This window comes from Lytechinus pictus, chromosome 14, assembly GCF_037042905.1.
Source record: "Lytechinus pictus isolate F3 Inbred chromosome 14, Lp3.0, whole genome shotgun sequence".
Taxonomy (NCBI): Eukaryota; Metazoa; Echinodermata; class Echinoidea; order Temnopleuroida; family Toxopneustidae; genus Lytechinus; species Lytechinus pictus.
The window spans coordinates 22897688-22969776 of NC_087258.1; the positions used below are offsets into that span (position 1 = coordinate 22897688).

At 35.1% G+C, this 72089-nt stretch overlaps 3 protein-coding genes across 10 annotated transcripts in view; 1 reads left to right on the forward strand and 2 right to left on the reverse strand.

The window, feature by feature from the left end:
* Window positions 1-5479: 5479 nt before the first annotated feature.
* Window positions 5480-33621, reverse strand: LOC129284016 (uncharacterized). 8 transcript variants are annotated; one of them, XM_064109052.1, is made up of 9 exons: window positions 33485-33608; window positions 30361-30414; window positions 28390-28443; window positions 26722-26756; window positions 22087-22197; window positions 21452-21556; window positions 16885-16969; window positions 12442-12504; window positions 10634-10892 (listed from the first exon to the last, which is right to left on the reverse strand). In XM_064109052.1, exons 5-9 carry the CDS (start codon window positions 22172-22174, stop codon window positions 10724-10726), a joined length of 510 nt encoding a protein of 169 aa, XP_063965122.1. In that variant the 5' UTR covers window positions 22175-22197; window positions 26722-26756; window positions 28390-28443; window positions 30361-30414; window positions 33485-33608; the 3' UTR covers window positions 10634-10723. The 8 variants fall into 8 exon arrangements, 5 of the variants coding, with proteins under 5 accessions (XP_063965125.1, XP_063965122.1, XP_063965126.1 ...); XR_010295621.1 differs by lacking the exons at window positions 16885-16969; window positions 21452-21556; window positions 26722-26756 and adding exons at window positions 5480-7899; window positions 8422-8509 and having other exon boundaries at window positions 8817-10892; XM_064109055.1 differs by lacking the exon at window positions 26722-26756 and having other exon boundaries at window positions 9422-10892.
* Window positions 33622-52180: 18559 nt separating this feature from the next.
* On the forward strand, window positions 52181-54388 carry LOC129276107 (fibrinogen C domain-containing protein 1-like). The gene is made up of 3 exons (XM_064109161.1): window positions 52181-52395; window positions 52960-53221; window positions 54120-54388. The coding sequence occupies exons 1-3, from the start codon at window positions 52249-52251 to the stop codon at window positions 54386-54388; spliced, it is 678 nt and encodes a 225-aa protein (XP_063965231.1). The 5' UTR covers window positions 52181-52248.
* Window positions 54389-57034: 2646 nt separating this feature from the next.
* LOC129276457 (small ribosomal subunit protein mS22-like) overlaps window positions 57035-72089 on the reverse strand; it is a 16092-nt gene continuing 1037 nt past the window's right edge. The window contains exons 2-8 of the mRNA XM_064109507.1: window positions 70818-70951; window positions 70289-70453; window positions 69389-69532; window positions 67787-67870; window positions 65801-65946; window positions 59772-59880; window positions 57035-58647 (exon numbers count right to left, since the gene is read on the reverse strand). Coding sequence (XP_063965577.1) covers window positions 58543-58647; window positions 59772-59880; window positions 65801-65946; window positions 67787-67870; window positions 69389-69532; window positions 70289-70453; window positions 70818-70951 — 887 coding nt within the window. The 3' untranslated portion in view covers window positions 57035-58542. The remainder of the gene's footprint in view (window positions 58648-59771; window positions 59881-65800; window positions 65947-67786; window positions 67871-69388; window positions 69533-70288; window positions 70454-70817; window positions 70952-72089) is intronic.

Below are 72089 nucleotides of genomic sequence, written 5' to 3' on the forward strand. Positions count from 1 at the left end.
GGTGGCGATGATGATGATGATGATAATGGTGATGATGATAATGATGATGATGATGACGACGATGATGATGGTAATGATGATGACGATGATGATGAGGGTGATGATGATGATTACGATGATGATGATGGTGATGATGATGATGATGACGATGATGATGGTAATGATGACGATGATGATAATGGTGATGATGATGATGACGATGATGATGATGGTGATGATGATGGTGATACTGGTCATGATGGTGATGCTGATGGTGATGATGGTGGCGGCGGTAATGATTATAATCATGGGGAATAATGAAAATACATAATTCGAAACATTAATTTTTTCACCCCAATGGAGACAGTCATGCTCAACAGAAACAAATGAGTGAACAGATATAGCGCCCTCATGTGCTACATGTTATAAAACATTGATGGGCTTTTATGCTGCAGTCAAATTTCCCCCAAGGGCGGCCGTACGGTGAGCTGAAAACAGCCGTTTTATTCATTAGGTGGTCTGTCTATGACAGATCACCTCTTATGTTTGTCCGAATTTTCTTTCTTTCTTTATTAGGTGGTCTGTCTATGACAGATCACCTCTTATGTTTGTCCGAATTTTCTTTCTTTATTATTTTTATTTCTTATTTTTATTTCCTCCATTTCTTGTGGACAGCAAATCTCAGAAAGTTCATATTCAATAATCATCAAAATATCACCACATATCAACATCATTAAGACCTCAATTCTGCAAGAATCTTAATGTCATGACGTCATCATGACGTCATCTAGACGCCATTTTGTAAAATCACATTATCAATCATATCTCCATTATCAATTATCAAAAATAAATCAAATTCACATGACATAAACTTCAGATCAAGGGTCATCAGGTCATGTCATCAAAGGTCACCTGAAGGTCACGACGCGCGCGTACGCGCGCGTCAAAATTTTAAAATGCTCAAAATCACTTTTTGACCAAAACAGAGTACGTTTTAGGTCATTTTAAGCATTTCAAAAAATTGCGCGCGCAAACGTATGCGCGCGCGTTTCCGCGCGTAACACCTCAATGCAACTCAGAAACACCGTTTTTTTTTATTTCATTGCATTGATCATATAATTTTGAGCAATTTGATACCTTGATCAACCTTCTACGACCATTAATAAGGAAATTAACACCCGTTAAAGTTTGCAGCACGTGTGCGCGCGAGCTCTCACTATAGGCCATATATGGGCAAAAACATGCCTATAGAAAATCCGCTGTAGCTCTTCAGAACGCATGGGGACCCCCAATTTTTTTTTCATATTTTGATAGAGTATGAACTAGAGATATAATTTCATGTCTCATTTGACCCTCAAGTATATTATGACGTCATCAAAATGGCGTCGGAATTCAAAAAATCCATTTTGCGTATTATGACGTCATTATAATTATGCAAATCTTGCTCTAACTCCGTGAATATTGGTCAATTTTCACCCAATTTTTGATATGTTGTAGCTTAGTTCTTACTCTTTCTGAGTTATTGCCTTTATTTTTCATTTTGATAGACAAATCATCCTCAAAAATTGCAAATAATAATGGCATGTCATTTTTACTCATTTTGCGTGTAATCTCTATGGGACATGACTTTTTCTCAAAACTAGATTCTACATTCTTCTATTTCGTAAGCCATATCTCCAATTTTTGTTGCTAGTTATCCCTGAGCTTTTAGTATGTTGTAGCTGAGATTCTAAGCTTTCGGTTGCGTTCCCTTCATTTTCCGATCAGATGTCGGGATCATGCCCGTAATTCACTTGCAAGATTGGATTTGAGATTCTGGTGTTTTGCTTACGTGTTTAGTCTATGGGAAATATTCTAGCTCAATCGGTTAGGCGTCAGACTTACTTCTCATTCCATCATGCAGGCAGGGGTTCGAGTCCGACTCCTGCAACTTTTTTTTTCTTTGTTATTCTTTTTTTCACCTTATTTCTTATGTCCATTGGAATGTATATAGGTACACATATTGCAATAAATAACCATTTTAAAGGTCATTTTCCATGTTTTTCATATAATTTCTCAGTATCAAGCCTTTTTTACGTATCTAATGCCTATACCACCATCTTTCTTGATTATGTTCATTTCCTATGTTCATTTTAATCACATGGATTATGATAGTGATCCTGATGATGCTGTTGATGACCATGCTGATAATAATGATGTTATGTATGATCATAATGATGATCGTTATGTTGCTTATCTCTGGTAATATCAAATGGTCATGAGCATATTAATGATCATGATCATCATAATAAACATATTACAGAGAGAGAGAGAGAGAGAGACAGAGAGACAGAGAGACAGAAAGAGAGACAGACAGACAGAGAGAGAGAGAGAGGTTAAAAGAGGAAAGATTTTTCTTTCTCTGTTTCTCTTTGTTTTTAACATTACCATCATCACCATCATTACCAATTTTATCATGGTCACAAGCTGCGTTGTATTTATCATTAATCTTAGTTTATTCTGATCTGTCACTATCAATTTTTCCCGAAAATTATCATCGCCGTATCATTTTATGATATTTTTGCCATCATCAAAGGTTTGGGGCAAAAGCCTCCTACCAACCACCAATGAAGTCCGTTGAAAAAGAGAGAAAAGAAAAAAATAAAAGAGGAAAATAGAAATGATAGATCATGGTCGACTTTCCTCTTTCAGCATATCTTCTGTATTTTTATCATCATCACAATCCCTTTTTTCATTATTGCCATGATTATCAACATATTCATCATCATAATTGTCTTTAATATGGTTCTCATTTTCCAAGTATGTTTATCAAGGTAGCACAAATATCTCAACATTCCAGCTTATCATTATGTGTGTGCGTGTGTAATTAAGTTTATACAGACGTGTATCAATCAGATATGATTATTTACGCCCGAGACCGACCTTTAACGTCAACGTCCGATAGACGTGACTAGGGCCCGAACCTCGAACATCTGCAGCAATTTATAACTTCCTCAATGTAGCTTAGATTACAGGCGCACGTCACAACGCCCATGCAATTAACTTCTGATATAAGTGGTGATGACGTCTCAAGATGGCGGTATACCACTAATCACAATGGAATTGTTCGTTGCTTTTTAAAGAAAAATTCATACTTTATGTTGTTCCATCAGTTGTAAAACAACAGTAGATTTTTTTTGGAAAAGAAAGGAAAAAAAGGGGGAAAGGGGAACAGAGGATCAGGTACATGGTCTAAAATAATTGTCATCGCTGTCATTATCATGATCATCATTATAAGTGATTAAAGGCAAGGGAGCACCGCCTTTACACTTTAGTGATAAAAAAAGAAAGTACTCCTCCGCCCCCCCCCCCCAATAAAAGCGGGGAAAAAGGAAACGTAAAAGAGGTGCGTTAAAGGACAAGTACTTCATTTTTCCCATTTTTGACATCATTTTGTCCCTCATTGTATTAAGTCTCGACCTTCCCCACTTTTTTTTTTTTTAAATTATCCTTGGATTTTTTCCATATTTTTTCTATTATTCAAATGATTTGCCATGATAACAATAAAATTGTTCGGATGATAATAAACAACTTTATTCAAAGTGACCCAGGACAGACTTTAATTACATTATTTACGGGTGCTAATGTCCTCCAGGTGGTCTCTTCTCTGACAAAGGTACTGATTCACAGTCAACAAATTAAAGGGTCTGAAGCATTCATGGGCAGGGATTTGCGTGGTAGACAATGAGACTGACAGGCAATGGTTCATAAACCTTTCTCTTTCAAATAAGTGCACGAGTGGTGAGGAGTCACTCAATTCTTGGAAGTCTTTTGTTTAGAGTGATGATAAACTTGACATCAAAGACTAAATTGGGGAGGGAGCTTTACATAGCTTTGACACATGTTCAATTATTTAAATTTCAAGAGTGCTTATTTAGTTCTCATGATCAAAGTTGTCAATAAAATAAAATTTCTAAATTATCATTATCATCATCATAATCATTATCATCATCATAATCATTATCATCATCATCACTATCACCATCATCATCATCATCATCACCATCATTATCATTATCATCACCATTATCTTCTTAATTATCAATTCAAACATCAACTGAATTTTATTAGTTCATTTAATACTTCACTATTATAATCATGATTATCATTATCACAGATTATTTCCATTTCCTATGCACTTTTTTTTAGCAAAAGGATCATGATAATGATCATGATCATCATCACTATCACCATCATCATCATCATCAACATTATCATTATCATCACCATTATCATCTTAATTATTATCAATTCAAACATCAACCAAATTTTATTACTTCATTTAATACTTCACTATTATAATCATGATTATCATTATCACAGATTATTTCCATTTCCTATGCTCTTTTCTTTTAGGAAAAGGATAATGATAATGATCATGATAATGCTGTTGATGACCATGATGATAATGATGATATTCATGATCATTATTGTTATATTGCTCATCTCTGGTACATATTTAATGGTCACGAACATATTGATGATCATGATGATGATGACATCAATTATGATGACGTTTTTAATGACTATTCATGTATGCTTAAAAAAAAAAAGAAGATAAAAAAGAAAAAGAAAAGAAAGAAAACCAATACGAGAGAGACAGAGAGAGAGAGGTTAAAAAAAGAGGAAAGATTTTCTTTCTCTCTTTCTCATCGTTTTTTAACATTACCATCATCACCATCATTCTCTATTTTATCATGGTCACAAGCTGCATTGATCTTAGTTTATTCCGATTTGTTGATTACTTTCATTCGTAACATAATCACTATCAATTTCTTCTCGAAAATTTTCATCGCCGTATCATTTTATGATATATTTGCCATTATCAAATGTTTGGGGCAAAAACCTCCTACCAACCACCAATGAAGTCCGTTGAAAAAGAGAGAAAAGAAACAAATAAAAGAGGAAAATAGAAATGATAGATCATGGTTGACTTTCCTGTTTCAGCATATCTAATGTATTGTTATCATCATCACAATCCCTTTTTTTTTCATTATTGCCATGATTATCAACATATTCATCATCATATTGTCTTTAATCAAATAAAATTTCTAAATTGTTTTTCCTGTTTGTAGACAAGTGTTTTGATGATATTAAACATTATTATTCATTACAATACCCAGCATTTATCACCAAGGGCTGGTATCCTCCAGCTGCTCCGTTCACTAACAATTTCAGGGATAAACATGGTCAGCACATTACTCACAGGGGCTATAGCATTTACAGACACCAGACTTGTAAATTATGATCATCAACATCGCCATTATCATTACCACTACCATAATCATCATTCACCATTAAACCACCATGACCTTCTTTGCTATTATTACCTAATCTCTTTCACTGTTTTTTTTTTTTTTTCAGGCTTATGGTGTGGTTATTACTTTAAGTACAATGATAAGAGGAAATAATTTCAAAATTTAAGGAAAAATTGAATTTACTGCATCACACTAAAAGAAAATACTCTTTAGTATTTTTATTTTCTATCTTTATTTGTACAATCAAAAGCCATAAAAGATAATGACAGATTTCTGAACATAAAAAAGAAAATATAAATACAATAACAATGATCAACAAATAATTCATAATAATCAAATTAAAAGGTTCACAGCATTTTAACTGTTACCCAAAGCCCTGAAGGCTTGGGCTTACATTGTTATTCCAATATCATAGGGATCCTAAATACATACACAGACTACATACATAAAGTTTCATTCATATAATGTATTATTGCAAAATACTGCATCTAAACAGAAAAGTGATGCTTAGTTTAACAATTCACTGGGAAGAGGGGGGGGGGGGCCTGGTGGAGTAGACCATTTTTGTTGTTTGATATTTTTTGCAAAAAGTCCATTAAGCGAAAAGCAAAAATTCATTACAGATGCATACACAATCAAAGTTACAAGATGATCTACAAAATTGTAAAAGTAAAAATGAGTATTTTTATCTATTTTTTTTTAATTTTGTGAACTTGACCTCTGACCTCATGACCTTTAAACTGATGAGATCTTCTTCACCGCCATTCCATACAGGATTCAAGTTTCAAGTGAATCCATGAAACTGTTTTTGAGTTGTAGCAAGAACAGAGTATTTATTATGTACTTGCTTGAACTTTCTGACCTTGACCTTGATCTGTTAACCCTAAATAATGAGATCATGTACCAACAGAATATGAATATTAATTTTTTTCTAACGATACATACATGCATACGCATGTGTGAAATCATTTTGAGCACCTAATGCATATATGGTCCAAGTTGAAGTTGATCTGTGAAATGGTTTTTGAGTTACTGCGAGAACAAAAATGGAATGAACAGACAGATGAACGGATGGACGAACAGACGGATAATCCAAAACATAATGCCACCGGCAACCACTTTTGATGAGCAGAGGAATAAAAATTCTTTAGCTTGCTTTAGACAATGTCAGTTACTGATGTATAAAGAGAAACTAAAATAATAACTTTCCTTTATGAATAGTGGGATGTTTTACCATTCACGCAGGTCAATTGGTAATGAAGATCTCTTTAAATATAACTGGCTTAATTTTTTGTGGTGTTAAATCAACTGTGAAAACTGACAATGTTGAGAACTCATCAACACAGTGGTTCAACACAATTTACATACAAGCTTTGCACATTGTTCCATATCAAATTCATATATGTGGTTCTCAAGTTATGCAATATTATGTAAATGACTGTCAGGCTTTAAAATGCTGTAATGATCAAAACAAATCAAATAAACTTTTCTCCCAAAATTCATAAATGTGTCATTATTTCTACTTTTACTCAGTCAAAACAATCTATGTTTTTTGGTGATTAAAATGATGTTGCCACAATTCTCATTGAAAACTAGATAAATCTCGACTGTGCACGGTCAAAATGTATGCCTCCGCCACTGCCCGACCAGAAAAATATTTCTTACTTTCTATTTCCATGAACAAAAAAACACTATAGACCTTCAATCTTCACACTTTGAAATCTAGTCAGGTAACTGTTTCTCCAAAAGGCAGACATATGAACTGAAATCTAAAATGGATGCAAATTTTCTTTTTTACATTCAATCACCATTTCACAAAAGAATCACAACAGCAAAACTGAATTTCCAATTATCTGAATACATTGGTAATCACGAAACACTCAAGTGCAGTGACAAATAAAACAGTAGTAAATGGATAATATAAAACAATACAAAAATGTAACATAAGTAACCAATTTAAGACACTTTCCTTAAAGGAGTAGTCCACCCCCAACAAAAATTGATTTGAACCAAAAGAGGACAATCTAGGAAACATTATGTCACACACTTAATACAAATTGCATGGAAAATAAGAAAGTAATGTAATTTTAAAATATTGGTTATCTTATACAAAACAGTTATAACCAAATCGTGGTCATGTCCAAATCAATGAGTTGATGATGTCACATACTCACTACTTCTTTTGCATTTTATTACATAAATCATACCAAATTTCATGTTTTTGAAAATATGATAACACAGATACACTTAATTTCTTCACAACAGGTTTTATCAATGGTTTATGAAGAATGTGAGAATAGAATCAAACTTGGTTTGTTTCCTAAGGAGGAAAAAAATGAAATATTTCATATTTTATTTAATAAAAATACAAAAGAAATAGTGACTTGATGTCATCACTTTCTAAATTGCATACAAAGCATGATGTGTATATAACTGTTTTGCTGAATACAGAAAAACTTTGAACTGACATAATGTAGTATTCTGGATTTTTGGGGGAAGTTGTCAGGACACTCCAGAACACAAGACACGATACGACGAGAGTTGTAGGTTGTGAGCGGAATTTAATTTCCCACTTGAGCACAACAGTTGTTCAGTATATAACAAATTGGAAAAGAAAAAACCTCTGCAAGCAGAAAAGAGAGAAACAATAAAGAACATGAGTATAATGTTCAAAATATCATTACAGCATGAATAAAGCATTTACATGTCAAGACAGAATATAAACTCTTAATATTACGAATACACCTGTCGATCACTGAGCAGGCCACTACAATGTGTGTTTTTTTTTTTTTTTAAATGATTTGCAATCATATAAGTAGATATTAGTCTGCGCTCGATAATATGCGAAAAGTAATAATATTTATAACAAGTTATTAATACAACTATCGATAATTAAATAGTCACAATTATCATAGATATTATATGTTTCTAAGCTTAAATCGACCTCTTTTGCAATAGTTTCTTTCATTGTAAAATATATGAATTCACAATTTATATAGCAAACTTTGGAAACATTCTTCCAAATATATCAATCTTTTATATATGTCAACAAATTCAAACTTTCGTAATCGATCACAAAACACCGTTAATTTTGGTAAAAAATGCTGCACGTATCAATCTTTTAAGTACGGCCATCTTGACTCACCCGACTAGGGCAGATACAGGTTAAAAACCATACCAAGGACCAAAACAATCACTTTCTAGGGTCAGATTCCGGTACCCAACACTGCAATCTAAAATAAATAATAACATACATTTGCATGAGTAACTATTCAACTATATCATAATACCTTTTAGGTTCCTATACATCTTACAGGGAAATTACAATCGATTAACTGTAAATGTTCTTAACATCATATTGACAAAAAATTAGAATTATTAATTCAAACACCGTGATCTAATGAAAAAGTTATCATTTAAGCCTTCAATGCTCGAAGGAAAAAAATCAAATTCACCAATCATTCTTATCCTAATATTATAAGATATCACTTCGAACAACACAGTCATTAAATTACAAGGAAAATTCATAACTTTTCGTACCTTCGTAGAAAACCCAGAAATCATCACAATCCAGCTAGTTTCATCAACAATGAACATTCGAACTCCTAAATAAATAAACGATACACCAATCCTTAATATATATGATTGTATAATATCAATTGATCACGTATCATTTTAAAATCTAAAATATATAACTGAACTGGCGAAAATATTAATCGATTAAAGTTAAATCGATAATTAATCGAAACCATCAGTACGAAATGATTTGACATTGCCTGACCTTGAGGCTACCATTTACCAAATCTCCCGGTTTACGAATTATTCACATTTATAAATTCTACTCATCGTCTATTTAAATACACCAGGTAAATAATTTATCGAGCGTTAAAGAAATACAACTACATAAATATAGTCCTCCAATTCGGCAATTCCAAGACAAAAAGGAAAGAGTGATACCATCTTGAATCGAGGTACCCGATACATATATACACACATTCATTGTTACGTAACATGCCACGTAGTAGGTATCCTTGACCTAACAGAAAAATTACGATTCAATGCTCTAATTTTAGTTCATGATTTAGAGATAATATATTCCAAAAGATATCCTTCTCTTATAAAATAGCACATATCAATCAACATACCTCGACAGGATTGAGATCTAAATTATCTGGATCCTACAGGACTCTCTGACTGATTGCTCTCCTCACTGAGTAGCTTGACCAATGACCTCAAAACAATCGATCTCTACTGACCAAGCGGGTTTTCTTCCCGCGTAACATAATCACTTTCACAAGATCCTTCCTCTTTACTAAGTTATAACACCATTCCGTAATACAATTTCATAAAAAAGGAAGTATACTTTATCCCAAGCAATTTACATAATTATATATAATTTTCATTTCTAATAACAGTCCATATTCAATATAATAACTTTACAAAAATGGAACTATTTGTTCTGAGATGTACATTTCAATGTTGTGATAAGACAAACACTTTACACCCTCTTCGTCCAACTCTTGTAAGTAAATCTTAAAGGAAAAATCCGACCTCTTTTCAAATACTATAATAACATTCAATTTTGATGAAATTTTCAGCATAAAGCATGTTCGTTTGATTTTTCCCTTTTCGTCCAAATCCATTTGTTCTTGGGGTGGACATGGCTTTTATAAGTCTTGAATCATTGATTTACTTTTGATTTCTTTTTGTATTGCACATCTCAGTTGGGGTTTACATATGAAGCAGATTGTGAACTATAATTTAAAAAAACTGTTGAAAATCAAAATAAACAAAAATTCTGCAATGATAAGAAAGCTGAAATTGTTCAGATGATAATAAACAAATTTATAGAAAGTGACCCATCACAGAGTCCAGTTACATTTTAGACGAGCCAATGTCCTCTAAGTGGTCTTTTCTTTGACAATTTCAAGGACCTGTAGCATTTGTGGGCAGGCGATTTGTCTGGTAGCCAATGAGACTGACAGATTATGGTTGATAAACGTTTTTCTTTGAAATAAGTGCGCAAGTAGTGAGGAGTTAGTCAATCCTTGTCTTGAAGGTGTGTTCTTCATTAAAGTCTTTTGTTTAGAGTAATGATAAACTGGACGACAAATGATTAACTGGACGACAAACACTAAATATGGGTGAGAGGGGATTACATATCTGTGACACATTTTCAATTATCTAAATTTCATAAGTTATCATCATCAAATCTTGTCAATAAAACAAATTTCTAAATTGTTTTTCCTGTTTGTAGACAAGTGTTTTGATGATATTAAAGATTATTATTCACCACAATACCCAGCATTTATCACCAAGGGCTGGGATCCTCCAGCTGCTCCGTTCACTAACAATTTCAGGGATAAACCTGGTCAGCACATTACTCACAGGAGCATTTACAGACACCAGGCTTGTATGGCACCGATTGGGATTGGATATAAATTTCATCAATACAAACCAATGGAGTGAAACTGCATAAATGAATGGCTTTGTACACTATGCACACTCCTACATGGTCCCAAATCTTTAGATGAAAAGCGGTCTAATAACCGCAAGTCAGGCAGTAATCCCCAAGAGGAGTTATCACATTGTTGGTGTTTGGGTTCTTGTTGGTACCTGTACTTAATAGTAACATTGAGAGAACAACATTATTACACAGTGTATTACAGAAACTGCAAATGGTATGTAAAGAAAATTAAGAACTATTACACAATACACTTATATATCTTTGTCCCATAACCCCCTCCCCCTTGGACTACCTTTTTTCTGAGTCGATGTATACCATGTAGTCATTATAAATTACAAGATTTTTGTATTCATTGAAAATAAAAGCACATTCTTAGTAGAAAGTTTTCATTTCTTTCACTTCCAAACTAGATTCAAATTCTGTTTCATTTCTTTTTGATAATTGCTGTTGCAATAATAAACTGATGCTTCTTATGACACCATGTATTGTAAAATAAAATATCTTTGCAGTAGTAATTGCATTTTGAAACCAGACGAATCTTTGACTGCGCACGGTCGAAATGTACGCCTCCGCCACTGCCAGACGAGAAATATATATCCTAGTTTCTCTTTCCATAAAGTATAAAATAGTAGGCCTTTGATGTTGCGACTGCAGAATCTAGTCAGATAACATATAAACTTCACTGAATCCTGTGACCTTGAGACCAAAAATCTGAACAGATCACTGTCACTTGTATATGCACACATGAAAGAAGTTGGAAGTTGATCCTTCAAAGGGTTTAAAAGTTATCATTAGAACAATCTATTTCTTATGCATTTTATTGAATTTTATGACCTTCACCTTTGACCTTGAGACCCAAAATCTACTCAGATCATTGTCAGCTGTATATGCACACATGAGCCAGTTTTGAAGTTGATCTGTTAAAGGGTTTTGGAGTTATCATGAGATCGGTCTATTTTTGATGTATTTTATTGAATTTTATGACCTTGACCTTTGACCTTGACATTCAAAAAATTTAATCAGCTCATCGTCTATTGTATATGTACACATGAGCCAAGTTTAAAGTTGATCTGTCAAAAGGTTTTAGAGTTATTACAAGAATAGTCTATTTTTTATGTATTTTATTGAATTTTATGACCTTGACCGTTGACCTTGAGACCCCAAAACTTATCAGCTCATTGTCACTTGTATATGCACACATGAGCCAAGTTTGAAATTGATCTGTCAAAGGGTTTTTGATTTTTTGTGAGAAAGGTCTATTTCTTATGTATTTTATTGAATTCTATGACCTTTGACCTTTGACCTTTGGACCCAAAAACTACTCAGCTCATCGTCACCCAAATAGGTGTCCTCGAGCCGAGTATGAAGTTGATTAGTTGACTGGTTTTTAAGTTATCGCGAGAACGAAAGTGGGACGGACGGACGGACAACCCGAAAACATAATGTCTCTGGCAGCACCTTTGGTGGGTGGAGGCATTGTCATAATGTCCTTTACATGAAATGTAATGTTTTGAACTTGATTTAAATATACTTGGTTGAATATCCTTTTTTTTTAATTAATGTATTCATAAATGCAGAGCTCTTTTGAAAATTGCCTTTATTCATAATCTATGCAGACTTTCATTTATCAAAATATGTTAAATTTTTCATTTTGCAATCATAACTATTTGATCAATACAAAATTAAATCTACACTTACCCTTTATTCTTTCCTTCTTGCTTTTCTAAGATATCAGATAAACATTCTCCTCCCTTTTGACATCTGTATCGTACGATAAATAACAGTCAAGATATTTTAATACATTAACAAACTGCATTCACAATCATATTACACTCAATATGATTTTTTTTTACATGCCTCAAAATTAATGCTTCTTGATTTAGGATGTTACTATAATGTATCTTAAGTAAACACTTCCAAAATTCAATAGAAAACGGGTACATGAGTATTTTTATTTCATTTCACGTCAACTAAAATATTACTTGAATTGCTTCATGATAACTATAATACACAGGAATGACTTCAGCTTCTAATGAGTCTAATCCCTTACTGTAAACATGATCTATTAATGTTCCACTCTCTGTTGTAGGATTCATAACATGCTGTTTGTAACCATTCATAGACATTAACTGATGTATCTTTGATGATCCTTTCATCAAATTTTCATTAAAATCACCTGTTATAATACATCTTGTGCATCTTTTATTCAGTTCATTTATCAAATCAGTCAAATTTTGACAAAAATGATTAATATCATAAGAAGGAGGTCGATATACGACTGAAACAACAAGAGAAGGAGATCTACTAATAAGAACTGCAATAAACTCCAAATTATCCACATTTATGTTTAATCTGCTCGTGTCAATTTTCTTCACATACATTCCAACGCCGCCGTGTGCTAGGTCTTTAAATTTGCCTGAATTTCCAGATTCATTGTATGAAAGACTACGTGGCTGATGGTAGAATTTATGTCCATCCATAAAAATATTTAAAATGTTGTCATCATTAATCCATGTCTCAGTCAAACAAATTATGTTTGCATTCATAAATTGTTGTTGGGAACGAAGATCTAAAAAATGTTGTCTTAATCCTTGTATATTGTGCAAAATTAAAGTGAACTTATCACTATCACTCTTTTCAGCTTCCAAATTTTCAATAAATGGTTTCATGTTATCCAATCTTTCTTTGATTTCAGGATTACAATGTATGCTTTTAGATTCAAAATTTTCTATAGTAAGGCCAGATAATGAAGAAACACGACTAAGCCCAACATATGCTTGACCAGACTCAAATGTCCTTTTCAATGATACCACAGCTTTGTCTAAGGTCAAACCTTGTACTTTATGTATTGTACATGCATAAGCAAGTTTCAATGGAAACTGTCTCCTTGAATACTTCTTACCCAGAAATTCGTTACATTTTTCAATGGAATGTATACCAACATTTTCCTTGTCAAATTTTACTCTGATGCAAACATATTTAGAATTTGTTTGGTCCATAATTATTTCACAAACATTTCCAAAGCATCCATTTGTAAGGCCTTTGCTAACATCAATGTTCTTGACCAACATGACTCTTGCATCGATGGCAATCCATAAATAACTGGGTAATTGGCTTCTACAACGTGTGACAGGTTTTTCGCGAACTGTACTTCCCTTCTTCGAGTCTCTTTCTGTGTCTTCGGCTTTCAAGCATATCACATTGGAACATTTCTTATGCAACAATTTCCTGTTCCATTCATCTACTTCCTTATTACATGAATAAATATGAAGAGCGTCTTCATTTTCTTCACCAGTTTCACAGGATTTTAGCACTGCCAGGTCTTCATCAGAAAGAATATCATCTCGTTTTTTTACTCTTAATCTGTTCAGTAAAAGAGCAAATTTTGCATCGTCTTTTTGTCTCATAATTTCTTGAAGTTCTACTTTTTTAAAATTGTCATTCCATAACACTCCTTCAAGTGTATCTTTATATAAAGGGCTTCCAAAGACAGGAGGTAATTGATACATATCTCCAACAGCAATAACGGAAACACCAGCAAAAGCAGTCTGATCTCGTGATTGTTTTATTTGCCGTAGACGACTGTGGACATAAAACATCAATTTTTGATTTACCATGGACACTTCATCAATGATTAGAATTTGCAACTGAATTAGCTTGTTGCGAAGAATGCTTATTTTTTCTTCACTTAATGGCTGGTAAGGCATCTGTGCATTAGGTGGAATAGACAAAATACTGTGAATAGTATGACCATCTATATTATAAGCTGCTACTCCAGTGGGAGCCATTTTCAACACTGAGACATCATCAGGATTATGCATCATTCTGGCTAATATACGTGTTGATTCATAGTATATGCATTTGACTAAATGGCTTTTTCCAGTGCCAGCTCCACCTGTGATAAATACATGAAAGGGTTCAACTTGTTTTCCATTTATTTTATCGAGACACCACTGCCGTATCTTATAAAACACAATTTTCTGCTTCTCATTCATTGACCTAATGATACAATGCCTATCTTCTTTTGAAATTTTATGAGTCCTAATTTCCACTGCAAAGTTTTCTTTATTTTTGGATTCTTTAAGATCAGGCATAGCAAGTTCTTCATCCTGGTCTTCGGCATCAACATACACGTTTGGATGTTCAAGTCTCTGTACTTCACTTTCAGGACATAATAGGCCCCATGCATCTTCTGGTACACCAAAACGATCTAAATGCTCTTGTGCCAGTTCGATAGAATCTGCATTGATTTCAAATTTTTTCATGTTATTACTGATAACTGAGCTAACCCTTTGCAAGTCATTTCCAGATAATTTTACACAACCTGTCTCATAGAACTCTTCATAACTTTTGAACCCAGGAGGCTTCAACTGCTCATCGATATAATGTGGCAAAAAAAGTTGCAATATACTCATGAAATACGTTTCAGGTGATCTGGTGGACGAGAATCGTGGATATCTTACGACTGCATCTTTGGAACGAGTTCGTCTTTGAATGTATCCCAAATTATTTCTGAGTTTAAAGATGTTTTTGTGCACTTTGCTTTTCATATAGCAAGCGGTCAATATCCTATATTGAGAACAAAAAGTTGCAAGACACATCTTTTTGAACATTGCATCTTTAGGTCGAGCTTTGTATCTCTCAATTTTGCTAGGAAACCAAATATTTTCTTCATCATCATCACAATCAGGTCTGTTTCTTATGACATTTAACGGTAAACTCATTCTTATGGGATCAGGACCAACAGATATAAATTCAACTTTCCTAGAACATTCTTTCAGTCTTAGACTGCAAACACGGAATACACTTTCTTGAGCCGATACTTCGCGGTTGTGCATGTACACTTGCCCGACTGATTTCATACTTTCTTTAGCATCTTTATTTCCATCTTTCATCTCAGAAACTGTTTGCTCTAAAAGCATTCCTATTTCTCTTTCTGCCTTTGACATGTAGGACACAATGTAAATAACACAGGCATAGGCATTTGTCACATATTGTAAGTCCATGTTAGCATTCCAACACCTCAATAAGTTAGGGTTATACTGATTTATCCATACATCGCCAGGCTTTCTTCTGATTACCACACTTTCCTGTGATGCAATCTCGTGATGTGCCTCTTGAAACTGGCTTTGTGTAATTTCAAGTTTATCAAAAAGTTCTTTAGTACTATTATATTCAGTTCCATCCGACAAGGCATTTTTAACAGAATTCAACAGTTCTTTTGCATTTTCTGTAGCCTTTTTCTCAGCATCTTCATTATTTTCACCCTTTTTCTTTTTGTTTGTTTTTCTATCATCTTCTCCATTTTCACCCTTTTTCTTTTTGTTTGTTTTTCTATCTTTAACTTTAATGATAAACGTCTCTTCTGAAGGTGGTCTCGGGAAATTAAATCTACAAGTCGTTCCTTTTTTTCTGCACGATTTAGAATGCGTTTTACTGTGTTGCTGTACAGAACGAACAATTTCATGCAATTCTGGATCGTCTTCCTTATCAGGCGTCACACAAGAAATATACTTATCTATAAATTGTACAACATCTTCATCTTTGTCTTTTCCTAATTGTGGGGCGTCAACCCAGAACAAAATATGGCAATGTGGACTTCCTCTTTGTTGAAACTCATATCTGTATGCAAAGTCTTGGATGTTCCCAATAGGAGCAGATGGTGATAAAATGACTTTATGAAGAAAAGTATGAAATCTTTTCTCAAACATCCTTGCTAATGTTACTGGATTTGAGTTCATCAGCTTGCATTTTTGTGCCCAATCTAAGGTACTTGACTTTCTGCTATCTCCTTGCTGTTTTAGTAATGTGTTCATAATCTCTGGCCATCTCATATCAGCACAAGAAAATGAAGCAAACCAGGTTGGTTTTCCAAGCTGTCGAACCATTGCTAGAATATCTTTTTGTGTTTTCTGCCAGTAAGGAGGTGTCCCTCGAATCTGCTTAAGAAATTTATATCCTTTGTCTGATTTTAAAACATTTTTAATTTTTTCAGGACATCTCAAATCTGAGGCAGTAATTGGTGAGGAATCATCTTTTTTGTTGCAACTTTGTCTCAATGCAATAGACACTTGTGACAAAACTTGTTGAATTTCATAGATATACTGAGCATAAAAAATAAAATCTGTATTTTGAGCAAACCTGTTGTCAACATGCATCAATCGGTTCAGCAGATAACGTCCTAATGTTATCCTCTCTTCCCTTCTATCATGGTACGTCGGCTGACCTTTGGGAAACAATATAGGAAAACATCTAGCTTCATTAGTTTCATCTTGCAGAACGGATACAGGATTTTTTCCTTCACAAGGGGCACAGCATATTATTTCATCAAAATATTGATCAAGAATTTCCTGTCCAATATCAACTGGTTGAAGACATGAATCTAGATGCAAACCATGGAAACGGTCTTCCTCGTCAGTGATGTCTTTTTTTTCATCATTGATGTCATTTTTGTTTGATTTTGTATTTGGCACGTTGGCACTCTGTCTGAAGTTTTCATCATTTTTCTTGTCCTTAGACAAAATACTGTCAATATCTTCATTCCATTTTTTCCAATAATTTTTCCAATAATTTCTTAATTGAGTCTGAGCACTCATTTCGCTTTCCTGTTCTTCTTCAGTTTCATCATCATTTTCATTTCGTTCCATTGAATTTTTCCATCCCTCATTCACAGTGATATTTGAATAATATTTGTTATTTAGTTTTAGATAATGCAAAGCACAAAGCAGTTTTTCTTTATTTACAAATTTATACTCGTAATGACCTTTGTAAGACAATTTTCTTTTCAGTTTAACACGAATCAATTGATCTTCTGATTGTGCTCTTGGTAAAATATCTGCAGTTTCATAAGAATTTGAAGGGACACACACGACTGGACCATGAACTCCGTTTTGACCACCTTTAGGCAATGCCATCAATTTCATGAAGGGAATATTTAGTGCTATTAAATGCTGTTCCAATGTGTTTAAGTTCGCAAGTTCTTTTGGAATTTCATGTAATTGCAAGTTATTTAGGTTTGCTTCTGCAGGTACTCTGTCAGATTTCAACTTTCTATGGCAAGTAAAGCATATCCATAAAGATGATCTAGCTGAGGTTTTTACTGGACAATCTCCTCTACATTCTGAATTACAAACATGCAAATACTTTGTACTAATACAGATCTGAAACTTATAATCATCAATTACACATTTCTTGACTTGATTTTCAAAAAGAAGTTTAAAGCATACAGCACATACATATTCTGGACCATGAGATACAATTTCTCTAAATTCTTTGATTACATTGTTAAATTTACACAATTTTTCCTTTTTAGCAATAGTTCTTTTAGTATTTCGTTTTATTACACTTTCTCTAAACTTTTTGATTTTTCTATATTTCTCTTTTGACATTGCCAATTTCCTTTGTCTATATTGTCTATTTTTATATCTCCTTAAAGACATGAATTTCATGGTATTCCTTTTATTTTGTCTGAACTGCGCATCTTTTGCATACTTTTCTTTAAGCATGTGTCTCATGATATTCTTTTGTTTTTGTTTGTAGATTTCCTCATTCTGGTATCTATTTCTAATGATATTCTTTTGTTTTTGTTTGTAGATTTCCTCATTCTGGTATCTATTTCTAATGATATTCTTTTGTTTTTGTTTGTAGATTTCCTCATTCTGGTATCTATTTCTCATGATATTCTTTTGTTTATATCTGAACTTCAAATCTTTTGCATACTTTTCTTTAATCATGTGTCTCATGGTATTTTTCTTTTTCTGCTTGTAATTTTCTTCATTCTGATATCTGGTTTTCATAGTCTCTTTCACTTTTTGTTGGAAGTCTTTATCTGTCATATATCTTGTTTTATTTGCATTAAGTCGACGTGTTTTATATTTCAAATTAGATTGATACAGATTTTTCATGGTAGCACATTGTTTTACCTTAAAATCAGAATCAGATGTGTATTTGTAGTTTCCTTTGACCTTGTTAATTTTTTCCATTCTCCAGATAATATCTTCATGATATCTTGATTTTTTGCTCTCTTTTTTTCCTTTCTTAGGTGTATTTGCATCTTTGACACAAGCCTCTACTTTGTTTTCATATACCCTACCACGAATTTTTCTCATAAACTCCTTTTTGTATTTCATTCTTTGTGTACAACTTCTTTTACGTCTTTTCTGCATTTTCGTACTGCTTCTATCACTTTTCATGTCAGTAATATTTCTTTCATTGATATTTTCCGTTCTCTTAGAATTTCCATCTTTAAGGACAGAACTGTCTCTGTTTATGTCCTGCGATCTAAATTTCTTTGTTACTTGGCAAACATCTATGTTAGCTTCTATTTCTTGCTCCAAAGTATCCAGTTTTCGTTTTCTTGTCAGATTACAACTTCCATTTTTTTCTAAATTCTGTGGCTCATTGGCACACCGATTAAAATCATTAGCATCAGTACTTTCCATACTAATGTCTTTGTCTGCAGGGGAGCTTTTCATAGTCCATGTTGTCGATTCTGAAGCTTCTTTTATCATATTGCTTTCATCACAAAAGATTATGTTATCCACTTCATCAACTGGACTTAATAACTCGTCTTCAACAATTAATTTGTCAGAAAAAACACTTTGTTCTATTGTTCCAACATTATCACAGATATCATTCTCTACGTGTATTGCATTGTCACTCGGTAATGGATCTTGGGGCAATGAAATGCCAGGTAACTGAAAGCGACCATTCAATGTCTCATTCTTGCCGGAAATTGTTCTTGCAATAACACCTGTGATTTCATATTGCGTATATTCAGAGCAACCCAAAGTCCTTGCCAACCTCATACAATGCTTGTGAACACCTTGCCAGCTTGGACTTTCTAGTACTACACTAAAGCCATCCTCTATGAGTAAGCCTCTTGAGTTTCTTGAATGAGAATCAAATACAAAAAAAGATTCAAATGCAGATATGACAACAAAAGTGTTCCCAGAAAATGTTACAAAGCTAGCATTGACATCACTGCATAACTCTTGCTCTAGTGCTTGTTTCAGTGGCAATGAAATTGAGTCCACCAAAGTTGATTCATCTCCTTCTAGCAAACCAGGAATCGATTCACGATATTCAATCTCGAACAATTCATCATAGGCTTCCAAGAGTTTTGGTAGATCAGAAATCAATAAATATTCGTCTTGGCGTGAAACAAACTGCCTTATGTTACGATACAATTCATCCCCGTTGATCAAAATCCTATCCAAATCATCATTATTCCAATCAGCCGCATTTTTCACTTTGCTGTACAACAGAGCTGATAATGAATTAGCAACACATTGCTTTCCAGATGAACAACCAAATCTTTCATGACCTTGATTGAATCTTCCCTGTGCAACTGGTTTGACTCGTGTATCTACTGCTGTACTCACATCTTGTTTTGTTTTTGTGGTCTTTGATGAATCACTACCAAGACTCTTAACAGATTCAACTACATTGAAATGATTATTATCTGTGTATTGTAGAAAAATGCCTCTCTCAGTTGTAATAACATTTATGCTGCCAGGTTTCTTAGCAGAGTACAACTGCCAACACGGTACTTGGTCATTATAAGAATAGATATCAGTATCAATTAAGTTGGCCAATGCACTCATCTCCGTGTCCGTAGCCCAAGTTCCATCTTCCGATATTCTCTTTTCAACAACATATTCTCTGACACTTGTGAACTCACTTCTCAATGTATTCCTGAACATATCGTTAGTTTCTAATAAATGATTAACGGTAAGTCTCCGCAGAATCGCATGATGACGTTCAGTACCGGAAATTCCATACGAAATTGCACGAAAGAAACAGTTGCCATCTCTAATTATAATTTTTATGCACGAAGGAATCCCAATATTCTCGTCTTTATTAAAACTTTCAAGCCAGCTCTTCTGTGCACAATTAATATTCATTTTTTTACAAATCGCTTGTTTCTCATTCATCTCGAGGGGTACAAATTTGAAAGACTTGTCTGGTCTATCGCACATTCCAAGATCTGATACAAACTCTACTTCGTCTCCTGATTCATTCGAACAGATTTCAACTTCATTTTCTTCTTCAACAATGTCTGCTTTGATATCAGATTCCAAGGAAATTTGCACATGAGAGTAATCAATACACTCATCTCCCGTATTCAAAATTGCATTGCTTGTATTTTCGTTCAGTCTTGCATCTGGAACAATTTCAATGTGACACGTTTCATCAAGTACATGCTGTGTACCAATACCCTGACATGACTCTTCACTTTTAATTGAACTACAAGGTATAACTGCAACAGTTTCAATGCTGGTGTCTGAATCTGAATCGATGTAATTCCTACGATTACGTTTGATAGGTGTATCAATGTCAATGTCGCTACCGCTTTCCTCATTCTCTTCAATATCATCCTGCAAATCGACTTGCCTTACTCCATTGGTGACATTCATGTTTTCTGCACTACCGATACTTTGTTTTCTAATTTCACCTGTTCCATTCTCATTTAATGGCATGTTTGGAGGATGACCGTCATTACTGCCTCTTGATTCTCCTTTATCTTTGCCTACTGTGATCGATTTATCAGAATTGTTTGATTGATTAGAAACTTTTTCTTTCTCTGAAGAATTTGTCACTTCATTGTGGATCATATCTGTGTTCAACTCTTTTACTTCCTTCTTTGACGATTTTGAAAAAGTGCAATCGACATCATCTACCCTTTTTTTCACTTTGATAAACTGACCTTTCTTGTTCCTTTGTTTGCCTCCTGCATGAACTCTGTACCGTCTCAAATCCTTCATCTTTCCCAGAATATTACACGTTCTTCGGTTGGAGTGCTTAGCAGAATCTGGTTTCGACAATGGAGACAACTTAGTAGTTACATTAGCATAGGATCGATTTTGCATTTTCTCAAATTCCTTACTGGCATCATTACAAAATTTCATGGAAAGCGGAGATTTCACACTGCAAGCATAAATGCTCAATAGAGTTTCTGCATAGGATTGGACACCAACATGTTTTTCTTCATTTTTCATTTTGTGGTTCTCATCATTCTCTTTTTTCTGTACTGTGTTTTTCCTCTTACGACTTTCATAAAATGTCTTGAATGCTGTGCCAATGTACGTTACACCTGGTTCCAACAATACACCATTGACTGATCTTTCCTGCCTTTTGCCCTGATCATTTCTTTGTTCTGAATTTGATTGCAACCTTTCTTCCCTTTTTCTTGCCATTAGTTTTGCTCTCGTGCATTTTACTTTCACCCAGCTATTGTCAAATTCTTCACTGAGCAAGTTTTGAGACAGATTGTCTGTTACACCATTTTCATATCTGCTACATTGATCTGTAAGCACTGTGCTCTTTTTTTCTTTGACATACCTCTTCCTTGCTCCCTTAACTTGCCTTGTCTGCTTGAAGGTTTTGATGTTCTTATTGCTATTGTCATCATCATCATCATCATCATCATCTGCTTCCATTAGAGGCTCATATCTGTTATAATGAGATGGAATACACTCTCTGTCAAATATGCGATCACCAATGTTGCTATAACCACAACATGAACAAATCCATATCAATCTCTGGTCAGCAAATTTGTTATTGTTCACGTATTCCTTACATGTCACATGGAAATCATTGTTGCAAGATTCACACGTTACGTAGGTTTCATATTCATTGATCTTATCCATGCACAGATAACATTCATCAACATCTGTATTGATCATCGATGTATAATTAGAGAGTATGCTCAAAATTTCATGAACAACTGAGCTGAAATGATCGACAGCCATTTTCAATTTCTCTTCTGCAATAGACATAAAATGCTCAATATTATAATTTTACAGTTCAACTAGTTAATTCCAAATGAATGCCTTGATGTGTTTTCAACACGTAAAATACTCGTATCCAATAACTTTTTTTTTTTCAACAAACGTTGGTTTACAACTGGAATATTGGATGAATATACGGGTTTTGGCTATGAAATTATATAAGCCTCCTTGTATTTCACAAAATACTCTTATCCAATATTTTTTTTTTTCTCAACAAACGTTGGTTTCCTATTGGATGAATTTATGGGTTTTGGCTATTAAATTATATAAGCCTTGTTGTATTTCTTGTACCTTGTTTTCTTACTTCAATTTTTCTACTTTTGTTATATATCAAGCTCGCTTTAACAAAAATGGAAAATCTGTGATTTAATTTTTTCCAGCCACTTAAACCAATTTGTTTTACTTAAGCCTTCTTCTTTTACTTCAATTTTTCTTACTCTTTTCGATACTTGATTTATCAAGCTTAGCTCTTTCTCCAAAAATTTGTAAATGATAAAATATCCTCTTTATAACAGTGTATCTTGATCTTATTCTCTTCAATATTTCCTTTTTTTAATGTACAGGTGATTTATCAAGGTCAATTTCCCTTTTCCAAGCTCTGTTAACTTCTGAATTTTATTTTCTTCCTTCAACTTCGCTCACTTTTTATCAATAAACCAAGCTCAATTCTTTTTTAGATAAAAACAAATTCTCTTATCAAATATTCTCTTTCTAATTTGAAAGCCACTAGTACTTCCCAGTCTTGTTATCTCGATTTGAATTTTCTTTTTCTAATTTATCAAGTTCAAGCCTTTTTTGCAATCTAGAAACTTTTTTATGAAATATTTCTTCGAACTACTCAAGCTCACTTGGATATTTAACTTTATCTTATTAATCAATTTTTTAAAACCCTTTTTTGTTTGTTTTTTCTTCAAACCTCTGTATATAACCAAAAACTCTTTTACTTTAATTACTCAAACTATGTTTTTACCCTTTTTTGTTTGTTTTTTCTTCAAACTTCTGTATATAACCAAAAACCCTTTTATTTTAATTACCCAAACAATATTTTCTACCCTTTTTGTTTTTTTCTTCAAACGTCTGTATATAACCAAAAACTCTTTTATTTAATTATTCAAACTATGTTTTTTACCCTTTTTTTTTTTTTTTCAAACCTCTGTATATAACCAAAAACCCTTTTATTTTAATTACTCAAACAATATTTTCTACCTTTTTTGTGTGTTTTTTCTTCAAACGTTTGTATATAACCAAAAACTCTTTTACTTTAATTATTCAAACTATGTTTTTTTACCCTTTTTTGTTTTTGTTATTTCTTCAAACCTCTGTACATAACCAAAAACTCTTTTACTTTAATTACTCAAATAATATTTACCCTTTTTTGTTTCTTTTTTTTCCTTCAAATGTCTGTAAACTCTTTTACTTTAATTATTAAAACTATGTTTTTTACCCTTTGTTTCTTTTTTTTTCAAACCTCTGTATATAACCAAAAACTCTTTTACTTTGATTACTCAAACTGTTTTTTAACCCTTTTTTGTTTGTTTTTTCTTCAATCCTCTGTATACAACCAAAAACTCTTACTTTAATTACTCAAACTATGTTTTATCTCTCGATTTTATTCTATTCAATTTTCCTTACCTTTTTTCAGTATAGTTCATCAGTCACTTCTTTCTTATGAATCTATGAACTTCTGAGCCTTATTCTTTTATATCAGGTGTGCTTCTTTTCATCAAACTCTGCAAATGATAAAATACCCTCTCTGGAACTACTCGAGCCTACTTGTTTATCTGGATCTCATAAGCTTCAATTATTCTCAATTTACAAACTGTGTTTATAATATATCAAGGCCACTTTTTTTCTTGTTTGCAAAAGTTGTAAACCTCTAGCCTTTTGTCTCTTAGCACAATTTTGATCACTTATTTTCTGATTAACCAGCCTTATTTCTTCCTTAAATAAGAAATATATTTGATCAAATATCCTCTGAAATTATTAAGTCCACTAGTACTTCTCAACCTTGTTTCCTAGACTTCAATTTTATTCACAATACTCTACCTAATCAAGCTCACATCTTTACTTTCAATCTAAACACTTTTTAATCAATATTTTCTTCACAACCACTCAAGCTAACTTGTAATTACAACTTACTCCTATTACTTCAATTCTCCTCACCTTTTTTTCCCTCTAAAAACTCTGTAAATAATCAAATACTCTTTCCTCAACGATTCAAGCCCAGCTGTATCTCTAGACTTAATTGGATATAAATTCTCGTCTCCTTTTTCAGTATATATAATTTATTACTCACTTCTTTCTCTTGAGAGTCTCTAAACTTCTGAATGTTATTCTCTTAATTATATATTCCTCACTCTGCTATCCTAAAAGAAAAATAACCTTAGTAAAATAAACTCTTTCAGATTACTCAACACCACTTGTCCTCTTGACTCCAATTTTATTCACTCTCTTTGTAATTTTTCAAACTCATAAGAAAGAAACACTTTACAGTCAAATAATGAAGTACACGTCTTTATTTTCTCTTTTTTCTTCTGTTTTGTTTTTGTTTTTGCTTTGTTTGGGGGGTTTCACCTCATCTCCTTTTCAGGGGTTTCACCTGTTCTCCGCTTTCTTTTTTAATTTTTTTTGTTTTTGTTTTTCTTGTTATTTTATTTGTTTTTATCGTTATTCTTGTTAATCTCGTTATCTCGTTATCTCGTTTATCTCGTTAACTAGTTTTTTGCTACCAGTCCTCACAATTCTCTTTGACTCAACCAAGCTTTCGTGCAAGGTGCAAGGTCTACTGTCGTGAATTGTGGGGTAGACTTTCTTGGTTTCAGGGGTTTCACCTGTTCTCCTTTTTTTACTAACTTAACAGGAGTTTCACCTGTGTGCTTGTTGAGGGGTTTCACCTCTTCGCCGGTTTTACAGTGGGTTTCACCTGTGCGCCTGTTCAGGGGTCTCACCTGTTCTCCTTTTTTTTATTTTTTTCGTTTGCTACCCACAATTCTTTTTGACTCAACCAAGCTTTCGTGCAAGGTGCAAGGTCTACTGTCTTGAATTGTGTGATAGACTGATTTGTTTCAGGGGTTTCACCTGATCTCCTGTTCAGGGGTCTCACCTGTTCTCCTTTTTTTATTTTTTTCGTTTGCTACCCACAATTCTTTTTGACTCAACCAAGCTTTCGTGCAAGGTGCAAGGTCTACTGTCTTGAATTGTGTGATAGACTGATTTGTTTCAGGGGTTTCACCTGATCTCCTGTTCAGGGGTTTCACCTGTTCTCCTTTTTTAAATTTTTTAGTTTGCTACCCACAATTCTTTTTTACTCAACCAAGCTTTCGTGCAAGGTGCAAGGTGCAAGGTCTACTGTCTTGAATTGTGTGATAGACTGATTTGTTTCAGGGGTTTCACCTGATCTCCTGTTCAGGGGTCTCACCTGTTCTCCTTTTTTTTATTTTTTCCGTTTGCTACCCACAATTCTTTTTGACTCAACCAAGCTTTCGTGCAAGGTGCAAGGTCTACTGTCTTGAATTGTGTGATAGACTGATTTGTTTCAGGGGTTTCACCTGATCTCCTGTTCAGGGGTTTCACCTGTTCTCCTTTTTAAAATTTTTTAGTTTGCTACCCACAATTCTTTTTTACTCAACCAAGCTTTCGTGCAAGGTACAAGGTCTACTGTCTTGAATTGTGTGATAGACTGATTTGTTTCAGGGGTTTCACCTGATCTCCTGTTCAGGGGTTTCACCTGTTCTCCTTTTAAAAATTTTTTAGTTTGCTACCCACAATTCTTTTTTACTCAACCAAGCTTTCGTGCAAGGTGCAAGGTCTACTGTCTTGAATTGTGTGATAGACGGATTTGTTTCAGGGGTTTCACCTGATCTCCTGTTCAGGGGTTTCACCTGTTCTCCTTTTTTTTGAACAATTTTTTTTTTTAGGGGTTTCACCTAATCTCCTGTTCAAGGGTTTCACCTGTTCTCCTTTTCCAGGGGTTTCACCTGCTCTCCTTTTTTTAAATTTTTTATCTTTTTTTTTTTCCAGGGGTTTCACCTGCTCTCCTTTTTTTTGAACAATTTTTTTTTTTAGGGGTTTCACCTAATCTCCTGTTCAAGGGTTTCACCTGTTCTCCTTTTCCAGGGGTTTCACCTGCTCTCCTTTTCTTAATTTTTTTTTTTTTAATTTTTTTTAAATTTTTTTTTTTTAATACCGGGCTTGCACCTGTTCTTCTTTGTTTACGGGAAGCTGTAGAGAGAAGAGAAAGAAACATGAATTTCCCCACCTTCCTGTTTCAAGTGTTGCAACAATGTTTCGCCAGTGCGAGACCAGAAATATATCTCAGCTTCTGTTTCAATTAAAGTAAACAAATACTAAACCTTTGATCTTTTGACTATGAAATCGATAAATAAATAATTATTACTCCAAAAATCAAACATGTATATTGTAAACCTGATCGAATCATGTGACCTTGAGACCAAAAATCTTAATAGATCATTGTCATTTGTATATGTTAAAATGAGCCAAGTTTGAAGTTGATCCATCAAAGGATATTTTAGTTATAACAAGACCGGTCTATTTCTTAGGTATTTTATTGAATTCCATGAGCTTGACTTTTGACCTTGAGACCCCAAATCTAATCAGATCATCGTCACTTGTATATGCATACGTGAGTCAAGTTTAAAGTTAATCTGTCAAAGGGTTTGATACTTATTGCAAGAACAATCTATTTTTTATGTCTTTTATTGAATTGTATGACCTTGATCTTTGACCTTGAAAAAAAAAAAAATCAGTTCATCATTACTTCCATATGCACACATGAGCAAAGTTTGAAGTTGATCGTCAGATTTTTTCGAGTTATAGCGAGAACAGTCTCTTTCTTATGTATTCTATGACCTTGACCCTTTAACCTTGAGATCCCCATAACTAATCAGCTCATCGTCACTTGTATGTGCACACGAGCCAAGTTTGCATATGATCCGGCACAAGAATTCAGACTTATCGCAAAAATGGTCTAGTACTTATGTATTTTAATGAATTTTATGACATTTGACCTTTTACCTTGCAAACCAAAAACTAATCAGTTCAGAGAAGTATCGAGCCAAGTATGAAGTTGATTGGTTGACTGGTTTTTAAGTTAGCGTGAGAACGAAAATGGGAGAGATGGACGGACGGACAACCCGAATACGTAATACTTCCAGCATCCACTTTTAATGGATAGAGGCATTAAAGAGTCCATTCTTATGCATGTCATAGATTTTTTGCTTTGAACCTTTGATCCATCACCCCCATAAGTACAATAGAAACTCGTTAGAAAGAGATCTGATAAAATAATACTCCTGATATAACAAGGTAATATTTTGGACTAAGCTCTTAAATTCTCTTGTTTTTTTAACCCTCATATTATGACATTCCTGCTATAACAAAGAAATTTTGATGTACCCAAGGACCTCGTTATTCTGAATTTCCACTGTAATTACATAATTGTCACTCCCTTATCACATATGATCAAACTTTCAAAAATTGATCAGTAGAATGTTTTTCAAGTAGTGACTTGCCACTCACAATATGAAATGCAAATTCATACCATTTTCAGAAGAGTGTATTGCTTGTTCATTATGAATTAATCTTTTTTATTTAAACTATTATTTCAAAGCTGGTTCGATAGGCTATCTACGTGTATACATTTTAGCCAAGAAAGAAACGAGATACAGAGATAAAGACAAACGGGGAGAAAGAAAAAACATAGCACAAATCTTGTTATATCAGGGTTAAAAAACAAAAGAATATAAAGAGCCGAGACCGAAATATTACCTTGTTTTATCAGGAATATTGTTATATCAGATCTTTTTATGAGTTTCAACTGTACATGCATACTTACTCTAACTTCAAGCAAAATACAGGAACGAACAAGCTATGCTGTAACTTTGGTAATCTACATTGGGAAAAAAAATGAGAGAAAAATAAATTCTTTTATAACACATACATACTCAAACCCACTGCTCTCCTTTTTTTAAAACAATTATTATTTTTCTTTACACAGAGCTAGCACCCGTTCTTGTTTGTTTACGGGTAGCTGTATCGAAAATAAAAAGAAACATAAATTTTTTGTAGTGTTCCAATAATGTTTTATTATTGATGAAGTATTTTTCACAACATGTAACCTTCAGGTCATTGTCACCCTCTAATTAATTTTCAATTAACTTTCAATTAGATGCATGAAAAAGTAAATGTTATTATAAAACCAGTCTATATATAATGTATTATATTGAATTCATGATCATGATCTTTGACCCAATGGCCCTGAAAACTAATTTCATCAATGTCACATCCCAGTGCATATGTAATAAAATTTCCAAATTGATCCTTAAAATTATTTTCAAGTTTTTGCAAAAACAATCTATTTCTTATGTTATCTATTGAATTTGTAAACATAACTTTTTACCCCAAATCAATCAGATCATTGTCATTTTGCAATGAGTATGTGGGCTATTTCAAGAGAAACGAAGACAACGAGTCCAAAATAGGGTCAAAATTCTAACTCATTTTTATTGTATGAAATTATTCTCAATTTAAAGCTTAGATAGTACCTCATTAATTTAGAAAATTTAAAAGTGTGACATTGTCAACAACCTTCATGATCTGTCAAAGGGTTTGAGAGTTACATGTATTTCAAGAACGGTCTATTTTTTAATGTATTTTATTGAATTGTATGACCTCAACCCTTGACCTTGAAAACAAATTATAATCAGTTCATCATCACTTCCATATGCAGACATGAGCCAAATTTGAAGTTGATCGTCAGATTTTTTTGAGTTATCGTGAGAACAGTCTTATGTATTCTATGATCTTGACCATTTAACCTTGAGATCCCTATAACCAATCAGCTCATCATCACTTGTATGTGCACACACAAGCCAAGCTTGCAATTGATCTCTGAAAGGAATTCAGATTTATCGTGAAAATTGTCCATATCTTATGTATTTTAATGAATTCTATGACCTTTGACCTTTTACCTTGCGAACCAAAAACGAATCAGCTCTTTGTCACCAAGATAAATATCGAGCCAAGTATGAAGTTGATCAGTTGACCAATTTTTAAGTTATCGTGAGAGTGAAAATGGGAGAGATGGACGGACGGACAACCCAAATACATAATGCTTCCAGCATCCACTTTTAATGGGTGAAAGCATAAAAAGTCCATTCTTATGCATTTTATAGATTTTTTTACTTTGAACCTTTGACCCATCACTCCCAAAAGTTCAGTAGAAACTTGTTAGAAAGAGATCTGATAAAATAATATTCCTGATATAACAAGGTAATATTTTGGTCTCAACTCTTATTACTCTGTTGTTTTTTTTAATCCTGATATAATGACATTCCCGCTACAACAAGGAAATTTTGATGTACCCAAGGACCTCATTATACCAAATTTCCACTGTAATTACATAATTGACACTCCCTTATCACATATGATCAAACTTTCGAAAATTGATCAGTAGAATGCTTTTCAAGTCGTGACTTGCCACTCACAATATTAAATACAAATTCATACCATTTTCAGAAGAGTGTATTGCTTGTTCATGTATGAATTAATCTCTTTTATTTAAACTATTATTTCAAAGTTGGTTCGATAGGCTATCTACATGTATACATTTTAACCAAGAGAGAAACGAGATAGAGAGATTAAAGAAAAACAGGGGGAGAAAGAGAAATAATAGCACAAGTCTTGTTATATCAGGGTTAAAAAACAAAAGAATATAAAGAGCCAAGACCAAAATATTATCTTCTTTTATCAGGAATATTATTATATCAGATCTTTTTATGAATTTTGACTGTACATGCATACTTACTCTAATGTCCAGCAAAATACAGGAACGAACAGTCTATGCCGTAACTTAGGTAGTCTATAATGGGGAAAAAAAATGAGAGAAAAATAAATGCTTTTATAACACATACATACTCAAACCCACTGCTCTTCTTTTTTTTTTAATTATTTTTTTTTACATAGAGCTTGCACCTGTTCTTGTCTGTTTACGGGTAGCTGTAGAGAAAATAGAAAGAAACATAAATTTCCCAAGCTTCTTGTTTTCGAGTGTTCCAATAATGTTTTATTATTGATAAAGCAATTTTTTCAAACATGTAACCTTCAAGTCATTGTCACCCTCTTATCAATTTTGAATTAACTTTCAATTAGATGCATGAAAAAGTAAATGTAATATTATAAAAACAATCTATTTATTATGTATTACATTGAATTCATAATCATGATCTTTGACCCAATGAACTGAAAACTAATTTTAAAAATGTCATATCCCTGGGCACATGTAATCAAACTTCCAAATTGATCCTTGGAATGATTTTCAGGTTATTGCAAAACAATCTATTTCTCATATTATGTATTGAATTTGTAACCCTAACTTTTTACCCTCAAAATGAATCAGATCATTGTCATTTGGTAACGAGTCCATGATTCAAGTTTCAAATATGAGTAAAATAGTTTCCAAGTTATGGTAAACAAAAAATTGACGAATCTTCAACCGTGTGCGGTCGAAATGCATGCCTCCGCCAGTGCAAGACCAGAAATATATCCTAGTTTCTGTTCAAATAAAGTTTAAAAAAATACTAAACCTTTGATCTTGTGACTATGAAGTCTTGTCAAATAACTATTTCCCCAAAAATCAAACATGTAAAGTTGATCGAACCATGTTACCATGAGACCAAAAATCTTAAGATCATTGTCATTTGTATATGCTAATATGAACCAAGTTTGAAATTAATCTGTCAAAGGGTTTTAAAGTTATTGCAAGAACGGTCTATTTTTGATGTATTCTTTCTAATTGTATGATCTCGACCTTTAACCTTGAAATAAAAAAAATCATCAGCTAATCATCACTTGCATATGTACACATGAGCCAAGTTTGAAGTTGATCAATCAATTTTTTTTAGTTAACGCAAGAGCGGTCTCTTTCTTATGACCTTGACCTTTAACCTTGAGACCCCCAAAACTAATCAGTTCATCACCACTTGTATGTGCCAAATGAGCCAAGTTTGCAATTGATCCATCAAAGAATTATTGATTTATCGCGAAAATGATCTATTTCTTATGTACTTTATTGAATTCTATGACCTTTGACCTTCTACCTTGGGAACAAAAACTAATCAGCTCTTTGTCGCCCAGATAAGTATCATCGAAGGTGTGCAAAATATTTGCTTGGAAAACTCGACATTGGGTTTTTCAGAACAAATATTCTGCACACGCGAAGATCAAGACTAGTACGTGCGATCGTGTGAGATCGGCTTTCTTTGTTGTGCAAAAGGCAGTATTGTGACATCACAAATTAACACATGAAGTCATGGCGATATGTGGGTATCGAAGTGAAAATCACAGCGCTGGGTAAGAATTGTTGCTTTCTTTTCATCTTTTTACCGAATGAATAATGCGATCCACCCTAGCATTTAAAAGCATCGTGATGATGAAATTTTTTATATGATTCTTGAAATGATGATCAAGACCCTTTAACACTTTGGTTAAAATTTCCTGCCCGGGTCATGAATCAAACAACTATTCTTACATTTTGTAAAAAATCTACAAATGTTTTCATGTGTTAATTTGTGCTGTAAAATACTGCAATTTGCACAACAAAGAAAGCCGATCTTACCCGATCACACGCACTAGTCTTGATCTGAAGGTGTGCAAAATATTTGCTTAGAAAACCCCACGTGTAACCATTACGTTTTTCCTAACGAAATATTCTGCACGTGTACGCGAAGATCGAGACTAGTGCATGTGATGGGCGAGATTGGCTTTCTTTGTTGTGCAAATGGCAGTATTGCGACGGCAAGAATTAACACATGAAAACATGGTGACACGTGGATATTGAAGCGAAAACCATAGCACTGAATAAGAATTGTTACTTATTTTTCATCTTTTCACCGAATGAAAAATGTGATCCACCCACGCAAAAAGTGTTCGGAAGTTAAGTAAAATATTTTAACCCCTCTAGTTTTTTGTAAAATGTGTAGATTTTTTATAAAATGTTAGAATAGCCGTTTCTTTACATGAGCCCGCAAGAAATTTTAACCAAGACTTTAAAGTGTCATGAAGACCATATCAAAAATGATATACAAATTTTCTCATCACGACGCTCTTAAAGCTAGATCCACCCACGCAAGAGCTGTTCTGTCATTAGTACAATGTTTTAACCCCTCTATTTTCTTTTGGATAAATGTGTAGAGTACCTCTAGATTTATTACAAAATACTAGTAGAATAGTTGTTTGTTTACATGCCCCAGACAGAAACAGACTAAATAGCATGTAAATAAGACCTGCTGTGAAGTGAAACTTAGCAGTACACAACACAAATTGTAAAAAAAGGTCTTAAAATATTATTATTATAACAAAACTAGTAAAACTAGGCCGATGATGACAGCACACAAGAACAAATAGTAAAAATAATTCTTAAATTAAAATATGATTAGGAGTCTAGACTCTAGTCTAGGCATAGAATCTACTGTACCGTAACAAAAAATATTAAAACAGATGAATGATCCGTCTTCCATTTAGAGACTATCACCAGAGAGAGTAGGGCCCTACTCAAATCTTTAATTTTGAAAATATTTTTTGTGTTTGGCAACGAGTTTTCAATTCTAGGGGGCCTTGCAAATACAGCAAATAACATAGCCTTTTATAGGGCCTAGGCTTGCAAAAATTAGACCGAAAAATCTGTCTATTTTGGTCACGATATGTTCCGCTGAGACTTCGTCTGGCCTCACGGAATCCCTCCCGAGTCCCTACATAGACCGAAGTCTCCAATACGCACCGCTGTAGTGAAGGCCTTAAGCACTGCTATAGGAAAGCGGGTGAGGCGGGGTGAGGTACCTCACCCGACACTGGCATTCAAAATTTAACTCCGCAGAACATCAAAAGAGGATTTGTATATCTAAAATGATATGTAATAATAACAAGGGACTTACCAGATTTTTCATATTTTGAAGATTTCAATGAAATATCGGCCTATAGCCAATGTACTTCTCATCGATGTGCTTCGCAGCGATGTGGGAGCGTCAACCATATACGTGTGCCGAACTTCGAACCCCTGCGCTGCTGCATCAATTTGAAACTTTGAAATGCAGCTTGGATTACAGTACAGGCGCACGTGCGCCACAACGCCCAGTTGTGATGATCACGTCTCAAGATGGCGCTATACTACTTATCGCAGGGAAATTGTTCTTCGCTCTTTCAGGAACAAAAATATTATCCCATGTTAATTGTTCTTTGTGAAATGACTGTCTAGCTTTTTTGGAAAAAAAGAGAAAGAAAGGAAAAGGGGGAAAGAGGATTACAATATAATATTAAATAACTGTTATCATCGTCATTAGCATGATCATCATTACAATTTACCAACAGCAATGGGGAACCACCTCGCATGAAATATCAAGTACACTTTAGTGATAAAAAAGAACGAATCCCCAGCCCCCCCCCCAAAAAAAAAAAGAAGGAATGAAAGGAAATATAGGAGAGAAACGTTATAAGACAATGCTTTCTCTTTCTTATTTTTGACATCATTTCGACCATCATCGTATTAACTCTCAACTTCCCCTGCCTTTCTTTTCTTTTCTTTTTTGATTTAATAATTTTATCCTTTCATTTTTTCCTTTTATTGCGAATAAATACCCACAACAATTTCAACAGAAACGATTCCACTTGCATTCAAATAAGAATTTTGATTAATCCAACATATCTTATTAAATTAATGAAATGGAACCAATTGAATATTGTATTGATATAAAAGTGAATTTAATAGAATTTCTACTTAATTTTGATAGTAAATTTCTATAGTTGAAATGTTACATCATTCCTTCAATTTTCGTTACTGGTTTTCATTGTATCATTTGACAAACAAATTTCCTTTCATTTCTGTTTTTCACGATTTCATTTCATTATTTCATTTAACACATCATTATTTTATCATGATTATCATTATCACTATCATATCACCATCATATTAATCATTATAACCAAGCAATTTATTTCACTGTAGTGACATCATTACTCCTTCCAATGTTGCTTTAAGATGATCATGGTCATAAGAATTCATGCTCCTTTTTAATGAAATATGTTATGAAAGTGATCATGATGATCTTGTTGATGACGCTGATGGTGATAATGACGATTGTTATGTTGCTAATCTCTGGTACATATTTAATGATCTTTTCTAATTCTTTTTTATCTGTTATCTATGCTAAATCTTCATCTTAAGGATCATGATGAAGATCATGATCAATTCTATTGCTAATTTTGTCTACACTGCTTCATTTGATCACTTCATTTCTCGCACATTTCATCTGTTCATCAACATCACCATAGTCGTGATGCAAATCTCTGATTGTATTGACGATGTTCATAGTGTTAATTTTTCAGTACTGCAGTGCATTAGGTAATTTTTATTGCTACATGTATTTTATTACATCATTTCTTCAATTCGTATTACTTTTGCATTGCATCTTCTCATTTAACTGATAGATTTCCTTTCATTTCTGTCATTAAACACTTCATTATTATTATCCTGTGTTATTATCAGTATCATATCTTTATCACAATAATCATCATGATTGAGCAATTAATAATAATCATTATGATCAAGCAATTCATTTTAGTAGTGACATCATTACTCCTTCCAATGTTCCTTCAAGATGATCATGATCAGAATCATAAGAATTTCGATTTCATATGTATTCTTGGTCAACAAATGACTGACAGACCACCTAATTCGTCCTTACGACGAATTAAATTTCTAGTTTCTTATTTTTATTTCCTCCATTTCTTGTGGACAGCAAATCTCAGAAAGTTCATATTCAATAATCATCAAAATATCACCACATATCAACATCAATAAGACCTCAATTCTGCAAGAATCTTAATGTCATGACGTCATCATGACGTCATCTAGACGCCATTTTGTAAAATCACATTATCAATCATATCTCCATTATCAATTATCAAAAATAAATCAAATTCACATGACATAAACTTCAGATCAAGGGTCATCAGGTCATGTCATCAAAGGTCACCTGAAGGTCACGACGCGCGCGTACGCGCGCGTCAAAATTTTAAAATGCTAAAAATCACTTTTTGACCAAAACAGAGTACGTTTTAGGTCATTTTAAGCATTTCAAAAAATTGCGCGCGCAAACGTATGCGCGCGCGTTTCCGCGCGTAACGCCTTGAATGCAACTCAGAAACACCGTTTTTTTTATTTCATTGCATTGATCATATAATTTTGAGCAATTTGATACCTTGATCAACCTTCTACGACCATTAATAAGGAAATTAACACCCGTTAAAGTTTGCAGCACGTGTGCGCGCGAGCTCTCACTATAGGCCATATATGGGCAAAAACATGCCTATAGAAAATCCGCTGTAGCTCTTCAGAACGCATGGGGACCCCCAATTTTTTTTTCATATTTTGATAGAGTATGAACTAGAGATATAATTTCATGTCTCATTTGACCCTCAAGTATATTATGACGTCATCAAAATGGCGTCGGAAGTCAAAAAATCCATTTTGCCTATTATGACGTCATTATAATTATGCAAATCTTGCTCTAACTCCGTGAATATTGGTCAATTTTCACCCAATTTTTGATATGTTGTAGCTTAGTTCTTACTCTTTCTGAGTTATTGCCTTTATTTTTCATTTTGATAGACAAATCATCCTCAAAAATTGCAAATAATAATGGCATGTCATTTTTACTCATTTTGCGTGTAATCTCTATGGGACATGACTTTTTCTCAAAACTAGATTCTACATTCTTCTATTTCGTAAGCCATATCTCCAATTTTTGTTGCTAGTTATCCCTGAGCTTTTAGTATGTTGTAGCTGAGATTCTAAGCTTTCGGTTGCGTTTCCTTCATTTTCCGATCAGATGTCGGGATCATGCCCGTAATTCACTTGCAAGATTGGATTTGAGATTCTGGTGTTTTGCTTACGTGTTAAGTCTATGGGAAATATTCTAGCTCAATCGGTTAGGCGTCAGACTTACTTCTCATTCCATCATGCAGGCAGGGGTTCGAGTCCGCGGGTGAACATGATTTTTTTTTTTTTTTTTTTTTTTTTTAGCTATCTTGCCCACGATCAATTATAAGAATTCTAACAAATAATAGCTAAAATATTGCAAAATAAAACAGATTATAATTACTTTTTTATATCATATCTATTTATCTGTCTGTCTATCTACCTACATGACATATCTATCTCTCTGTCTAATATATATCTTTCTGTTTGAATACGTCCCTCTCTCTCTATCTATCCATATGTCTGTCTGTCTATCTACCTACATTGTATATCTATCTGTCTGTTTATCTCTCTCTCTCTCTCTCTGTCTAATATATATGTATCTATCTGTTTAGATATGTCTATCTATCTATCCATCCATCTGCCTGTCTCTATCTATCTATCTATCTATATATCTATCTATCTATCTGTCTGTCTGTCTCTCTATCTATCTATCTATCTATCTGTCTATCTATCTATCTATCTATCTATATGTCTGTCTCTCTATTCATCTATATGTCTGTCTCTCTATCTATCTCTGTCTCGATCTCTATCAATCTATATGTCTGTCTCTGTATCTATCTATATGTCTATCTATCTATCTATCTATCTATCTATCTATCTATCTATCTATATATCTATCTATATGTCTGTCTCTCTATCTATCTATATTTCTGTCTCTCTGTCTATCTATATGTTTGTCTATCTATATGTCTGTCTATCTATCCATGAAGCTATCACGAGAAGGAGAACCATCTTCCAATTTCTCTCTTAATCCTTTGTTATCGCTTCCTTCGGGCGAAGGAACGATATCTAACATCAATTGGCGAGCCGCCAGGCGAAAGTTAGAGCCCGCTTACATAACGCGATAGGACCACGCAGCATGAAGCTATTATGAGATAGCTCGTAATAGCTTCATGATATGTCTGTCTCTCTATCTATATATATGTCTGTCTATCTATCTGTCTATCTATCTATCTGTCTGCCTCTCTTTCTATCTATATGTTTATATATGTTTTATTAATATAACCACCAATCATCTCTCTATCTATCTATATATCTATATATCTATCAATCTATCTCTCTATCTATAAGTCTGTCTCTCTATCTATCTATATGTCTGTCTCTCTATCTATATGTCTGTCTCTCCATATCTATCTATATATGTCTATGTTTTATTAATATAACCACCTATAATTTATCTCTCCATCCATCACTCCATCCATCTAATATAATTATCTTTCTTGTATGTATCTGTTTGATTATGTAAATCTGTTTGTCTATCTATTTTTCAATCTAATATCTGTTTAAATATTTTTTTCCTGTTTATCTATCTATACGACAGACCACCTAATTCGTCCGCATGACGAATTAAAATCTAGTTTTTATTCAAACCACCTACATGTAGCTGATACAAATAATGTGGAAACGACTTTTTCGACTTGCGGTACGGCCGCCAAAGGGGAAATGTGACTGCGCCATTGCCGGGGGAAGGGATGGGGGTTATGCTATACCACCAGTTCTTTTTTCAATAAACGTGCATGATTTTTTTTCTGGATCCTGCAGACTTAACAAGCCCTGCTTTTTTATGCAGGTTCCCTCATATTTCACTCTTTTAAATTGTCTTTAATTCCAAATCGCTATTTTCTTTAATTTGAATTAATTGTTATGCCTTGTCTGATTTGTATTCTCATAAGTTTTCTGATATTGTTTCATAATTTTGTTTGTACTTGTGAAATATGTGAAATAAAATAAAATAAAATCAAATCAATAAAAAGGTAAAAAATATTCCTCCTGATTGTGTTTTTTCCTTCATGCCCCCCCCCCCCAACATTGGGCTCAGCCCTCGGCCTCTTCAACATTTTTACACCGTTCCGTGGTCTTAATTAAGTTGTTTATCCATTAATACAATTATTTTTTTCAGTCACCCATCTACTTGTCTATTTTTTCCCTTTAAAAACAAATTTTGGTTTTGGTTGGATTGCCCTTTAAAATAAACCCCTCAGCCAAGGGGCTCTGTATAAAAATGATTACAATATTGATAAACATTTATAACTAATGTGCACATAAATCGAATATAATGATGACACGCAATATACCAACACAATCCTCACTGCAGAATTATGACAAAATGTTCATCATCATCATCAGTGTACGGAAGAAGAAGGCAAGCCTGTCGAGAATTCCGGTCGTTCCTTCTGATAGTACTTGTTCCAACTTGACTATTTTAAATGTCTTGTAAATTACATGCATGCATGTTGCGTGGAGGATGGACGGATTCTTTTTATATTTTTTATTTTTTTATTAGGGAAGAATTTGATGATGGCAAGACCAATGTTTGTCCAGCCTATGTTTGAAAGAGTCAATAGAGGGTGCCGACTCAACAGATGGAGGAAGATTATTCCATAGGTCTACAACCCTCTGACTAAAACTGTTCCTCCTTAAAGTGGTATAAGACCTCTGTTTAGATGATTAGATGACAGTTTTAGATGATGTCCTCTTGTTGTGTCTTGAATGGCAGGGATGAAATATACAGAAGAGTCAACATTAACAAGTCCATTCAAAATCTTAAATACCTCGATCATGTCTCCTCTTTGTCTTCTGTAGTGTAGTTCTGCTGATTGGGGACCTATTATATAGCACTGTCCGGAATATTTCTTCATTTCATTTCATTACTTTTAATTCTGAAAATATAAAACTAACTATTGAATCCGAATCTGAAAAAAGTATTCGAACTGATTTTCATTCGCTGTTGACTTCTTGGCATCCCATACGCCACTCATTAGGCAGATTGCCAATGAGAGTTGAAGACGTCACAAGATCTCCCTAGAGCAAGTTGACTTTGCAGACCATTTCGAGGATTTCATACATGTACTCGCTGTGGAAATTTAACGAAAGTAGTTAGGATCACAAGGATAAATTCCTTTTATGACGGATTTACACTAGTATTTTGGAACAATTACATAAAAGGATTATATCAAATACGACTAAATGTCAATGGTAATACGTGCATTGTGTTTTTTGAATGATTTTCTAAATATCGAAGATGATAGATGTAAAAGTGCACATCCCAATCTCTTCTTCTTTTTTGTAGGGTATCGGCAATCGCTCATTTTTTTTTTACTGCTGTTGCCAATGTAATCTCTACCGTCATAAAACATAGCGGTGGACTCTATGGTGTCGTAGAAGAATCAGCTGCATTTGAAACGCAACAAAAATATTAACAATGGTTAAATTTATGGAGAATAAAATGTTTCCTCGTAACTCAAGAATCTCTTGGAATATACATGTGTGCTATGTGTTTAGATGTGCCTTCATGACAGTTCTTTTGAAAGACTGCATCATCAGCGATGCAACAAGGACACAAGTAGGAGAAGATGGAGGAGGAGGAGGGGGTGAAGGGTACAGGAATGGGGCGCCAGCACCACCCTTCCCTCGGGACTCGAATCCCGTACCCCAACAACCAGGGGCTTGCGCCCAAACCGCTCAGCCATCACCGCAGTTCCTACCAGGCTGGCTTCCCGTTAATAATATCCATGTGAGTTAGTTGAGACTGATTTTCGCTGTTATATGTTTTTTTTAAGTTTCTATATTCTGTTTGAGTATTTGATAGTATGGTGAAAATGTTTGATAAATAAAAATCTAAGAAAAGCAACAATCCCCTTATACAACTGCAAGCTACCCCTTTCCGAATTGATTCAATGATATAATCAATTGTTTTATAAAAAAAAAGGCGTATACAGGCCTAATTGTCAACTCCTTATGTAAATATGATAATAAAAAGGAAAAGAAATGACCAAAATAAAACGAGGTACATTCATACCGTTTTCATGTTGTATTTGAATATAGAAATTATAATCGTATGATATAGGCCTAGTGATAGGCCATTTATATTTATTTCTTATTTTTATCTTTTACTTGATTTAACTTCTTTAGATTTTGCCATTTCCCATTTGGCTTCTTAAAATATATTTTATAACTGAAAGAATAAAGGAATAGAGAGATAAAAAAAATCAAGCGTTATATGTGAATCCATTTAAAACCATAAATTAAAATATTGTACTGTCGCCAAATTTACGATTTTCATTTGTTGACAGGTGGGCGGGGCTTCTCAGTCGAATAATTGCTCAGCGTTGGAAGAACTGGTTGTCAAGGTAACGCGTCAAAATGAACTGTCGGAAAGGATTTTATCTGAGCTTGAAAATATCCCCAAATCTCAAAGAGGTAAGAAAACACCACCCCAGCCCCCCCCCCAAAAAAAACCATCGATATATACATGTATAACGACTTGACGCTTGATTATATAATTCATTGATTGACTAAAGCTTTAATCCACTCCACGATTGTAAAACAGAATGGAATGGCGGAGAAAAAAAGAATACCCCTTTAAAACAATTTTGAAGTAAATCATATCAAGCATGTATGTTGGCAAGATATGAAATACAGACACATTCAATAATATCTAAACAAAATGCTGCAAATTTCATCAAATTCAATCTGGTAACAAAATGTTAATAATGAAATTATTGGATTTTAAAGTTCAGGTTTACTTTTAAAACTGTTAGTTGCACATCGTCTATTTTTTTAACCATCTATATTCAAACTGTCAAATGATATTATTTTCAGCCTGGAGTATCTCGTCGAGTTCAACTCTAAGACTTTCAGTCCACAAGCTATTATACTCGTGTCGATCTTACGTCTTTAATATTCAAACAAATAAGGCATTTTTATTGTATTTTTCAAATTTATTAACAAATTGACTTTTATATATTGGTTTTCACCGCATGATTAAACTAAATTATACTTGGTGAATGACATGATAAGTAACACTCCACAAGCATGATAAAAGTTTGGTCCAGGTTAACCGTTGCTTTGGTGGTATTACCCACACACATTTTACATGGAAAATGCCAAGAGGTACAAAAACTTAATTGACCGAGCTCGAGGAGGAAAGCTCTTATTTTGATTCTTCAAATTAAATGTTTATTTCGTTAAATTTTGCTGGTCTCTTAAAGGAACAAAGAAAATCAAAGAAAATTAAATCAAATCTCCCCCACTCAGAAGGTTGGCGATAGTACACGTATATATTCCTGGTGCGCTGCCAAAACCGTATATAGTACTTGATCAGAGTCCATTCGTCTTATCACTCGGGTAAACTTGACGATTTAGGCCTCTTTCGGATCATATATTTTTTTCGCTTTCTTTATCTGTTAGATTGGATAATCTGATACAAAATAGGATTTTTGTGGCAAAACAGGATATCAAATGTAAAATGTAGTAGAAGAATTGCACGCACATGATGATTTTGAGCAAGATGGCGGCGTGATTTTCGTAGGGCTTGAGCAAACAATCTTAAAGAAATCAGTAGAGAATATTCTTGAAAGGGCAAGTATCAAAAATCAACCAAGACGAAATGCAGATACAGAGCCCGGAAGCGACTATCCTGAAAAAAATCACTTTGTTTCAGCTTATTACAGCGGGCGCCGATAATAATATTTCGATTGGAGCCGTTAGACAGAAGTATATTTCGAACTATAAAGTAGGCCTATACGTCTGTTTCTGATATTATTCTTTTGAGACTTTGATTTTAGAGGCAACACCTCCAACCATCTCTGGAGGTACTACTACTACACATTAAATTTCAGAAATAAACAGAAACGGAATGTGACTTGCGTCCTTCACATTTTGCCGCCTATTATATGCATATGGTCCTGCCAGTTTTTCCCAAGGAAACATAAAATGAAACGAAAGAAAGATCAATATGAGAGTGAACATAATCTTGACATCCTCAGGAGCCAGCACCCTTCTTTTAATTCCAATAACCCCAGGAGAATTAAGTAGATCTTATCGGGAGGAGAAGTGTCACCTGCAATTTGAGTGCATCTGCCCAGCGCGTCACTCTGGTAAATGTTTTAAATGTATTTCACCTCGCGTGGGAGGGGGTATTTTATCATATTTAATGTTCCTATCGCCGAGCTACATCAAGCGTACGTTAATCGCTAACCTTTGTGTTACCCGGGCTCTGGTCTGGCTCTGTTGACGGAATCGCGAAGACGACGATGATGCAGATATAAAAAATGATTGTCTCTTGGGTCACACTGGTAATTCCGAATGTTCATTAATCCGAAAACGAAAAAGGGTTCGTTAATCCGAACATTTGTGGCGTTTTTTCGAAGGTTCGTTAGTCCGTTAGTTTCGGACTAACGAACCTTCGGATTAACGAATTTTATTTCGTTTTCGGACTAACGAACATTCGGATTAACGAACCTTATTTCGTTTTCGGACTAACGGACCTCCGGATTAACGAACCTTATTTCATTTTCGGACTAACGAACCTTATTTCGATTTCGGACTAACAAACCTTCGGAGTAACGAACCTTATTTCGTTTTCGGATTAACGAACCTTCGGAATTACGAACCTTCGGAATTACGAATGTAATCCGTCTCTATAGGTATAGAAGAAATCACACCTCCTCTATTGCAACTGGATATTCAAATTAAGTGTCGGGAGGGGGGGGGTAGGTGATTTCCCAGTGCCCCAGAATCAACGTAGCCCTTCTCTGTTCCTTCTCATTCTAAACGGATTTTGTTTCTTACATTTACCCATTTTTCACCATAAAATAACTAGTTACACATGTCTTTAAACACGTTGGACAATACCAAAATGAATTTCCAGTTGAACGAACCAAAAGAATTGAATTGAAAATTTAATGGCATGATGCAAAGGCCCTTGAAATCGCAAAAAGTATTTTATTTAGTCACAGTATTTTTGTTAACAAGAAAGAAAAAAAAACACCTGAAAACAAGTATTTTTAGAGTGACCAATGTATTAACCAATTCTACTTAAAATTAATGATGTCCCACAGAGTTTTCTCATTACTCCAGGCATGCAACTCTAATGGTTTCGGAAATCACGATGACTGAATTTCTATGAATAATGAAATGTCGGTTTAAAAATTAATACAGTAGACGATTTTGGCTTCCCAAGAAACACATATAAATGTAAACTATTTATAAACATGTCAATAATTATGAAGACATGTCCGATGAATCAACTTTACGTCATCCGCGCTCAGTCTTTTTTTTTGCAAAATATTAAGCAATCAACTATACTGCCTGGATTCCAAAAAGGTAGAATACTTGTATAAAATCAATGGTATGCATGCTTTGTTTGTTTGTTTATTTATTTTCCGATTATTAAAAAACACAATCCATAAATATATATAACATAAATAATTAACACAAATGGCATCAATAGAAATAAACAAAATGAATTGCAAATATGTTGAATAGATAAAATAAATAAAATAATCGAAAGGATTGCCCATTTCAGAGTTATTGACATAAATTACTCTGTTCTTCCATGGGGTCCATAAAAATATTAAAATAGTTTACATTGCAATACAAGGGAAATTTGGTATTGCAAAAAAAAATGGGAAAGAAAAAAAAAATATATAATATATGTATAACTGAATGTATCAATTAACATCCCCCATCCACAATACAATTTTGACGAGAAAAATATAAATAATATTATTCTTTCCGTATTCTTTCCGGGATATAGCCTATAGGAGGCAGGAATATACTCAATATTTGAGGAATATGAGCGAATCCACCAAGAAAGAACTTTGAACTTTGAACTGACTGACTGATTGATTGAGATTCAATGACGCTACACAACTAACAAAACCCCCTAAAATCGCTCTCGATATTAATCTGTAAGGTTATATCAAATTGTAGGATTTGTTATTTTAATGTTATTTATTATTATCTATGGCTTGAATTGCAAAGTAAATGAAGTAAATAAGACATATTAGCTACTCCACCTGGAAAACCTCCCCACTATACTTATTTCTGCTAATAAAACGTCGATAGGAAAGATATGTCTTTTTTTAATGAAATAAATGAACGGAAAATGTGGAAAATGTATATAAAAAAAGTCTCATTACATTTGAGGGTCGTAAATACTGCACTGCATAATATGACATCACTTGAATATCACTCGAACCTACTGAACAAAGTCGTTTTTTATTACGAGTAAACGATTATTGCCCAACATTGCTTTTTTTGCACACTGACTCAAATTATGTCTTTGAATAACAGGTTATTGGAATAAGGTCGTCGATATTATCCATAATCATATTTTAAATTTGATTAATAAGCTTCAGAAGATACTGTAATTCCCCCCGAATTATCACGAATGCTATAGGAAATTGTATCCATTATATTATTTACCTTTAGCAAGATATAGGCTGAGTTTGCTTTGTTGCAAAAATATCAAATAAAATGTATTTGAGTTTTTTCCCCCTTCAATATAATTTGCTAAGCTGCTCATATTAGTTACGCTTGTAGACATCTAAAAAATAAATGCTTTCCTTGATGTAGTTTAGCTGCCCAATCTCCCACGCTCAAGCTAACACGGTTTCAGAACGATATACCGATAATATCCAAATAGAAAGTTCTTGACATTAAGCGTATACTATGCTCACTTTATGTAAGCAAAAGCAATATAGAAAGCTTATAAGCAATTTTGATAACTGTGTAAAGGGACTTCTCACTACTTAATTCGTGAAAAATGAATGAAAATAAAAATAATATTATGGACATTTGCAATGTGCCGGTATCCATCATAAAAGATGGTCATGGCGCAGAAAAGAAAGAAGAGAAGCAGAAAAGGGGAAAAATAATAATTACTTAAAAGCTTGAGTGAATAACCAGGTTATGTGAATTTTTGAAAGTGGTGAGACAAGAAATATCGCGGATGTCTTTTGGAAGTTTATTCCATAAGAATGGCAAAGCGTGATGGAATGATTGACCCCCCATGAATTATGAGATTGCGTTACAGCAACTAATGATAAGCTAGCCGACCATATAGGTAGGTTACGAGAGGAATTGTAAGGAGTTATAATCAGGTTCAGTTCCTAGTAATTATTGAAAAACTAGTAAGAGCAATTCAAAAACTCTGCGATATACAACCGGTAACCAGTGCGGAGATATGAATATAAATTGTTTAATTAGTTTGTTCACCCTGGCTCTTGGCTGCACTGTAAAAAAATGTGCTGATAAAACTAACACAAGGGGCTCGTACAAAGCTTAGCAATGATCGTAGAACATTTTTCTAAGATTGATTGCATTGACTACAATGTACAATCAATCGTGAAAATCAAGCGTACGATTAATCTCTAACCTTTGTGTTACTTGACCCAGTTGGTGTCCCTATAAGGAACACATCCTGAGGTGTTAAAATTACACCATAGCGATTGAACATAGCACCGAAGAATGTTAGAGTGCACTGTAAGAATGCGGTTTTAAAAATGACACCAGTAATGACGGTGTCCCCAGAAGACCACACCCTGCATGAGGTGTTAAGATTAAACCGTAGATTGAGCATAACACCAAAGAGTGTAAAAATAACAATAAAATGTGTCGTTATAACACCCATAGGTGTCGAACCAACACTGTACCGGAGTAAAATATATGGTGTGGACCTCTATAAGCGCACCAATCAACACCGTAGTCTTTGCTGTGTGAAGAGAGTCAAGAGACTAGATTTAACACCACTGGGAATTGGGAGTAAGAGGGAGGGAGATAGAGGAAATTCAATATTGCATGATTTTCTTAGCCGACCCCGGATGCTATATCGGGTTGACCTGAGGAAACAGGTGTAATTCTCAAATCCTGGATCCGTAGACATATCATCACCATCGATGTGACACGTCTATCTCAAATATCAAAACGGATATGAAGAGGAACCGTTTGAAAAGAAATATTAGCAATCGAGGGATCGTGGAGTGTTCGACACCGTCTCATGTTTAGTTTTTACTAGGGGCCGTTCCAACCATAAGGGAGTTCTTGCACTGCGTCGTAGAACGCTTTCAAGAACATTAGAATGAACAGCTGGGTGGTCTTTGTCGAAAATTGGTGAACCTAATAAGTTGAAAGTCAATTTGCGCTTCATTTTGGCTGTATTTTAATTGAAACCCTGTCTGTTTGGTAACGATTTCAATTATTTTGACTCCATGACTTTATAAGACATACATTTTTGAAAGACTCCCTTTTTTCGGTATATTGCCAGTTCGTCCACTGCCAACTCGTCCACCCAGCACATGGTCTACTTTCATTTAGTCTAAAGCCATTCCGTCCATCAACATTTCCTCTATTTACTTGGTCTTATCACCAATTCTTCTGTGACAATTTCGTCTCATAACCAGTTGGTCTAATATTCGTTTTATTTTCATTCATTTTGCCCAATTAACACTAAGTCTAATTAGACCAAATGGTATATGGACTAGCTGGATATTGGACCAACCGGTTACAGTGTATTAGACGAAATGGTGAGTGGAAAAAATGGCAATTATACCATGTGGATATTGGACGTACATGGTAGACCAAATAATGTACGAGTTGGCAATTGGACGAATTGGCATTGGACCAATTGAAAATAAACCTTTTTTTCATGCGGAGTACCGGGGGGGGGGGGGGCCGGTTAACAGAAACATATACCAATAAACAGGTTATAACAACGATAACGAATAACAGGGCCAGATCCAGGATTTTAGGGGGGGGGGTGGAAAGTGGCCGGCTACCTTCACATTATTTTACATGCCCCTTTCCATAAAAATACTGTTTGAAATTTCATTTGGCATATCAATTTGAAGATAATGCATTGAAGATTAAAAATGCACCAAAAAAAAGCGTTTTAAAGATTTTCTGATTTACTGTTGAATAATATGGGAACCTATTGATAAGATTGAACGTGCAGAGTAAAACAAAAGTCAAATATGCTTTTTAAAGGACAGGATTATGAAGATTTTTGAAAAGCTGAGCATAGGCCGAGAGCCGTATCAGGCTTGCCCTGTCAGGGTTAACGGAATACGTGTATTGCTGGCAAGCTAGCATGACTATACTTTTAAGACTGACTGTATGCTGTAATTGGAATAAATCAAGCAAAGTTTGATTGGGCATAAAACGGAAACACGGTTTCAGAACGATACGGATAATATCCAAATATAGAAAATTCCTGACATTAAAGGACAAGTCCACCCCATAAAAAGTTGATTTAAATAAGAAGAGAAAATCCAGCAAGCATAACATTGAAAATTTCATCAAAATTGGATATAAAATAAGAAAGTTATGACATTTTAAAGTTTCGCTTAATTTCACAAAACAGTTATATGCACATCCTGGTCGGTATGCAAATGAGGAGACTGATGACGTCATCCACTCACTATTTATTTTGAATTTTATTGTATCAAATATGAAATATTGTCAATATCCAAGTCCTTTGGAAGCGCATAGAGACATTATTCATAATGTGATATGCGCTATACAAGAACTGTTTATTATTATTATTATTTATTAAGTGAAATAACGATTAATTCCTCCCTGAACATGTGGAATTAGCATTGTTTAATAGTATTTGGTTCAGTCAAGTTGGTCCTTATTGTCAAATATTTAAAAAATAAAATATTGTATAATTCAAACAATAAAAAACAAAATAAATAGTGAGTGAAGGACATCATTGACTGTCTTGTTTGCATGTCACCGAATTGTGCACATCACTTTTTTGTAAAAAATAAGCGAAACTTTAAAATGTCATAAATTTCTTATTTTACATCCGATTTTGATGAAGTTTTCGGCGTTTTGCTAGTTTGATTTTTTTCTTCTATTTATTCAAATCAACATTTTCTGGGGTGGACTTGACTATGCTCACTTTATTGATATGTAAGCAATATAGAAAGTTTAAGCGATAGTTAAGCAAAGTGAAAAAGTTTTAATATCAAAACGCAGTAATGCAGTCACCAGAGTTTCAAAGTTTTAACAGTGACCAAGTTTATTCTTCTTCCAAATGTCAAAATAAGCAGCATCATGGAAGATTATTTATCGAGAGGAAAAAGGTATCTTATAATAAAGAAGGTTTTGGAAACATGTGTAGATATATGTTTTAACCATCTTAAATTTATTACGAATGTTTGACATTGCCACGTAGATTTTCTGATAAGTGATGACTGTATAATTGGACCCCATATTATGAAATCAAAGCACTGCACCATCCTTCATGTAAATGTGTGTTGAAATGCTGATTTCAATTATGAAACATACAGATTGTGAAGTTTTTGTCTAAAAGAATAAAAAAAATCACCGGAGGCCATTAACCCATGTACGAACAATGACCTCAACACCATTTATATACAATTCTCAGCAATTATGTTTTTTTTTACTCTGAATTGTCTTAAAAATACAAATTAGCATTCAAAGTTTTTTTTAAAGACTTGAATGAAAAATGATCTCAACACCATTTATATACAATTCTCAGCAATTGTGTTTTTTAAACTCTGAATTGTAATAAAATAGAAATTAGCATTCAAAGTTTTTTAAGACTTGAATACCTATTATTTACTTATTTATCAATCTATCAATTCATCTATAACCATGATTAATAGACAATTAGATAATGATAATAATAATAATAATGATAATAATAATAATAATAATAACAATAATAATAATAATGATAATAATAGCGGTATATTTACCCAGGGTAGCCACTTCAGTTCCGAAAACTGTTCTCCCAGCGGGCCCTGCTATTATGGCCCCGGCTTTAGCTGGGCTGCCTAGGTGTTCAAGCATTCAAGGAATTAATCCTGCCGGGTACGCATTCATCTCACCTGGGTTGAGTGCAGTACAGTGTGGATAAATTTCTTGCTGAAGGAAAACACGCCATGGCTAGGATTCGAACCAACGACCCTCTGTTTGAATGGCAAGAGTCAGAACCACTAGACCACGACGCGCCCACAGATAATGCACATTCAGCCCAAAAATATGAACTAAATAGAAAATGAAAACGGATGAATAAATGAATAGATAAACAAAAAAAGAATTTATCTGATACATGATTTAAATATCAATTAATGATTTCAGCTTTGAGTATGATTCAGACGACAAATTTGGAGACGTATCTCAGTATGAAAAACTTAGATTTTGACATGTTTGAAGTACGCTAAATCTGTTTTCAATTTGTGAAATTCGCCCAAAGAGAAAAACACCCGAGAGCAACTGCATTTTCAAAAGATTTAAGATGCTTGTATTGGCCGAGGTGTTCTGAGTATATAGGCCTAATTAATAAATTGGCACCTCTTATACAATCTTACCTCTCAAATGGATTACAGATGTTTCCCGTAATTTGGTGGAAATCATCTTGCACAAAATTCAAGAAGCATTTCAACGTGGTCTGCATTGGCAAATTTCCGTCCTAGAGAAGCGATTTCTGGAATATATTATCTCGTTATGAATTCCATTTATTTTTTAACTAAATAAATAGGATGGAGAAGAAGAAAAAGATATATCTTTCGCTTAAGTCAAAGGGTCAACATTCAAGTATCATCTAACATTCTGGCGTACAACTGTGTAGTGTAATGACCATTGATTTTTTCCCCCAACTGTTCCGCCTGATTCTTTGCACTCTAAAAAAAGGTTTACCCAATATTGGGTAAAATGGGAACAATGTTGCGTTGGAATTACTCTTCAAACATGCATTTTGACCCATATTGAGGGGAAAAATTACCCAGCAATCGTGCATCTTCCATTTCTACCCAATATTGGGTAAATTTGTACTCTCTGTTTTTAGAGTGTGTGAAAATGTGAATATACATCTTTAATTGTTATATTTTTAGCGCCCTCTCTCGCAAATTTTTTCTATTTTTCTTTAAAAAATCATTCAGGCCAACTAGTACTTTTTAATGTCAGTGACCTGGTATCAGATAGCTCCAGACAAAGATTTTGACTTAAAATCTTTAACTTGATCCATGCTAGGCCGATAAAGAACGCATGTTTGAGAAAAGGTTTTATACATAATGAACAAAAACACACGCAGATATTTTAATTCAAATTGGACACCTGATAACTTGTTTAAAATGTAAAATTGCTGAATTTATCAAATGAAATACATTTTCTCCACATAATATTGTTTTACGGCTAACACATTCATATAATAATTGATTGGTAAAGTAAAATGCAATTTGGGTGGATTTACCAAAAATCAATTTACCAAAAATCAAAATAAGGACATTAATTTTGCATGAAAGCAACTTCAAAATACTTTAACATTTTCGATTTTTTTTATTATTCTGCATCAAAATTTGATCGATGATATTCTCTTTAAATGATAAAATTAATAGTAAAAGGTGGGACAAGGGACTGGATCTAAAACTATCTGGCATGCATCATGTTAAGAAAGGAAATCAAAATGTTAAGAAGATGTCTTAAACTAGAGTAATCGAGGTTTGTGGTTTGTATTAAGGTTCATGAGAAGTGTTTTAGGTTAATAACATTACATGGTCGAAAACGGGCGAGAGGAGGGGAAGTCACGTTTCCTGTCTGTGGAGGGTAAACCATCATGATTCGTCCTGTCAGTAATATTTATTGATGAACATGAACTTAGCCAATCAGATGATCGGATTTCAGTAGCTTACAACAGTTGTCAGTGAAAAATCAGTGATAAATTGGATCGTGAAACGCTCCCCTTAATGTCACATCATGGTATAATAAAAATAGTTTTCTAAGTAGAGTTATACATGATGATTATGATGTCACGTGACATCTTAATATGGACATGATGGAGGGAGTGTATAATGAGGGTCTGTGACACCGGAATCGGGACACCGTCAGAGAAACTTTAGAGGGGAATGTTTCATGAAGTATCTTGACAGTAATTTCCAAAGACAAATTTGCTCTGAGCCAATCAGATGCAAGGATTTCAGTGGCTTATAACAGGAAGTCAGAGCACCCTCCTCACTGCCTCCATGCTGGTAGCCCCATTGCTGCAGGGAGTTGCTTCTAGGAGTGATTCTTGAAGCAACTTGAAAGTGGTTTTCAAAGACAAATTTGCTCTGAGCCAATCAGATGCAAGGATTTCAGTGGCTTATAACAAGAAGTCAGAATACCCTCCTCACTGCCTCCATGCTGGTAGTCCCATTGTTGCAGGGAGTTGCTTCTAGGAGTGTTTTTTTAAAGCATCTTGACAGTGATTTTCACCTACAAATTTGCTCTGAGCCAATAAGATGCAAGGATTACAGTAGCTTATAAAATATAGTCCGTGATTTTTTTTTCATGAACTACTGTACCCCCAAAAGTTAATCTGAGTGCAATCTATTTATGTATTTCTTGAAATGATGCCTAATGTTTATTTTTTTTAATTTAATTTTTTTTAGTGTCATACTTGAAAGGCGATCACGGGTGCGAGGAAGCCTGGGGGTGCATATAGTTTGGAATTCGTATAGCCCCCTTTGAAGAGAAAATCTCATAAAAGCGCCGCGCATGCGCAACAAAAGCTGTTTTTATTTTTGTACAAATAGGACCACATCAGCGATTTTTCCGGTGTTAAATTTTTGGTGTTATAATTCAACACCTATTAATATCTGTGCTTGGAACTTTTACACTCTTTGGTGTTGTGCTAAATCTCTAGGGTGTATTTTTAACACATTAAGGTGTTGTCATCTCGGGACCCTAATTGTTGTCAGTTTTATTAAAACGTACCCAGTTGTTGAAGTTTGGTGTCACATTTTATTTTATCATTATTTTCATGCTCTTATTTACAATATCAAAAATATTTCATTTTGTTTCGTTCTCTATTTTTGAATAATAAATTGTATTTTCTTTTCTTCAGCAGTTTGTGAGAACCATTCGATGACCCTAAAGAGCCTCCCTCGTGATTGCTCGGAAGTTTTGTTGTCAGGGGCAACGGGAAGCGGTCGTTACATCATCTACCCACAAGATAACGGGGATCCATTCTATGCGTACTGTGATACGGAGACTGATGGAGGAGGATGGACGGTAAGATAGAGGACAGATAGATAGAAAGATAGATAGATATAATAGATAATGAGATAGATAGATAGATAGAAAGATAGGTAGGTAGATAGATAGATAGATAAATATATAGCCAGATAGATAGATGGATGGGGAGATAAATATATTGAGATAAAGAATGATAGACGAACGGATATATACATGGATAGAAATAGAATAAAAGAAAAAAGATTAGATGGATGTATGGATAGAAAGGTAGATTGATACATGAATAGAATGATAGAGATAATTTACAAAAAATAATGAATTTATATGGATAGATCATAGAAGTGGATCAGTCTCTTACGGAGAGATCAAGATATTGAAAGAGGGGATGATGGATGACAACAAATAGAAAGAAAGAGGGTGAGGGGAAGAGAGAGAGAGAGAGAGAGGGATTTAGAGGGGTGGAGGGAGACCCCGAGAGAGAGAGAAGGATCGATAAAGAGATAAAAAGAGGGAAAAGGAGAAGAAGAAAAAGATGTATAAAAAAGAAGAAAATTATTAAAGAAAACTTACATATTCCTTTCTTTACTTCTACATTCCAAGGTGATTCAAAACCGCGAGGACGGAAGCGTGAGTTTCTTCCGGGACTGGAACGACTACAAGTACGGCTTCGGTAACGTCAACTCCGAGCACTGGCTCGGGAACGATAAGATTCATCGCCTCTCAGCCCAGACCTACTACGTCCTCAGGGTGGAACTCGAGGACTTCGAAGGTGACCGGAAGTACGCCGAGTATGATTACTTCCGGATAGGTGACGAGGAGACGGGATATAAGCTCCTACTAGGCACCTACCAAGGTGATGCAGGTAGGTAGGGAGGAAATGGGGGGGGGGGGGACATGGACCCCCCAAAAAATTAATGGCTAAGAAAAAAAAAAGGAAAGAAAAGGAAAAGGGCTGCAGTACGATACTATTTTCAGAATATTTATGCCACTAATATCTATAAAAAAAGATTTTTGTGTAAAAAAGTTTAAAAGTTAAAATTTTGCTCGCTCACTTTGCTCGTTCGCAGCTTTTAAGTTTTCGCTCACACATCATATCAGGCCCGCTTAATTTTTTTTAGTTCATTGCGCTACTGCCGGGAGGGAGACAATGAAGGGGGTATGGGTGGTGTGCGGGGGAATTCAAAGCCACAATGTAAACTATGTTCTATAACAGAATTCAAATTAGTTTCCTTTTTTATAATCTTTATATGAAATCATTAAACAAAGGGAATGTATCACAGATAGAAGTTTCAGAGAGCGTTTTATCAAGATGTCTCCTTGGTTTTATCAACATCGTCAAACACGTTTTCAATTCGACAACTTTCCTTGATTTTGATTGGTTGAGAAGCAAAGGTGTCTGACTGTTACTATGGTAACTGTTGGATATTAAGACAATCGAAAAGTCATTTCATGAAAACGCACGATATGTCTACTCTTTACAATAGGATTAGCAGAAGAAAAAATAGAGAGAGGAAGCAGATGAAAAAGGAGGAAAAAGGAGGAAAAAGGAAGAAGAAATATAGAAAAGGACGATTTGATCATATCAAGGGCTATCTTAGAAATCTTATTTCAGTGTCTATCTGTCTTCGCCTGTTTTTTCTCTACCATATTTGCTCTTTTCATTCTCGTTACCCTCCCCCCTCTAATTAGTCTCTGGTTTTCTGTTCCCTATTATATCACATGTATTTTTCTTCAATTTGATTCATTCTTTCGTGTTTTAGAGGACTCGCTCAGTTTCCATGGCAACAAAAGGTTCCACACGCACGACCGGGATTCGGAGCACCAATGCGCCACGAACAGCAAAGGGGCGTGGTGGTACGGCCAGTGCTTCGAGAGCAACCTGAACGGGGTCTACAAGGGGCGACCTCGCCCTGCCAGCGCCCATAACATCATCTGGTCTGGGTGGAAGGGGTACGAGACGGCTCTTAAGAAGGCTCAGATGAAGATCAGACCGGCTTCCTACCACAGCAGTGAGGCAACGGACGGTTAATAAAAGGGATGTATTCAGGAAATTAAAGACTCAAAAGTGTATTAAAGAGCACATGAACCAGTAGCCAAAAGAGCCCCAACGCAAGTGCTTAAAGGACAAGTCCGCCCCAACAGAAAGTTGATTTGAATGAAAAGGGAAATCCAACAAGCATAACGCTGAAAATTTCATCAAAATCGGATGTAAAATAAGAAAGTTATGACATTTTAAAGTTTCGCTTAATTTCATAGGTTATATGCACATCCTGTGAGTCGGTATGCAAATGAGACTGATGACATCACCCACTCACTGTTTCTTTTGTATTTTATTGTATGAAATATTCTAATTTTCTCCTCATTTTCAAGTGAAACAATGATTAATTCTTCCATGAACATGTGGAACTAACATTGTTTAATACTATATGGTTCAGTCAAGTTGGTCCTTATTGTCATATCTGTAAAATATAAAATATTGTTTAATTCAAACAATAAAAAACAAAAGAAATAGTGAGGGACATCATCGACTGTCTCATTTACATGTCATTGAGTTGTACATATCACTATTTTGTAAAAAATAAGCGAAACTTTAAACTGTCATAACTTTTTTATTTTACGTTTTGCTAGTTTGATTTGTCTCTATTTATTCAAATCAGCAGTTTCCCGGGGTGGACTTGACTTTTAACTACTCATATCTGGCCAGGTTAATTACCCAAAATGCAACATTCTGACCAGTGTAGTCTTGGAACATAAGCCCTGTCCCATTGAGTTACCGGTTGGCTCAGTGGGTAGAGAATCCATCTGACAACCGGGAAGTCGGTAGTTCAAGCCCACACCGCATTGGACCAAAAAAGACTTAAATTTAAAAGATGCGAGCTGCTGCCACCCATTCGGCGTTCAACAATTTAACGAATAGAGCGACGTCGATCACAGTGGCTGCCAAGCCCATGGTCAAAATGAATTTTTGGAGTATTTCTTTTTCAGATTTCTATATCAAATAATAAAATAGGGATATTAATTTTCATTTTTCACTTGAATGATAGCATGCTAATTCACGACTCAATATATGGTATTCATATTGCAATTGTGTTACCAACTAGCAAAAGAGGTACCTTTCCTCTCAAAAACATTTAGTTTCAGAAATAAAATTATATAATTTTTCATTTTCTGTACTTATACTCATATAATATATCTCAAAATATATAGTTTAAGACTAGATATTTATAACCAAGAGCATAGGCTTGTTTGAGCATGGGGAGGTGCACATCATGGGGAGGTGGAACTAAAGTGTTATGGGGGTGCACGTCTTTGGGAGGTGGAACTAAAGTTTGAAAAATCAGCTGTTGAAAGCAGAAGGGGTACAAATTAAGTTTTGCTTGCCAGTGTTGGAACTCCTCTGCCTCAGCTGGAGGGTGCCTGTGCACCCCCAGCCTACGCCCTTGATAACACAGAGTCAATGAGAGACCACACAAGTGTTGGTCAGTGTGCCCACTAAGAGGCCCGTATTCTGAAGTCAGGTTTAACTTAGACTATGGTCTCTGTGCTAAAATTATGGGAAGCCAAAGGTGTCAAAATATGTTATTAAGTTGTATGTTTCTCATGTTTGCTGTGCTCTTTCCTGATTCATCGATGGTGAAGACAATCATCTATTTATACTTCCTAGACAATTATGAATGATTTGAGAGCCAAATGAGCTGAAATATGATATATCTACCGTTAGTGATTTATAATACGATTGGCTTTCCATACTTAAACCACAACTTTAAACCCGAGTTTAAGTTAAACCCGACTTCAGAATACGGGCCTAAGAGTTGAATATACTTGACCCTGGGTCCTAACACATGAATCTGCAGTAGGGGGTGAGGAGGTACTTAGTCCAGGCTGAAAATCATTAATGCAATATATAAAGCAAAATTAAACAAGCAAAAAACACAGAAAATTTCATCAAATATAACGTTATCAAAATTTTCACTTAATCATGTTTTTGGTGTAACAGTTGTATGCATGTTGTCTTGAATATGCAATGATTAGACTGATGATATTATATCCCCACTTTCCTTTTTCTTATTTCATGATATAAAATGAGATATTCTTTTTCATTCATGAGTTTGTGTAAAAGTTAGTTTCATTGATGATGATCTTACACATTAAATCAAGTCAATCTCATTTCATACAAAAAAAGTACAAAATAACAAATAGGGAAAGGACATAACCGGGTGTTCATTGCATATCCATGAAGACACAAAACTTCAAAATCTCACATCTTTGTTATTCTTCGTCCAATTTTTATCACATTTTTATCATTTTGCTCATCTGATGTTGGTCAATCAATTTAAATCATATTATTTTCAGCCTCGAGTACCACTTTAATTGCATATTTCAACCTACTGTTCTGTGTGATTAAAAGTGGGTATGTTGGTATGTGCATTCAACAATAATCTTGTACGCCAAACTGGAGGCTAGCAGAAGAGCTCAAGGCACATGTCCATCCTGTATGGTGTTTACTATTGTGAATGATTGAAATTATTCACTCAGGTGCTGATATCTTGTAAATAAATCAATACTGAATTTACGATTCAATAGTATGTAATTGAAAGTGATGTTTTTGTACATTATATAAATTGTAAAATCAATAAGCATGAATGAACAATACAATATACTTTTTTAATCTCTGTATATTTACATATGGTTTTTTATTAGCAATAACATTTATATAAAATATCAAATTGACAAAATCCATTAATTTGTTATGATTGTATTCTGTCTTTAGTCCATTATAAACTAGGTGGTAAGACAATAGTCTTCAGGCACAGACCTTTAGTTTTTGCACAGTGCATGATGCAAGAGTCTGAAGAAGTGAGACTAGATTGTCTCATGTACTGTGACTGTTTATATCATTCGACGCACACACAGAGGGTTTGGAGTCTAGTCTCCCAACTAGACATGGTATCATTTGTTAAAAGTGTCATATTTGAGTCTGTGCTTGCAGACTAGAAAGCCATCCCGTAGTAATGCCCCAAATTTACAAACATAAATAGGTTTGACAAGCTTGCCAATCACTATGACATATACTCAATGCTCAAGGAATTCTATTGCAGGTCTATTACATCTCTGAAAATCTTTAGGTTTTAGCACGTAGGAAGTAGGAGCAGCAAACAAAATTCTCAATGGAGGTTCTCAACGAGACCTTTATCGTCATGATACTCTCTTTCTGCTACACACTGAGCATTCTTTTTACTCTATTCCTCCTGGGGTTTCATAAAGCTGTTTTTAAGTTAGGAGCAACTTCAAGAAAGACTGGTGATTCTTTCTTACGCGCTTTACCATTAACACTTTGGTGTAAACCATTTACCACAAGAAAGGATAACCAGTCGTTCTAAAGTCACTCTTAACTTCCAAACAGCATAATGAAACACCCAGCTGAGCCTGAAGGGCTACTTCTTCCTTCAAATTTATTTTGAATACCTGATTGCTGTCAGGTATAAACAAAGAAACATCAGCAATGGTTGCTTATTTCACTTTCTTCTTCTACATTCAGAGTATGCTTTTGCCTCTGTTCTTATTGTCTTGTTGACTTGTGACTTCCTTCAAAAACATTTCAATCATTTATTTGCAGTATGGCATAACAAAGACACATCAGCATGGGTTCTTTATTCTACCCTCCTTCCGCTTTACCAGGAGTGTGCTTCTGGCTCTGTTCTTGCAATTTCCTGGTCTTGCAAGGCTGGTTCTTCCTTCAAACACATTTTTAAGCAATTGACAGTCACTTATAATGACTGATAATACTCTCATTTGTCTAGACCTCATGCTTCTCCTGTTTCTGGCTCCATTCTTGCAATCTCCTGGTCTTCGAAGGCTAGATCTTCCTTCACATACATTCTAACCATCTTTTTGCAGGCAGTCACTACAAAGACACATCAATAACAATCTGCTCGTGTTTCCGGTTCTCTCCTTACGTTCTCCCAGTCTTGTTAGGGCTTGTTCTTTCGTCATATATATTGTTGCCGTTTGATTGGAGCCAGGTCAAACAAGGAAACATCAGCAGTGATAAAACTGTTATTCTCCTTGACCTTGCGCTTTTGCCTCTCTCCTTGCATATCCCCAGGCTTGTGAAGCCACTTCTTCCTTTAGACACATTGTAGCATTTTGTTTCCAGTCGGGTATAACCAAAAATCCTCAGGGTTATTCTGCCAGACCTTGTGCTTCTGGTTCCCTTCTTGCATTCTCCCAGGCTTGGAGAGCCAGTTCCAGTTTCCCAGAGTGATGCGAGTCCAGTCTGATGTAAGCCTGCAAAATACAAAGGATCAGACAATGAATTAGGAATTGATGATAACAATCTGATGGTATGGATATCGTGGAAGAGGTTTATGGTACACCATGTCCTAAAGATTGACAATCAACCTGCATCAGATATTCAGATATTCAAAATTTTTTGTCATGCTCAAAATAAAAAGAAATTACATTGGCATAAAAATCATATTCCGGCTGTTGGTAAACAAAGAACAATATATAACATATAATCATATGATAAATAATTACAAAAATAATGGCATTAAATATACAATACAAAATTACACAGTGACATAATACTAACCCAAAACAATCTAATAGTACGCTGCAAGGGCAGCTGCACTGAAACTCTACCTGATGCCGACATTGAGCAAACACCACGCCACAACATATCACACTACAAAAACACAAAAACCCACCCACATCATACCATAATAAACACATTACAAAAACTCCACACCAAAAACACACCCCATATCACACATTACAAAAACACATCACACTACAACACAACTCACAACACATCATACCAATCCACATTACACACCACTCAAGGTCATCAACAACACTGATGTCGAAACAGCACCCATCCAGTGCTGAAAACCACCACCACGCCCGGCGGTCCCCCCACAGGACCAAGCAGCATAGCCTCAGCACAGCCGCCCCTGCAATGTATAAAAGTACCTGAAACATCAAGTTTCATGCAGAAGAAAGTTTAATTCTCAATGCAATCACAAAACCTACCACACTCTTAACCGATATGAAATATATAGCACAGTCGTGTTGAGTTTTCAAACACTACGGTATATGTCCTACGTTAAATGAAATTTCATAATTATAATAATGATGTCTCCTCCAGTCTTGGTTTCTACAAAATAAGGCACTCATGGTGCTTGCTCTGAAACAAAATGGGGTATGATTCAAATGGTACACATCTCATGCAAATTAACAACTAAAGTATGTCTTAATAAATTTCAAATCAAAATACATGACATTCAAGACATTGCACTTTTCTTTCTGTATGAAATTACATTTTTCTTTCTGGATGTATCCTTAGGTGCTCAATAAGTTTTTGGCATACTTTGATAATTCTTTGTAGTTTACAAAAAGTTTTGTCTTACCTTAATAAGCTCTACAGAGTCTAGGTTGTGTTCTTTGGCATCCTGAGCGACTGGACTTGTCGGATGGATGATGTTATATAAGTGGATAAGATCTACTGCCTCATCAAACCTGTAATAACAAAATACAAGGAAGCATGAATGTTTGGTGCATAAAAGTTAGGGAAACAAACTTTCGAATTGTGATTTTGTTGTTCCATCAAACGAAAAATTATAACACAATACATTTTAGCGGTGGGTTGTTTAAATATAAATAATAATAATTCAATATTTATATAGCGCCTATCAAAATTTCTCTAAGCGCTTTACATCACAAAACCTAAGTACTTAACTTAACAAACTAAACTCACTTATCAACTTAACTACCTTACATATCTAAAATACCAACTTAACTACGGACAAATTAACTGTAAATATCATACTATTGATGGAAGAGATATGTCTTAAGTGCTACTTTAAAGGAACTTAGAGAAGAATGGGATCTTAAGCTAAGAGGAAGTGAGTTCCAGAGTTTAGGAGCAACAACTGAAAAGGCTCTGTCGCCATGGGTGTAAGAGGTTGCCTTGGGAACAATTAAATGGTTCTTGTTGGATGACCGAAGTGATCGGGAGGGTTGGTAGGTGTTGATCATGCTCATGATGAATGAAGGGGACTTTCCTTGGATGCTCTTGAATGTTATTGAAGTAATATGTCCTCATATTACTCATATGTCCTCATATTGTAGGGATGATCCAGACTCATTAAGAGCTCGAAGATAAATAGTCATGTCATGTCCCCTTGAAATTTCCAATCTTGTCAAACTGCTCAGGGAACGCTTCCTGTAAGTCCCGCACTGACTGTATACGGTGTCGTTCAGTCTTCTCCTTCACAGATTCTCGTATCTCATTGATGGTGACAATACCAAGCTTTGTGCATGTTGGGAGTCCAACAATGATTGGTCCATTCGCGTCTACGACATACCAAGTCTGCTTTTCCCAACGTGAGTCTTTGAATTGACTTGAGATGACTATGGTACCCAGACAAGGAAGTTGAGTTTCGCCGTACGCTGTCAACTGCGCATGAGTGGGAGTGCTTGTATCTCATAAGTTCCAAGCGATGTATTCTGAAGTTCACCTTGACCTTCAGCTGATCCTCAAATAAGCTCCACAACTTATCAGGCTTATCTTGCTCCTCTGGAGATAGACCTGAGGCATTAATCTTTCTGAGGCCTTCGTTACCTAGAGCTATCTTAATTTTAGTTGCTTGTTTCCTAGGATCTTCTATGTTATTATCTAACAAACACAGCTCGGTTCTCTGTTTAAACAGTTTAAACTCTTCAGCTACATTGCTGACACTCCAGTTCATTTCTGGAAATCTGGCCATGATTGCTTTGTGTCAAGGCCAACAAAATATGAAGATGTATTGTGTAGTTTGACTGTTAACACTGGCAAAATGCAATGTAATGTGATTTGTAGGAATGCTTTACATCAATATAAATTCATGCAAAATTCACATTTACACATATAATAATATACACCAATTGCATGTACAATTAAAACAATCATGTAGTTGCAAAAACTATCACAATAACGCACAGTCACATACAATATGATTTGACTTGGACCGAACTCTCTGGTCCTGGAACCGATATACTCAGAGAACAAATATAAAATGTGCTTTTAGACAACGTACACTTGTAAGATGAATCAAAATCATCAACTAGTTTGCATGAATATTGACCTGGATATATGTATTCACACTTTAGACCTCATCCGGTCCTGGACTACACATCAACTAGGATTTGGCTTTAGATTCGCCTTGCTGGACCTGGTCTTATCAACATATACCTTAGACCTATTTGCCAGTGGTCCTGGACTATCAACTAGATTCAGTATCAGATTAAACTGAATCAATATCTGGACCTGTTTACATTTGGTCCTGGACTGGTCTAGACTATTTAGACCTAATAAATCCGAATTACTCTTTGGACCTATTTAGACTTGGTCCTGGATCAGTAGCTTTACCTTGCTTTGGGCCTGTTTGGTCCTGGAATCCTATAAACACTACCGTAGATCTAGACTAACTGCCTCTTGGACCTGCAGATTGGTCCTATTACTTAGCCCTATTCTGGCTTGGACTAGTCTAGATTTAATCTAGGCTAGGTCTAGTTTCTTCCTAGCTGACAACACTTGGCCTAGTTCTTGCCAAGAAACATGCTTCAAAACATTGAAACATTAAATCGGTCCTGATTTATAGACCCATTAGTCTACACATTTAGATCTAGGCTTAGATTTAAATTTGACTGGTTCTGCAGTCTCACTCTTAAAATTCTAACCTAGTGGTCACGCTTAGATAAAGCGCTGAACAGCTATAACATACTTAACGTTCTAGTCTAGAACTGGTCCTGGTCCTGTTCAATTTTGGACCTTATCATCCTTTTATCAAGGGTTCTAACTAATACTAAGTTCTATAACGTACGTTAGACTAGATTCTTATCTAGGTCATTTAGATATCTAGAAATCTAGATCAGACTGATTGACAATAATTGAATAAACATATCACAAATTGGATATTGACACACATCAATCACAACAAAAATGTCAACAGCTAGTATCAAGAATTGGTATCGATTGAATAATGCAAAGTCAACGATATTGATACATAAAATGACATGAAAATGTGATTATGAGTCCACAGTAGAACTGAGTTCAGGATTTAAAATTCAAATGATTTTCCATCTGATCTGTTCGTCAATGTCATTTGATTGATCTAAGTTCTCATCTCTTTTTCTCTCTGACGATAGGTTCTGCATTCATTTCAACATCAAATTCGAGTTCAGTGTATAAATCATTCATCACGATCACGTTGACAACCTTGCACTATCGCGATGACGATGATCGATCGTTGATCGGCGCTGTCACCCGTTCTGATCCTTCCGGCCAGCAACGCAACAGTTCTGTTTTGTCCCAGCTAAGTAACAGTTCTGAACTCCTGGTCCCGGTCCTGGTCCAGTCGACACTCGACAACATTATCAATGACAGTGGTGATCTAATGTGTGCCCGTAAGCGTCCATAAAACTCACACATATTCACCCATTCAGTAGCAAAATAAAAACGACCCAGCAATTAATGTGTGCCGCTCGAGCGTTCATATAACTCACACATATTGCGGTACCGGTACCGTACTCCTATCGTCTGCGTCGCAGGTTCCGAGCGTTGATCGTTCAACCAAAATTAGCGTCGAGAGCAAACGACCGTGGCAATGTATGCTCCTTAGCGTCCATAAAACTTACACATTGCTCACTTTCCCGTTCCAAGGATTGATCAAAATATCAACAGCATCACCGCTGCCACCATGAAGTAATATGTCCTCATATTGTAGGGATGATCCAGACTCATTAAGAGCTCGAAGACATAATAAATAGTCAGAGTACAATCAGTCTTAGGAACTAGTAGCCATGATGTTTATTGCTCTAATGTCATAAATAGTCATGTCATGTTCAATAGTCATGTTCAAACTTGTTACAAACCAACAGCAAAAGGAGGAGGATTTTGAAGAGGATACGCTTCTCTACTGGTAGCCAGTGCAGTTGCTTGAGTGATTTGGATATATATATCAGAGCTGCCAACATTGGGATGATAGAATCCAGAAGATTTCACAGAGGTATGATTTTTTGAGGGAGCGCGGCGAAATGTCCCATGGACGGGAATTTTGGGTAGCAAAACAACATTAAGAAACAACATTTGATAGTATCTGACAGCTGTCTAAACCAGAAAGTCAAAAAGGGGCCTAAGCTTTCGATCCTAGCAGAATCTTCGTCGGAGGCAAAATGACAAACATATAAAGTGGAACAACCATAATATAGACCACAAACAAGCTACAGCAACACTAGAAACAAGGAGACAAAAGGGGCATTAGTGAGTAGAGAAGACCAATCAGGTTAGTGAAGGGGATGAAAGAAAAGGAGTAGGCAGACACAAAGGGAAGTTAGTGTAAGTAAGGCCAGTAAAAGACCTCAAGCCAAGAGGGATTAAAATAATGAGGCAGGCAACATCAAACAGGATCTGGAACAAAACAGTGATAATGGGATGAAAAATTTTGGCACAGAGATTTAAATGCACATTAGAGAGATTTCATAAATTGTCATTGACTAAAAATATACTTCAAGCTTCAGGCAATACAGTAGCGAGTAGAACATAACATGATTCATAAAAGAAGGCATTCAACATGAATGAAAATACCTTTATTGTCCATAGGGGGAAGGGGCTGCAGTAGTGGTAGATGAGCTTGCCTGGCCCTGTAAGTGTAAAGACTTATATGTGCCCTGTTTAAAGTCTCTGAGGGCCGAGGGATTCCTGAGAAAATTGCCTTTTTGTTGCAAGGCGCGCACAGCCAGCCAGCGCCAGGCCAGCTCACTCACCAAAGAGAAAATGTTTGAATCCGATCAACCCAAGTGAAAGTAGGCAAGAAAATCTCCACTTTGCTTCTGTTCTTCAGGATTGTCAATAAAATTATTCCTAAAAGTCTGGGTGTAATTATAACAGTAACCCATCGTTGATCCACAGTTTCAGCTCGAATAAAGCGCACACAAGCTTCCGAAAAATGCATCGCAGTGCTCGTGGACTTCCCTTCTCGCATAGCCTCCTGCCGCGGCGCGGTCTGCTGTAGACCAGGCAGGGCCGCGCCGGGGGGCATGTGCATGGAGTGCCGCTGAAGTGTTTCCATCACACATATTGCAAAACCAGGAAAAAAAATTGCTTGTTAGACTAATTCACCAGTCGTTCGGTAAAATTATCTTCATTTACATTGGAAATCAATGTACGATTATACAAAAACTAGTAAAAGCTACTGGGTAAAATTAAAATGTGATAAGGAGGTTCCACGTGGGTATAAAGGGACTTGAACATGCTAGACTCGTAAAACAGTCGTTTGTATGAATTTTACAATTTAACAGCTAAAAATCACGATTATCCGGGAGATTTTGGCATGGGGTCGGGAGAACGGGAGATTAGATCGAAATCCAGTATTCTCCCGCAGGATCCGGGAGACTTGGAAGCTCTGATATATATTTGGATATAAATGCAGCTTTTCGTGTGCTCTCCTGAAAATTTCAAGTTTTCAAAATTTAAAAGCCTGTCTAAAGCTTTGGATTTTGGGTCAGTAATGTGAACTATAGTATCTTAATACCATGACTAGCCAGTTTAAGAAAATAGCCTGTGTGGACAGATTCTTAGAATATCTATGACCTTGTGACCGAGCAGTTTGAAGGAATCCATCATCTGGATTAGCAATGCTACCTACTCAAGCAAAATACAGATTGGTAGAGGTTACAATCAGTTTGACGTGAGCAGTACTACCACTTCCGGAAGTTGCACCTCCCCCCACATTGATCCCGACAAAGGTCGTGATAAATTGGCCACAGTTTATTCCCACAACCATCGTGTGGTAAGATTTGGAGTTTTCATTCCTGTGCCGTAAAATTTTACTCCAACTAGGAAATTACGACCGAACACAATTAGTAACATCAAGTCCAGCTGCACATACATCATTCTTAAGCTATGAATCTACTCTACCCACCCAAATTATATTTTGATGGGGGTGTGCCTCACGAAAACCCTGAAATGGAGGTCCAAAGGAACTGACTACAAGGGTAAAATACAGGGTCTTGTGCTGGTGCTGTGCATTTGGGCACTCACCATGCATGGTGCCAGCGGCGTGGTATAGATAATGGGAATAAGAAGCCGTGCTTGCAGCTAGCTTTGCAGTGCTCGCGCTGCACAATTTAGGCAGGGCTGTGGAACGGAGATATTTCGTAACAGGGGTCTTGTGAACGGCTTCTGAACAGAACTTCTGTCTTTCGGATTATCTAGAGAACTGAAAATGAAGTCTGAAAAAGGAGGTTATCAAAGGGGCACGTCCCCGTACCACCAATGTATGTAAGTGCTCCCCCCCCCCCCCCCCAGGACCCAGCCATGCTATAATAAAAAAGAAAATTGAATTTTTCTTCATCCACCTCTCTAATATGAATTTAAAAAAAAACCTCATTAACTCACAAATCTCTCTGAATCATATCTGTCAATAAGCCATCTATCCTCTTATGTTTGGTGAAGTAGTAAGCCATACCACCGAAGTGTCTAGTGGATCGAAGAAGGTCGTACCTCTCATTGCTGGCAATGTCTTCATAGGCCTTTTGATGAACCTGGTAGAAAAGGAGAGGGAAGAAAAAGGAGAGAGATGGATTGATTATTATAGATAAAGGTAAAAGAAAGTAGTTGCAGCAAACAAATCTTTCATCAGAAAGCCTTTAAAATCAAGGTTAATTACCACAATCTTATCATAGATCTAGATCTTGTACATTGAAATCAACTCATCTTTGTGAAATCATGAAATCTTAGCTGAGATCCGATAATTCTGATGATAACTAACACAAAAAGCAAAATTATGTGGGACAGTGTATTAAAGGAGAATGAAACCCAAAATTGAATACCACATAATATCATCGATAAGTACATGACAATCAAAATGAATCCACTTTCTGATTTCCTAGTATGGAGTACCACCTCTTCAAAGTTGGGCTTCTTCAGGTTCGAAGTCTCTAAATGGAGATCGCCATTGTTGCGGGGTTCGTTCAAAATTGTGACGTCAGCAACGAACAACTGCTCTCGGTAGTACGTACCGGTACTTCCATGTATTGTGCATAATGCATAGCTAGCTATATGGGCTGAAACCGCCCCCAAGTTTGCATAATATAGATACTATTTTTTACCAGAAATAAATAAAATATACACATAAAACACTTGAAAAAATTATCAAAAAGCTATTTAAATTATTTTATGGTTTAAAAACACAAATTGATGAGTTTTGATGAAAATTTTTACACATTTATTTACGATATCCAAATTGGCAAATTTGACAAAGCTAAATTTGTACGTACTGTCATATACCCTGAACCAAGTGATCGTGTTATGTTGGAAGTTTGGTTATTTATCCCGATTGAATATCGGGAAATTGTTGATTGTGCTATATTTCCACATATCTAATGTTTATTATTTGTTACCGTCGATTTTAAACAAAACAAAACTTATCGCGTAAGTTTGTATTGAAATGGGAGGTCCGAGAGCCTACGACTTCGAGCCACAATACTCGGCAGAAGAAATCGCTCAACGAGAAGAGCTAGAGGCACACGGCGGCGCACGGTCAGAAGCAGCCACCCATTTTTTTTTTTTGGAGATATTTCTGGCCTCTTCTGCGGATCGTGAATTCGGTAATAGCTAGCTGCATTTTGTCCCCTTTTTATACCGATTTCGGCAGCTGTATGCCTGGAAGTATACCATCCTGATCAGCATTGGCCGATGTGTTTTACGCTAGCAATCACAGGCACGCGCCGGGGTCGGACAACGAGTTGTTCGTCGCTGAGGTCACAACCCCCCATGGAGATATGGGGAGTATGAGCAAAATGACGACCTCCACGGGTCTTTCGAATATAAAAATATTGATAACTTTGACTTGGCATATCATGGGAAATACGAAACCGTTCTGCCTCATTTTAATTTTATTTTAATTAGTGAAATGTAATCGGCTTATGACCAGATAATAAATCTATCCTTTCATTTTCCTTTAATATTGCTTGGAAAAATACCAGACATTTTATAGAATTCTGTGCTCATTTTGCTAATTTCTCAGCAATTACACATTTTTTTACAGAGCCAATTGGCACATATTTTTTATTCACACATACAAACACTTGGGGGTATCATGTTATTGGATTCTGTTTGAACTCATTTACAGGTCGTTACCACAACTGGTATTTATCATTAAATTTACTATTAGTTGAAAAGCAAAATTAATATTTATACCCATGTTCATATAATACTCATTATACACCGTAATGTATCTCTGAATATCCTTTTTATAATATTGAATAAAAAGAAAAGGAAAGGGGGCAACCTGATGATGATTAAGACTGGGGTAAATTATCTCAAAGGGTGGAAGGAAAATATTTAATATCCATGGAAACATGATTTGTTTTGCAAACTTACTGCCAAGAATCCGGCTGCATCGGGTTCAAATTGCACACACGCTGCGTCCAGTAGAAACTCGTGCCTCTCATTGGCAAATACGGTCTGAAAGGACAAGAAATGAGATATGATAAGAAAATGAGATGGTCACCACTGTATCAGCACCTATGTCTTCTATGACGAAGTTTGGATGTAACTTGCAGAAACTCATTACTTTATTCTCCCTAATAACAAATTCTTCTACAGTCAGATTTCCTAAGGCCCCCGTTCCACGAAGGGGAGACCTTTGAAGGACCTTTAAAAGACAAAAAATTTGCTAGGTCTTACAGCAGTCTGTCTCCAAGATCACTGAAATTTGTCATCTCTGTGGAATTGCTCAGAAAGACCCCTCAAAGAACTCTTAAAGACTGATATTGATTGATATTTCTTGTCTTACAGGACTTGGACAATTCCTATAGATATCTTTCAATAGTCTTTCAGAGATCTTGTATGCAACAAGTGATCTTTCAGAGTTCTTTCTATGGACTTTTCCTGGTCTTTCAATGATCTTTCAATGATCACTCATGAGTCTTACAGTGAACTCTGTAAAACTCTTGAGAGACTGTCGAAAGATCATGGAAAGACTAATAAGAACTTTGAAAGTTCATCGAAAGACCACTGAAAGACTGCTGAAAGACCACCAAAAGACCATTTTCATAAAAGACCATTTTCATGAAAGACTGCTGAAAGACTGTTTTGAACCATTTCAAAAAGTTTTGGGACTCACGAGGACCACGAAGACCATTGAAAGATCCATCAGGAATCATGAAAGACCAGACCTTTGAAAGATCAAGCAAGTTTCATGATCTCACAGCAGTCTTTCAGAGGTCTTGCTCTCTGTGGAATGGGGGTTTAACCAGATTCATCTTCAGATCAAATCACCATAGAATCAAAGTTAATTAAATACCTCTCTCAACAAAACATACATATCCATAAGCACCGCTTAACTTGGGTTTAGCATACTGACTACCTTTTAGTCAGATAAAAGAAGTTTTAATTAGGAAATAGCGAGATGCTACATTAAAAATGCAGGACCTCATAAACTGAAATCACTGCATGTATTTGAGAGGTTCAATTTATTGTACGATATCTCTGACCCCAAGTCTTCCAAAAATTGTCAGTATATTTTCATTTAGATCCACAATTCTTTGTATAATTTGGATCAACTAGATCCTGAATGCTATTAAGGCAAGATTAACACAGACCTGCCAACCTCTGTGAATGAAAAATTGTATTCTGTGATAAAAAGTGTATTTCATAATAAAATACGTGGCGCACTCGCTCATCGCGGCGCTCAAGCTGCATGCAAGCTAAAATGCGCACTGCTCTTGCACCCTGGTTTTAACAAAATGATTGAAAAAAAAACAAGTTACCTGAAATTACATTGATCTAATAACCATATTTGTGTAAGTTTTATGAAATAGAGACATATAGAGAAGATATTTCTTAATAAATTACGATTTTTAAAAGAAAAATGTACTGCCATATTTTGGGTGCAAAAACGTACTAAATACGCCAAAAACGTACTGGTTGGCAGGTCTGTTAACAGTTTTGTTTTGGAGGTTGAATGAAAAAGAGACTTACTGGAAGTTGTTCATCATGGAACAAAGGCGGTACTTCCACCTCTCTCCGCTCCCTGGGGAAATAAATCTGCATGATCCTATCTCTCTCTTCCCAGCTCGCCTTCCGGAGTTGCCCACTTCGTTCTCGAACTACGACAAATCTTTTCTGGGCGTGGAGAAACAAAAAAGAGATAATAAAAAATAGAATGCAATGCTGAAGATTTTATTGAAAGATTGTGGATGGTGCTTTAGAATATATATATATTCAGAAGGCAACTACTCCATGAACTGATTGCTCAATTCAAACATGAAGGAAACATTTTTAAATTTTGAATTTTAGTTTTGAGGTTTCAATTAAGTTGCAAATTTGGGATTTCCGCGATTATTCTTAGTCATTATTTATGCTAGTGAAAGAAAAATAATGATGCATTAAAGATGAGCGCAGTTTATGTAGAATCTTGTCTTTTTTCTTTTTGATGAATTTTTTAATGATTTATAAAGTTCTCTTTCATACAAGTTATTTGGTGTACTGTAACCATAATAACATGTTGTCAATTTTCTTGAATGGGATAATCTTCTCAATAAAATCCAATTAGATGACAGATTCAGAAGAATCATGTTCGTACAAAGTTGAGACAAGGTGTATTTTCAAAGAGAGTTGTCACTCAATGGAACAATCTACCAGATGAAGATATAAAAAGTTCAACAGTCAATTACAATCACATGAGGAAAAGGTGTGGAAAAGATCCTTAAAAGGTCCTTGATATGAATAATCCAGAAGAAAATGTTCTATGTCCATGCTCTACCCATGCCCCTCGATAAGGCCAAATAAGTTTTAGGTACCAACTTTGGGATGCAGAGGGGCAAATAAGTTGTGCATGACTTCATGCCTACTTCCAGGGTAAATCCAAGGTAAACTCACTCTGTCATTGAGTCCGTATGTGATGTCCGTGAAGACAACGTTGGCGGTGTCAAGACCAGCTAGACCCTCATCCTCCTCCAGTACCTCATCAATGGGTGTTCTTTCGGGCAGGACCGGTGGCATCTGAAGTCTCCTCTTAGCCTCTTCCTCTGCCTCTTGATGCATCTATTTAACAGGTATGGAAAACAGAGAAAAGTATAGATATATAAAAAAAAAAACTTGGGAGAGCTAGTTCCCAGTAGATATTGACAAAATGTATATAAAAATTTAAAAAAATGACTTAAAATGGAAGAGAAACAGTGCATTTTCAAAAATCTGTTTAAAAATAAAAACTTTATGTTGCAACTCATCATTATTAGGTCAAACCAACATGTCAAACCCCCCTCTTAGGAAAAAGCTAGATCCTCGACTGCCGTCCCACTACCATTTCAATACTTATTTTAAAGTCTGAGCGGTAGTTTTGCCCTGCTGGTTTTTTATATAGCGAGAGCCTCGAGTCACTACATCCCAAGATTCTATGAATTCCTACCTCCTCTAGCTTCTTGGAGCTGACTAGTTTGTAGTTAGGAGCCTCCAAGGTCTGTTTGGCAGGCTTGAAAACCTTATCCAGCTGAAGACCGGTTATCCTCTTCAGCAGCCTCTGGACTTCCTCATCTTGGAAGCCTGGAGAAATGGGATCACAGATGGTAAAATGAAGAATCAAGATGCTGAAATTATCTGGTTTACAGGTTTGTTGGTCAGTATAGCAAGCAGAGGGAAGAAGGGATTCGGTAAAGGTTTTGATTTAAAAAATTCCCACTTTTGACGAGCAGATCGGTTTGAAACTCATGTATTTTTCTTGTGGAGAAATCATCATTTTTTTCAGGGTTTTTTACATCTATTCGTGAAGCGAATTCCTCTATGATACAACCAGAGGAGATGCATTCCATAATGGCTGTGTTACTCCCAGGCCAGGCTCTCTCTACCTCATCTCTGGACTGAATGATGAGCTTATTTGCCATCGTTGACTTTCCTCTATAAAATCCATAAAAGCTTTTGATATTGCATCTCTTTCCTCCCTTTAAAAAATTAATTAACTAGTGATGTTTATGCAACATCCTGCTGTTGATCTCCAACATAAGCAGAGGAGGAGGAAGAAGAAAAAGATGATGATTGGTCATTGGAAGCGCAGCAATGCCTTTATCAAATCACTCAAATGCAGGCTAGATTTGTGCTGTAGACATGTGTCCAAAAAGTCAATAGGTGAGTTGGCCTCAAATTTTCTTTCTCTATTTTGAGTGATCAATGTAGTTATTTTCTGGCAACCAAGTTGATTACATATATCTATTGATGTGACATGTTTCCACGGCTCCTCTCAGAGGCTCAAACAGGCTAGGTCAGCATAAAGACTTTAAAATGCCTATTTTTAGCCACTAGCCCACACAGTATAGCCTATAGGCTACACCAGAAATATTCCAAGAGTTTGGGGAAATATTCCACTGATTCGTAGCATATTTTTCCAAACTCTTGGAATATTTCTGGTATTTTCTGAGCCATCCAATATAATATAAATATTCATGCTGTTTGACCTGCGACCCTCGCATGCGATGTTTTGGAATCAGCCGTGAATAATTACAATTTTGAGGATAACCGGAGGATGGACACGGAGTGAAATAAGGGTGTAGAGTAAGAAATTAAGCATTTTTCTTTCTCGTTATATTTTTTGTCTATAATTTTTACAATAAATAACTTTTTTATCCCACCTTTGTCACTTGGAATATCAGATCGGGTTCACGGTCCCGAGGTTCGGATAGGTGTAGCG

Bases quoted from the DNA above. Each gene is read 5' to 3' on its own strand.
- LOC129284016 (XM_064109055.1), bottom strand. From the start codon at position 22,174: ATGATGATGATGATGATGATGATGACAATAGCAATAAGAACATCAAAA. The intron at 16,970-21,451 runs GTCAGTTTATCA...TGTTTCCCAAAG, and splicing joins CAAACAAAGGAACAAGAAAG to GTCAGCCGACGTACCATGAT. The intron at 12,505-16,884 runs GTTTGCTCAAAA...CGTACGATACAG, and splicing joins TTGATGCATGTTGACAACAG to ATGTCAAAAGGGAGGAGAAT.
- LOC129276107 (XM_064109161.1), top strand. From the start codon at position 52,249: ATGACCCTAAAGAGCCTCCCTCGTGATTGCTCGGAAGTTTTGTTGTCA. The intron at 52,396-52,959 runs GTAAGATAGAGG...CTACATTCCAAG, and splicing joins CTGATGGAGGAGGATGGACG to GTGATTCAAAACCGCGAGGA. The intron at 53,222-54,119 runs GTAGGTAGGGAG...TTCGTGTTTTAG, and splicing joins CACCTACCAAGGTGATGCAG to AGGACTCGCTCAGTTTCCAT.